The 72,089-nt window shown below is 32.7% G+C and overlaps 4 protein-coding genes and 1 long non-coding RNA gene across 5 annotated transcripts in view; 2 read left to right on the top strand and 3 right to left on the bottom strand.

The window, feature by feature from the left end:
• Positions 1-3,759, top strand: part of LOC148620594 (C-type lectin domain family 7 member A-like) — a 4,404-nt gene extending 645 nt beyond the window's left edge. The window contains exons 3-6 of the mRNA XM_088573911.1: positions 459-672; positions 1,497-1,576; positions 3,085-3,166; positions 3,481-3,759. Of these exons, the coding sequence (XP_088430037.1) occupies positions 468-672; positions 1,497-1,576; positions 3,085-3,166; positions 3,481-3,707 (594 nt within the window). The 5' untranslated portion in view covers positions 459-467 and the 3' untranslated portion in view covers positions 3,708-3,759. The remainder of the gene's footprint in view (positions 1-458; positions 673-1,496; positions 1,577-3,084; positions 3,167-3,480) is intronic.
• Positions 3,760-29,370: 25,611 nt separating this feature from the next.
• On the bottom strand, positions 29,371-31,894 carry LOC148620593 (WAP four-disulfide core domain protein 18-like). Its single transcript, XM_088573910.1, has 3 exons — positions 31,749-31,894; positions 30,164-30,309; positions 29,371-29,435 (listed from the first exon to the last, which is right to left on the bottom strand). Exons 1-3 carry the CDS (start codon positions 31,806-31,808, stop codon positions 29,417-29,419), a joined length of 225 nt encoding a protein of 74 aa, XP_088430036.1. The 5' UTR covers positions 31,809-31,894; the 3' UTR covers positions 29,371-29,416.
• Positions 31,895-49,133: 17,239 nt separating this feature from the next.
• Positions 49,134-54,742, bottom strand: LOC148620592 (carboxypeptidase inhibitor SmCI-like). Its single transcript, XM_088574272.1, has 6 exons — positions 54,411-54,742; positions 53,504-53,597; positions 52,720-52,767; positions 51,817-51,981; positions 50,411-50,569; positions 49,134-49,200 (listed from the first exon to the last, which is right to left on the bottom strand). Exons 1-6 carry the CDS (start codon positions 54,618-54,620, stop codon positions 49,193-49,195), a joined length of 684 nt encoding a protein of 227 aa, XP_088430398.1. The 5' UTR covers positions 54,621-54,742; the 3' UTR covers positions 49,134-49,192.
• Positions 54,743-57,382: 2,640 nt separating this feature from the next.
• LOC148620591 (BPTI/Kunitz domain-containing protein-like) lies at positions 57,383-61,136 on the bottom strand. Its single transcript, XM_088574271.1, has 4 exons — positions 60,869-61,136; positions 58,549-58,711; positions 57,777-57,932; positions 57,383-57,500 (listed from the first exon to the last, which is right to left on the bottom strand). The coding sequence occupies exons 1-4, from the start codon at positions 61,103-61,105 to the stop codon at positions 57,493-57,495; spliced, it is 564 nt and encodes a 187-aa protein (XP_088430397.1). The 5' UTR covers positions 61,106-61,136; the 3' UTR covers positions 57,383-57,492.
• Positions 61,137-65,762: 4,626 nt separating this feature from the next.
• LOC148620590 (uncharacterized) lies at positions 65,763-71,605 on the top strand. The gene is made up of 2 exons (XR_015920816.1): positions 65,763-65,957; positions 71,421-71,605. It is a non-coding gene; the product is annotated as an uncharacterized LOC148620590 (long non-coding RNA).
• The last annotated feature ends 484 nt before the right edge of the window (positions 71,606-72,089 follow it).

The following is a 72,089-nucleotide window of genomic DNA, read 5'->3' as shown; positions in this document are numbered from 1 at the left end:
TGGCCGCGATGTATCGATTGCCAAATTCATACGTCATGATCTGCTGTTAAATGTATGTCCTTTTAATTCGAAACATTTAATCAGAAAGCTAATTCCAAGAGAGAAAAATCAAACACAAACTTTTTCTCGTGAAAGATGGGAAAATCTCGATAATTAGTACTCTACAGAGCATCGTTAAAGAAGACTAAATCTTGAATTGGCACAAACGTTAGATTCTTGATAAACCAATTTGAAGCAGCTATGTCAACGGAAATGGTCAATATGGGTATCAGGCAGTTCACAACAATAAAAAAAATTATGTTTACAACAAATATAATTCTCAAACAGTGGTAGTGCTCATAAGATATAAAGCATGGAGAATCTATGAGGGGGTATGGTATCAGCCATCACTTTCTTAATTTCCCATTATTTTCATATCACACAATGATACTGTACTGCTTATCTTATTTTATTCATAGTAATCGAGAATGAAGTTTATTGCACTGTGTGTCATAATAGTTGCCATTTGTGGACAGACATCAATTCAAGAAGAGCAATCAGTTCTCGAAATGTTCCCTGCATATAAAGATTACAAAGTTAAGCTAGACAATCGGATAAGAGTAATAGAAGCCCAGATGCAGCAGATGAAAATTAAATTGGAAGAAATCGGACAATCTTTAAGGTCTTTTCTTCGTAAGCATACAATCTTAATTATATATGTATTTATCCTGTTAAAATTATGCTGTTACTGAACAGAACATGTATATTATTATCACTATGTACATGCAAGGATTTTTATAAACATTGATCATTTTCTTTTCCTTCTCCTTCCCCTTAAGGTAATGACATTTTAAGTACCATTCTATGTAAAAAGCAGGTAATGGATGCACATCATAACTTTCAATTAGATCTTTTGTGTCTCAGATATATTCAATAATCTAGAAAACAACTAAAATGTTATTTGAATTGAACCTGAAGCACATGTGATGTAGGAACGTTTTGATTGTTTATATGAAGAACAATTGCGGGAAAAATATCCCCGCCATTTCACCGTAGTATATTTCAACTAAATTTTACCTATCAAAATCTTGTCAAATTTTACAAACACTTTGATGATTATTTCTTGATGTTATCAATTATAAACACTTGGTTAATTCAATGAAATCTCATAAACCACACCTTATACACATATTGTCCGATTCTAGACGGATTCGTACGTAATTTTCTTTATAAATCCATAGTAGAAAGTTCCCCTATTGCTAAAAAACAAAAGAAAATGAGCTTCTTTCATTTTAAGTGTCTCTCCTTTTTTTTTCTTGGTAATGTTTTACCTGTCTTTGTTTTTTCTAGAAGCGCTAGAGTTTTCTTTCTTTCTTTGGTAAAATCGAACTGCTACTTACCTTGTCTTAATATACAGGTGCTAGTGACTTTAGGTATTTTTAACAACCTGAGCTGCTTTAATGAACAGTATCAACCTAGATTATGTCTAGTATCGAAATAACACTCATTTCTTACAGCGTGTGCTGATAATTGGGTGGAATTTGAAGGAAGCTGTTATTTGTTACAAGCCAGTTTAATGGATTGGAATAAAGCTAAGGTAATTATTACCAGAAGAGCAAATCTCCTATCTAAAATACTGTTCTGAGTATACTCTTATTTATTCCTTTCTAATTCTAAGGATTTTCAGCCATTTTTTGACTGATTTTTGGACTCCTCTGGTTTTTTTTCCATTTCATAGCATTAATATTTTGCCCATTGACCCCCACTTTTCTTTTCATAATTTTGTTAAACACACCTTAGAATGTTATTTGAGGGAATACTATGAAATCCTTGTAATTCCTTCAGTGGTTCTAAATGTAATAGATAAAAAAAATTACTAAGACAAAACGTATGAAAAAATCTAGAGAAATCCTTTTCCCGCCAAAATTTCAAATGCTTTTATCTAAAAAAACGAGCGCACAGACCCATCTATTTGTTCTTTTGTTATATTGTTGTAGCTAAAAATATCATAAGATTTCTCAACCCTTTGAAATCCTTGCTATTCTTAAACAGACCATCGAACATCCTTAAGTATATTTGTATAGAAAACAGAAGTAAAGCCTAGTCACCGTTCTTACACATACAAATCTCCTGATGAAACTGTCAAACAGCTCTTGTATTGTATTAAATTTCCATTTGCATCATATATTACCCCATTCCCATTCCCTATCCCATCTTCATTCTCCATTGAGAATTCCCCCTTCTCCGAGGAAAAATCCCTATCCCCCATCGAGTCACCATTGCCTATATCTTAATAAATATTTACATTCTCCATAAACCATAAAAGTACTGTAATATGAAACAAAAGTGTATCAGAGTGACAATGTGAATCAAGTTGTTGTACAAACACAATATGATCATTCATATAATCTGTATTCATAAAACTAAAAGACGAATAATTTCTACAAAGAATCAGGTTTCTATATCAAATATATCATCTCGTATATAGTAATGTTTTCATAGTCCTGATAAAGGCGTGGCATTTCGATGTCGAAACAAGTATAATGTGTTATTTGATTCATCGATGTACTATAGAAGTTTTTGAGTGAAGTAAATTATACGTTATTTCTGGATATAAATGTGGCAAAACATTACCCCCCCACCCAAAAACAAACAAACAAACAAACAAACAAACAAAACAAAAACAAAAACAAAAAACAAACAAAAAACAAAAAAAAAACGGTAAATGCGATAAAAAGGGTAGCCTTTCATTTTCGTAAAGAAAAAACTTAAATGCAACCAGGACTTGTTCATCAACAGAGTACTTGACTTTATACATACATATTCCTGTGATACTTCCATAATTTTTGCCCAGTAGCATTTTTCTAATCCTTCTTCATTGTTTTTGTTTTGGATATTTGACATTAAATTGAATATAAAAAAAAAACACCATGTCAAAGACCAACTTTTGTTATCTGACTGTGACGTCATTTACTTGTTTTGATCATCTATTCGTTAGATATTAATACTGAAATGATGTTATTTTGTATGCACCGTGTGATTAGCTTTATGTTTGCATATCTTACTGTCATTCAGTTTCTCAATGTTACTTCTCCTTCTTAACAGACGTTATGTCAAAATCATGGAGGAAATCTAGCAAAGGTAGACAATAGCAGAGAGGTATTATTCATTGAAAGACAAATGGCAGGTAACATATTTTTTGTTAAAATAAGTTAAAATCACACATCATCAAGGTAATTGGAAAAACGAATAAAACGCTTAATTTATAATAATGTTTTTAGCTGTGAAATTTTGATCTTATTTTGTTTTGTAATTTAAATAAGTTTAACTTTGGAATAATTAATTCGTATAACAAGATTATTCTACCGATATATAATGTTTACATACTATGATATTATTTTTTTAATCCATTCAATGTATTATTTAAGTATTATATTGTATATAGCTGCTGTGTACGATTGTTTGTTACTACATTTCAATTATTTTGCCACACTATGACAGCTAAACGTATGTCGGGGGTGATGCTTGGATTAAGCGACATTGAGCACGAAGGGACATTTACATGGATCGACGGTTCTTCAATTACTTTCAACAAGTTTGCAAATGGAAGACCAAATAACAACAGTGGACAAAAGGAATTCGTCATAATACTTAATAGAAATAATTATGAGTGGATAACTTATCCAGCGTCAGCATCAGCTTATCCCCTCTGTGAGAAAAAGAAGTAAACAACTGGAAAGTGAAGAATTTGCTCTTTATAATTAAATTTCAAGCCGACAAGTGTTTTTTTATTATGTCCACATAAAACAAACATGTTTTAATAATGCTTTTTACGTTCTGAAACACCAATATGTAGAGTAAACTTGCATTACATTTGTGTGATCTATTCTCAAACACATTCTATGTAACTTTTTTTTTATCGCGAAAGAGCAACAATCGACTGATGAACTAGTAAATAACTGTTTCTGATTTTGTTTTACATATACGAATCGCTTCTTGTTTGTCTTACCATTTTCTTTGTCTTAAATTGTGACTAAAACTAAAGAACGAGGGACTCATTTATTAACTGCATTTAGACGTGTATTGAACTATGGTTTAAATTTAAATTAATTATTTGTCCGTATTTTAAAACCTTTCACCCTTACTTTAATCCAAATCTCATTATTGAAGTTTTGTTAATTGAATTTTGAATTATAATGGCATTTTGGAATTTGTTTTACTTACAAGGTCAGATCAAGATTTTTTGAATATAAGCAATACTAGCCTCGTGTAGCTACATAAAAAAGTTCTTTTAAGTACCGACAAAATCTACCAAAACACAACAGATAAGAGACATACTAATCCGCCCTAAAAAAACAAATACATTGTAAAAACAGGAAACTAATTTAAAACTACGTTGCAGATAAGGAACACAGTACAACAGTATAATTTCTGTGGCATTATTATCTGCCTAAACATCGGGAGTGATATCATGCGCATCGGAAGGGCAAGCATTAACTGCTACGCCTGAAGCACCTGTTAGACTGTGAGTAAAATTTGGTAAGTAACAAGTTCGATGTTGTATATCCGGTATGACGTCACATTTTACTCTATCATTTGTGTGGTATAAACTACATATTGGTTAATCATATAAGCCGTAGTATATTTCTGGAACGTGAATCGTATTGAATATATCTTTCTGCTCCTTGATACATGACTTGATTACCATATATTTGCTCGTTTGTTGTTTTTTTTTCACTATAAAGGTTAATAACACTTACCCAGCCCATGCACCTGGTCTATGCTTTAGTGACGTCCATGTTGCTCATTCCCGTGTGATTATTTTATGTTCATGGATTTATTTTCGTTCACCTAGTTGAATAAGAACCTTTATTAATCCTGGATGCTTAGTTATTTTTGTTTCTTTGTACGTTTTTTATATGTTATTTATGCTCTTTATTGTGTGTTTTCTTTTCTCTGTCTAGTACTTATCATTGGAATATATAATTTCCGCTAAACAGCCCGGTTCACCTGTTGACTCTTATTTCAGAAGGTTGGAAAATGTTTTTTTGGAAAGAATCGTGCTCTAACAAAACACATATTTCAAAATCACAATTGATGTTTTTGTTCTGTAAAACAACCAATTTCACACCAGAAATTGCTTTTCATTTTCCAATAGTATATTTTATGTAAGCATTTATGGTTAAATCTTAATCTCTAAAAAGACGTCCCTACCATTCCATGTTGATAATTGATTACTGTTGTTGGTTCGTACATGTTAGAATATATAATTGGGGTTTTTTGCTTTATTTCAATAAATTCTTAGTGTACCCTAAAATTTTGATTACTCCTTGCTTTTACGTGTACCCTACTTTTACAAAGCTGATGGTTTACTAGCGCTATGATTATAAACCAATGCTTATCCAGTATTGTAGGATTTTGAATATCCACCAAAGGAAATATGAAAGTCGGAAGTAAATATGTTTATACAAAATGTCAATATTTTCTGAATTTTTATGATAACAGTAGCACAGAAACAAAAACTGGAGACAGTGTGTTATATATCAGGCTTTTATTTTCAAGCAAAAGTACTAAACGAACTATCAAGTGTTAATGAAGGATAATAACAAAATTTCCGAACTGATTAAATTTAGGCAATAGTCAAAAGGCCAATTAAATAAAAAATCCGTACAACAGATGAAGATATCTGGATAAAAAACTGGAAAGTTGGAATCCACAGCAATGGTCATGACCTGGAACATGCATTTTAAAATGACAGGTGGGTCAAACTAGGTTTTCTAGAATAGCACGCTTAACACCCCATCAATTACGTTTCATTATTTCTTGTATATTCCAACACATATGCCATATTTGATGATATTCTTTTCGTATAGAATGAGTTAATGTTCACACGGAAATATACAAAAAAGACTTGTGTGTATGCACTATGAACTAACGATACACAATTTAAAAACAGTTAACAAGCAAAATGAAACAAAGCACACAGAGCAACCCAACACGCATTTAAAACAATAAAGTTGCAATTTTGTATTAAAGAGTAATCAAGGGAACCAAGGTTATAGCGGTAATCAAAAGAATGTAATCCAGGGCCAAAGACCAGACATGGAAAACAGATATACACAACAAAGAACATAAAGTAACTAAAATCATACATACAAAGTAATAAAAGTAAATGAGCAACTCGTACTCCACTAAAAACTGGGAGCATGGACCTGGTGCACCGGTAGGATAAGCGTCCTCTGCTTTTCTAGAAACACCCGCCGAGTTTCTCACAAAAGTCAAGTCCGGGGTAGACAAACGAGGAAAGGAAAACTATGACCAGTTGAATAAATCAGTTTTCATGGTGCTGATGGATACACCATAACGATCCACGAGTTCATGATGACGACCATAAAACTTCTGTAGTGATGACTTCAATCTTGTAGAAACATAACCCTGTTCCAGAAGCCTATTTGTTAGAGTTCTAGCGCGATACAAAAAGTCTGCGTAGTTTTGGCAAGCTCTGGCATAAAGTATGAGTTGTGATATGAACACTCCATACGCAGGAGCCGAAGGGATGTTGCCACAGATGAAGGTCCAACATTTCCAATGTTAACATCAACATAACAACCAGAATACAGTCATAAAAAGGAGCAGTACGTCGAGCGACATCTTCCTAGACGGACTTTAATTCATCTGTTTTTTTTTTTTTTTTTTTTTTTTTGGTTCAACATTTATATACAAATAACTTTGATTGTCATTAATTACGCCTGGTGATCTCAAATGTTTAGGTTTTACAAGACATAAATACCTGCATATGATTATGCAGGTGAAACTATTATCTGTTTCTGTAACGATGTTATTTTTGACACGTTTCACAATGAACGAAACATTTATTTCAACAGTGTATCAATCGACAGCAAAAATAAGACACAAAAAACATAACCATAGTCCATTTTACGCGATTATTTTACAGCAATCGCATATACCCTATAGGAAATCACGATGATTGTCTACATTTATTTAGTTATACGACATTTAATACACGTGGAATTTTCACCAAAAAGTATATTTGCAATCTTGGATAACTTAAAAAAAATACATTACTTTGTATTATTGATAATGGCATGATGCACACATTGGGAGTGTCATGTTCTCATATTGATGTTTATGCTTCATATGCTTCATATGATTCAGACACTATCATGGTAAGATACTCATTGTGAGTAATTACATGTATCATCAGAAGTAAAGAAAAGACTATTGGTTTAAGATTTTATTGATACACATGTAACCTGTGTGGCGAAATTCAGACTAACACGGAATATGTTTCCAAATTTATTTGAACTGTAAACTTATTTACAATATGTACAAACAGCTACTTCAGTACCACATTGGAATAAACTGATAACACATTATTATCAATCATATTAACTGAACCAAGTGTAACTAAAAATTCTTCCATATATACCAAATAAAAAGAAAGTTCTATATCTGGAACAATCTACAATTATCTCTATAATTCTGGTTCAAGAACATTCTATAAATAACTAAAAACCATGACAATTTTTCTATTTTTAGTAACAGGTAATTTCCAGAAACTGTCAATTATTTCTAAAGATAAACAAAGGATTAAAGTTAGTAAACAAATCATGCAATTAAAGTCTTTAAAGTGCTCAATAATTAAAAACATGTAAGTATGAATATTAAATTGTCTGAATATAGCTGAAATATTGCTGCTCGGACGTTAAACCACAACAAACAAACAAACATGAATATTAAACATATAAATGTCCATTATTATTGCGCATAGTTCGCAACAACCTGACTCATCAGTAGAAGTGCCCTGAAAAAGAAAGTTAAAATGATCTTTTTAAAAGTTCAAAAACACACTTTTTCAGCCATCCATGAAGTGGTTGTCTTTTAAAGAGTTAAGCAGTGTTTCAGATAAGAAAACCACCAGAGTTTTGGGAACTCCAAACTACTGACAGAACCTGAATCGATCCGGGCAACTATAATTACGATCCGTCATCGGTCACCGATCAGTTTCCAGTCATGTGACCACTGACCTGTTGATATATTTTACGGATTCCTTTGTTTCGGTTTTCCAATTTTACAAATATTTACGAAAAGATGTACATTACGACATTAATTTAATTCCTTTTCTTTGACATTTGAATTTTAAATGATATACTTAATGTAAATATGGTATTTCAAACACATTGAATAAGACACTATATTTGAGTTCGTTTCTATGAAAATGTTTGATATAAATATGACCATTTAACAAAACCGAACCGCATTTAGATCGGTCACCGGTAATCGTTTATCGATCTGTCAACGATCATTCAATCAGTGGTCATCGATCCGTAGTTGCACGGGTCGGTTCAGAGGTTGATAAAACCAATTACTTTTGAAATACACGTTTAAATGGTTTTTTTTATTCTTTTAATTTCAATTTTTTTTTTTTTGTTTTTGTTGTTTTTGTTTTGTTTTTTTTTTTTCATTGGAGGAGTTTTGCATGATTTTTTGACTTTATACTTGTATTCTTATATTCTTGTACTTTATACAACCATCCGTGCTTTGTAACCTGAAGCATCAAGTTATTGTTTTTATTGTTTTAACCTTAGTTGTGGTTAAATGCGATTGGAGGATTGAATTTTAGATATTTCATTTTCAAATAGAATGTTCATAATTCTTATGTTGACAAAGGGCTTTGTTTACATTGGTACATGTATTCACTTTATCTTTTCAATATCTAGTGAAACTCATCAACATTGATTATAAATAAAAATAAGCAGCAGAAGAGAGCATTAATAGTTTTAACATATAGGTCAACTTTACATTTGAATGAAATACTGCAAACTTTCAGAAATAAGGATAAAAACTATTTATAAACGGAGTTTATTTGTCTGAAAAAAAAAAAAAAAAAACCCGAAAGTGATTTAATCAAGTATAGCTACCACAATCAACATTGACCCAATGCGTAGTTTTCCTTAAACATGCTCGGTTTTTTTTGTTTTGTATGGTACACTTTACATAAAAACAAAAATTTGATTTTTTCCATTCATTTTTCTAATCGACTGGAAAGCTCTGCCCTTCTAAAAGAACTTTATTTCTTATTTTGAGAAACCGATATAGAATCTATAATTGTAATTAGTGTATGAAAGGTTTTGCAGATCAAAATATCAAAAAAGACTAATCAAGAGATTAGACAAATAAAAAAAAAATAGAAAAATGTAATCAGGGACAAATACAAGAAATGAAAAACAGACACATACAATACAGGGCATAAAATAACCTAAATATTACGTACAAAGTCACAAAAGAAAATAGCAACTGGGACTAAGAACTGGGAGCATGGACCAGATGCACCGATAGGGTAAGCGTACTCTGCTTTTCTAGAAATACCTACTGAGTTGTTCATAAAAGTCAAGTCCAAAGAAGACAAACGAGGAAAGGAAAACTATGACCCGTTGAATAAATCAGTTTTCGTTTTTGCAGATGGATACATAATAACGATCCACGAGTTCATGATGACGACCATAAAACTTCTGTAGTGATGACTTCAATCATGTAGCAACATAACCCTGTTCCAGAAGCCTATTTGTTAGAGTTCTAGCGCGATACAAAAGGTCTGCATAGTTTCGGCAAGCTCTGGCAATAATGTATGAGTTGTGATATGAACACTCAATACGCAGGTGCTTAAGGGATGTTGCCCGGATGAAAGGAAAGTTGACAATTCTGAATGAAAAGTCATCACGTTTGTCGTAAAGTTTGGTCAATAGTTTTCCTTTACCATCGATTTCTAAGTGTAGGTCAAGATATGAGGCTAACTTCACAGTGTCTGTAGTATCCTTCATCTCAAGTTATTTGTGGTAGATGCGATGTATCAAATCCCCGAAATTAGGATTGTTTAAAGATAATACGTCATCTATATAGCAGAAACTACGATTACAGGATCTAGCGAAAAGATATTCTGTACAAAGTATGTTTCCGATTGGACTGCCAATCCACATCGAAACACATTTAGATGCATTTATTGAGCTTGTCCATATGATAGACTTAGATGAAAGAGGATAAATTAGAATGGCAGTCTTTTGTTTGTAAAATAATTTACTGGCACTTGTCTTCTTCAATCGAGGCTATTTTCTGAAAAAAAAATAACAAACAAAAAACAAAAAAACAAAACAAAACAAAACAAAAATAAAGTATATGATATTATTAAATTTCAAAATATCCAATATAACTACATTCAAACAAGTTTATACATAAAAATTTTGTGACATTCATGTACATTTGATTCGTTTCTTTAAACGTATATTCGTTGCTTAAGAGGTAGTCTTCATAGAAATCATGCAAATTAAGTAATGTGTGGTACACCCCAAAAAAATGCTACACATTTTATTTTTTTTTAAGTTGCTGTTAGGACTATATTAATATTGTAAAATGTATAATTATTCTTTCTAATCTGTCTGCTTTAAGGAGATAAAACACATTGAAAATCCAACAGTTCATATTGTGTTTTAGTTTCTTTAGTGTTTTTGTAGTTTACCGAGTTTTCTAAAGTGCATTCTACATAATTGTTATATCTTAAGAACAAGGGTTATACGAAAAGCCACTTGTTAATTTCTATCTATTACATTTTAAACAATATGTCGACAAAAATATGTAGCTTTTCTACCACGAATCACATTTTGCATGATTCTGATCTGTATTGCTTCTTAATTCATGAAACCATTTGTTGGAATTGTAATTTCATCGCAATATAAATTCGTTTTTCTGGCACACGTAGTCATATACTTCTTTACACGAGTAGCATGAATGATAATAATTTGATTTGATTGATGTTTTGATTTCTGTATAGTGTCAACATGAGATCTTTAGAAACACAAATAGCATCATTCTGCTACCATAGGTAATGCACAGTGAGATTCAATTTAAATCAAGATGGAAGTAAGAAATGATACTTAGTTGTGTTTATTTTCGGATCGAATTAATTGGGAAATTGTGAAACTGAACCAGATATCTGATGAAGCAAATTATTCATTACATCATATGATAAGGTGATGTCCTAGTAGAATTAAAAAATAATAATCATGTCACTGCAATAAGAATGTTTTTAAAAAAAAGGCAATTTAATATTATGAGAAGGTTTTTGAAGGTATGGGTACCGCTAACAAATGTGGTAAAAACCGATGACTAATAGATTTTCAACTTATTTTTTAAAAGGTTGACTCAATGGGTCACAAAACGAATTTGAATGTCCGTTAACTTCAAAAAAGCAATGTTTTTTTTTTCTTTTCTAACCATTTTATGACCTTTTGCAAAATCATATGTAACAAATAAGTGGCATTCATCTATATAACGGAGGAAAGCAATCATGACCACAACCATTTGAGCAGCATTTTTCGTTCCCAGGGCAACTATATATAATAACCAAATCAGTTCTCAACACAAAGTCTAATCCCTGGAGGTGGACATGTCCCAGGTTAATGTTGTTTTTTTTATTGAATATACAAGGTATAAATGACATTTAAATTCAAAAATACACATCTATTTTGCATCTGTTTTTAGTAATCAATATCCAATCTGGATCAAAAATTCAACTTTTGTTTACTTAGATTTTACAAAATGGTGATTTTTTTACTGTTCATGATTTATTTATCGTGCAAGCATACATTCAAAGTACAATACTGTCTCACGGGGTTCAATATATACTTGTGTGCATGTATATCATTAGAAGACTAAATGTGTATTTTGGTCATGCATCAGAACGATAGACCATCATTTACTAAAAAAATGTGAACAAATACCTCAATAATACGGGAAAACAATATCGTGATTTCCTGAATGACAAATGTGTCTTAAATGTATAAATTAATTAAATATTCATATCAAAATGTAAAGAATGTCTTACCCATGCACGCCGTTGACGGAAAAGACTGTCAAAACCAAAAGATAAACGGTGAATAAATCAATTTTCTTTTCCGTTGTGTATATAATTTATGATCATCGTATTTTTTGCATAAATTACGGTCATTTTTTTTATATTTAGTTTCGCAATGTTACTTCTCCTTCTTAACAGGCGTTATGTCAAAATCATGGAGGAAATTTAGCAAAGGTAGACAATAGCAGAGAGATATTATTCATTGAAAGACAAATGGCAGGTAACATAATTTTTGTTAAAGTAAGTTAAAATCACACATCATCAAGATAATGGGAAAAACGAATAAAACACTTAATTTATAATATTGTTTTTAAACTGTGAGAATTTGGTATCATTTTGTTTTGTAATTAAAATAAGTTTAACTTTGGAATAATTAATTCGTAAAACAAGATTATTCTACAGATATATAATATTTACATAGTATGATATTAATTATTAGTCCATTCAATATATCATTCAAGTATTATATTGTATATAGCTGCTGTGTACGATTGTTTGTTACTACATTTCAATTATTTTGCCACGCTATGACAGCTAAACGTATGTCTGGGGTGATGCTTGGATTAAGAGACATTGAGTACAAAAAGACATTTACATGGATCGACGGTTCTTCAATTACTTTCAATTACGATAGAAACGAATTAAAATTTTAAGCAGGTCAATGCGTGCCAATGCTACATCAGTTTTCAAAGACCCAGATGTAGCAAAAACATTGTCTACTATACATGACAAATATGTTGTCTTACCAGCAGACGAAACAACATTGTTTTTGTCTGCATAACGTTTTACATCCAATGTTTGCTATCAGAGGTAGACGTAGAAAATAATAGCAGTACTAAGACTTATACTGCTACCACACTCTCCAAAGAAGAGATTGTGGAAAATCTGTGATATCCTCCTTGGTCTCTCTACCAAGGACAGTGATTGTGATTTACCGTCTATGTTCTGGATTCCGAAACTCCACAAGAATCCATACAAACAACGTTTCATAGCTGGATCTGCAAAATGTACCACCAAATCTTTCAAAACTTTTAACTTCTATATTCACAGCTGTCAAAGAGGGTCTGCAGTCCTACCACAACATTTGTTACTCCCGTACTGGTTATTTAATGTGGATCCTAAAAAAATTGAAAGATCTTTTGGAGACAATCTGCTCAAAACTATTATCAGAATATAATAGCATTAAAACCTATGATTTTTCAACACTGTATACTTCTATTCCACATACTCAGTTAAATCCCGACTGAAACATTATACATCGTTGGTTTTTTTTCTCAAAAAAGATGGTACACCTAGATACAAATATTTAGTCCTTGGTATAGATTCCTCATACTTTGTAAGAAATAATTCCAAATCATCTTCCAAATATACAGAAGACTATGTTTACAAAATGCTGACATTTTAATCGACAAAAAATTTGTCCAGCGTGGTGGACCCGATTTTCAACAAACGGTCGGCATTCCAATGGGAACAAATTGTGCTCCTCTACTTGCTGACCTATTCCTTCACTCTGTTTTATCAACGTGTCATGGTTTTCCTTTCCTCTTTCGTCGACCACGGATTGGACATTTTTTTAGCAACTCGGCGGGTGTTTCTAGAAAACCATGATCCTGGTCCATGCTCCCAGTATTTAGTGTCCGAGTTGCTCATCTGATTTTGTTGCTTTGTATGTATGATTTTAGTTACTTTATGTTCTTTGTTGTGTATTGTCTGTTTTCCATGTATGGTCTTGGTCCCTGGATTACATTAGTTTGATTACTGCTATAACCTTGTTTCCCTTGATTACACTTCAACAAGTTTGCAACTGGAAAACCACATAACATCAGGAAATAAAATGAACTCGTCAAAATAAATAATAGAAATAATTATGAGTGGATAACTTATTCAGCGTCAACATCTGCTCATCCCGTCTGTGAAAAAGAAGTAAACAACTCAACTGAAAAGTTTGTTTCTTGGGGTTTAACGACCGAGCAGCAATATTTCAGCTATATTCAGACGATGAACATGACATTGATGATAACATGAACTTGAAATGAAAAAGGGATGGGACACAAGGACAATGAGGTTGACAAATTTTGATTGCCACTGGAAATAGGGAGAGGTGGGTAGGGTCGGGCAATTTAGCCTCCTGTGGCGGAACCCTATGGTTCCTTCTCCGGGAGAAAACCACAGTAGGGTTCTTTAATGTGCGAGGAACATGGCATCTTTCCCAAAACGGTGCACCACTATGGTTTGCGATCAGGTTTTTCGTATTATAACCTGACAACCCCAGCATGTAACACGCCAGGGGTGCCCCATTCCACCACCTGGGGCACACATCCCAGTTGCTCTGTGGGCAGAGCGCTCTAGCCCCCGGCTAGGGTTCTGAGTACTATTTAGTCGCCTTTTACGACAAGCTTAGCGCTGCTGCAGGCCTATTCTTTTAACACCCGCACCTGCACGGGACAACTTAAAAGTTAATACTTTGCTCTTTTTTAATTAAACTTCAAGCCGAAAAGTGGTGTTTTATTATGTCCATACAAAGAAAATACATTTTTAATAAAGTATATTTTTATTTTCTGAAACACTGATGTGTTGAGTAGGATTGCATTACATATGTTTGGTCACTTATTCTCAAACATATTCTATGTAATTTTGTTTATCTCGAAAGTGCAACAATCCAGTGATGAACCAGTAAATAACTGTTTCTGATTTGTTTTTTTACATACACTAATCGCCTCTTCTCTGACTTTTTTAATACACTTACCATTTTCTTTCTGAGAAATTGTGTTTATATAGGATGTTCTACTGATTGAAAACATTGTTGTGATAGAAGTTCTGATTTTCTGTAAACTTCGTGCTTCAGACCCATTAACCGGTGCTATGTATTTTCATTATTAACCAATTAGATATATAACTCTATAATTGATTTGTATGGAAAATCACTTAAAAAGATTAAGATCGAACAAGTAATGAAACTCTGCCTAGCTTGTTGTATATTTATAAAGTTCTTTCCAAGAATCAGTTAAACCCTGATATACGTATTTTGTTTTTTAATGCTTTAAGCTTGATAAAGCTGTTTGAACAGCTTGAGAGGATGATGTAATTCTTTTCTTGTTTAGTCACATCTACATTACATGACGTTAATTACAAAAAAAATCACCCTAAGAACCAGAGACTCATTTATTTACTGAAATTAGATGTGTATTGAAATATGGTTTAAATTTAAGTTAATTATTCATCCGTATTTTAAAACCTTTCACCTTTACTTTAATCCAAATCTCATTATTGAAGTTTTGTAAATTGAATTTTGAATTCTTATGGCATTTTTGGAAATCTTTTGACTTACAATGTCAGATCAAGATTCGTTCAGTGTAAGCAGTACTAGCCTTGCGTAGCTACATACAAGTTTTTTTTAAAGTATCGACAAAATCTACCAAAGCACAACAATAGACAGATAAAAGACATACTAATCCGCCCTAAAAAAACAAATACATTGTAAAATCAGGAAACAGCTACAAACACAACGGAGACAAAAGGAAAGATAAGTTCAAACTAACTTGCAGATAAGGAACACAGTACGGCAGTATAATACTTGTTGTAATATTATCTTTCTAAACATCGGGAGTGACAACATGCGCATTGAAAGGACAAGAATTAACTGATACGCCTGAAGCGCCTGTTAGATTGTAAGTGAGTAAAATTTTATAAGTAACAAGTTCGATGTGTTGTATATCCGGTATGACGTCACATTTTACTCTATTATTTGTGTCATATAAATTTCATATCGGTTAATCATATAAGCCGTAGTAGGTTTCTGGAACGTGGATCGTTATGGAATATATCTTTCTGCTCCTTGATACATGATTTGATTACCATTTTTTTTCGTTTGTTTTTTTGTTTTTTTTTTTCACTAGAAAGGTAAATTACACTTACTCAGCCCATGCTTTAATAAAGTCCATGTTGCTCATTCACGTTTGATTATTTCATGTTCTTGGATTTATTTTCATTCACCTAGGTGAATAAGTACCTTTATTGACATTTCTAATCCTGGTTGCTTATTTATTGTTGTTTCTTTGTACGTTTTTTATATGTTATTTCATATTCGTTATTGTGTATGTTTCTTTTCTCGGTCTTGTCCTTTTCCTCGAAATATATTCGTTTTCTTTTACGCTAAGAAGCCCGGTTACCTTGCTTACTCTTATTTCAAAAGGTCGGTAAAATGATTCCGTAGAAATAATTGTGCACAGACAAAATACATATTTCAAAACAACAATGAATGTTCTGTAAAACAACCAATTTCACACTAAAAACTGTCTTACATTTTCCAATATTAAATTGTATGTATACTTCATGTAATTGTTAAATTTTAATCTCTAAAAAAGTCCCTACCATTCCCTGTTGATAAAATTTCTAAGGGTGTCCTGAAATTCGTATTACTCCATATTTCTACTTGAACCATACTATCGAAAATCAGAAGGTTTACTAAGGCTATCGATTACATCATATGATTATGAAGCAATATTTATCCACTATTGTTGGATTTTGAATATCCACTAAAGGAAATATGAAAGTCGGAAGTATAAATGATAAAACAAAATGTCATTTTTTTCTGAATTTATATGATAACAGTACCACATGAACAACAATTGGAGACAGTTTTATATCAGGCTTTTAATTTCAACTTATAGCAAAAGTACTAAACCAAAATAAAGTGTTAATGAAGGGTAATAACAAAATTACTGACCTGATTAAATTTAGGCATTAGTCAAAAGGCAGAGTTAAAGAAAACATGCGTACAACAGATGAAGATATCAGAGTAAAAACTGGAAAGCATTGACCATGACTTGGTACATGTATTTTAAAATGACAAGTGGGGAAAACCAGGTTTTCTAGCAAATTACGCTTAACATCCCCATCAATTACGGTTCATTATTTCTTGTATATTCAAACAAATATGCTATATTTGATATCATTTTCGTAAAGAATGACTTATTGTTCATACGAAAATATATAAAAAAGACTTTTGTGCATGCACTATGAACTTAAGATACACAGTTTTAAAACAGTCAACACGAAAAATGAAACAAAACACACAAAACATTGATCCGTCAAATCGGTCCATTAGACCGGTGATCGTTTTCCATTACATTACCAGTGATCTGTTGATATATTTTTTTTTCAAATTCCTTTGTTTCGATTTTCCATTTTTACAAATATTAACGAAAGGATATAAATTGCGACATCAATTTGATTAATTTATTTAACTTTTGATTTTAATTAAAACACTTGGTGTGAATTTAATAATCGAAATTAAAAATACATTTAATATGACACTATATTGCATGCGTTTAAACGAAAATTTTGAAATTTATATGAACCGATCATCCGTCATTTTACTCTATTTAGATTCGGTTACCGGTCATCGATTATCGATCCGTCAGCGATCATTAAATCAGGGTCATCGATTCGTCAAATAGTTGCGCGGGTCGGTTTAGGGATTGATTAGATCTTTTACCTTTTACCTTTGAAATACACGTTTGTTTTTAAAATTCCTTTAATTATAACTTTGAACAACTTGAAAGGTCATATAAGGTATCTTTTGTAACATGATGTCTCATCACAATATCCCTTAATGTTCAATGTAGTACCTACAGTGTATCGTTTTCCTTTTTATTCAAAATAAAGAATTGTCTTCTTTTTTGTTTTTGGTTTATTTTCGTATTGTAAACACAATGTTAATATTACTTATTGTATAATATTTTCATATTTAAACCCATATTATTTTTATTATTATTTTTTCCAAATCATTGAAAATGAATTTGATCTCTAAGAAGAATATAGCAGAAAATTACTAATGTACGGAAGAGAAACACTCTGTGTTTTGTATCATTATGTATATAGTCGTTGTTTTTATTGTTTTTATCATAGTTGTGATTAAGTGCGTTCGTTGGATTGTATTTTTAGATCTTTCTTTTTTACAAATGCAATGTTCATGACACTTTCTTATGTTGGCAAGGGGCTTTGTTTACATTGGTACATGTATTCACTTTTGTTAAACGTTTCTTTTTCAATATCTAATTGAAAACCTAGCAACATTTAATTATTAATAAAAATCAGCATACAAAGAGCATCAATAGTTTTAACTTCTGTAGGTCGACTCTACATTTGAATGAGCATACTTTCAGAAATATGGACGCAAACTATTTCTACACTTACTTTATTTGTCTAAAAAAACAAACCTGCTTTTTAATCAAGTGCAACTATCACAAATAACTCCAAATTCTTTATTTTTCATAAATATTCCTGTTATTGGTCTTATATGGTACACTGTATTGATAAAAAAAAACAAAATAAAGCTGATTTTTTTCACATTCATATTACTGATCGAATGGGAAGCTCTTTCCTTCTTTCCTTCTAAAACAAACAATTTTTATATTTTTGGAATTGATTTATAAGCTATATTTGTAAATAAATTCCGAAAAATTTGGCAGATCAAAATATCAAAAAAGAGTAAACAAGGGAACCAAGATGCAATTAGAAATTTAAATAATGTAATCAGGGACGAAGACCAGAATGTGGAAAACAGACACACACAACAAAGTACATAAATAAACCAACATATTACGTACAAAGTCACAAGAGTACATAGTGATTCATAGGATGTATGGTCGTAAGGAATATAGTTGTTGTGGTTTGCTATTTGTTATGCACTTGTGATAATATGTATGGGAGCCCATCTTTTACTGAAGCTTTGTCCCAACAAGTGCGAGTTCTTCAAGCGTAAGTTAAAGTATATATGACATGTGTCGAGATTGATCCATCAAAGACAGAGAAGATAGTCAATTGGCCAACCCCAACCAGTCAGGAGGATGTCAGAAGATTTTTGTGATTCGTCTGTTACTACCGACGCTTTATTATGGACTTCAGCAAGATAAGTCGACCCCTTACAGACCTTATACCAACACCGAAGAAGAAACGCACTAAGATAAAGTCCACCAAGGAATGGAAATGGGAAGATAAAGAACAACAGGCTTTCCAGATACTGAAGAATCATCTAGTGAGTGCACCAATCCTTGGATATGCAGATAGTTCACTACCGTACGAGCTACATACAGATGCTTCTGGGAGCAGTTCTGAATCAGGAGCAGGGAGGAATGTAGCGAGTGATCAGTTATGCCAGTAGAGGACTCAACAAAGCGGAACGGAATTATCCAAAGAGAATTCCTGACACTGAAATGGGCAGAAGTGGACAAGTTCAAAGACTACTTATACGGACATGACTTTACTGTATACACCGACAACAACCCAGTTACTTATGCATTGACATCTGCCAAGTTAGACGCTACAGGACATCGCTGGCTAGCTGCATTGGCTGCATACAACTTTGATATCAATTATCGCCCCGGACGATCCAACGCTGATGCTGACGCCTTAAGTAGGATCCCCATCACCAGTGAATAAGTCCAAGCCATTTGCAAAGCAGCGACACAGGATCTGGCATATGTGGATAATCTAGCGTTGACATCAGATGTCATATTGGAGGACTTAGATCATAGAGGAAGTGGAATTGGTAACTTAGTAGATTGGAAGGCAGTGCAGTTCCAGGATGCTGATATACGCCGTATTATGGAATATGTCGCTCATCGTACCAAGCCATCCAGGAAGGACATAGGGCCTAATCCACTTCTGAAACAGTTCAACCACCTGAAGTTGATCGATGGAGTCCGTCACAGAGGGACAGTAACTGATGAAGCACCAAACTGTACTTCCACTGAAGCATGTACCAGTTATGTTAGAGGCAATGAACAACGACATGGGTCATCCTGGTAGAGACCGAACAACATCATTGGTCAAAGATCGCTTCTACTGGACCGGAATGCACCAGGATATTACAACATGGATAGAGGAATGTGGTCGTTGTATCAGGAGAAAATCATCGACCATCCAAAGAGCACCCCTGGTCAACATAACAACAACTTCACCACTGGAACTTGTATGTATGGATTTTCGTACCTTGGAACCATCAGAAGGGAATTTTCAGCAAATACTAGTAATAACAGACCACTTCACCAAATTTGCCATGGCCATCCCAACCAAGAATCAACTTGCAAGAACAGTAGCAGATGCCTTCTACAACAACTTCATTCTTTACTACGGTATACCAGAACGCATCCATTCAGAACAAGGTGCCAACTTTGAAAGTACTAGCATTAAAGAGCTCTGCAGTATTATGGAAATGACCAAGTCAAGAACCACCAGTTACCATCCTATGGGCAATGAACAGTGCGAACGCTTCAACCGGACGCTTTGTGATATGCTTGGATCTCTGGATTCCAACAAGAAAACCAACTTGAAGAGTTATGTTAGCCCGCTAGTGTTCGCTTACAACTCAACTAGACATGAGACTACTGGACAGTCACCCTTTATGTTGATGTTTGGTAGGAATCCTCGTCTACTCATTGATGCAACACTAGGACTTCAGGAAAACCATCAAGATATCAGCACCAAGTATATAACCGAGTTGAAAGACAGAATAACACAGGCCCGTGATCATGCAAAAGCAGCAGCACGAGATGCCAAAACCAAACAGAAGCACCATTATGACAGCAAGGTCCGTGGTGGAACAGTACGAGCCGGAAACCGCGTGTTAGTTGTCAGTTTTGAGGGAAAACACAAGCTAGCAGACACATGGGAACATAACCCCTACAAAGTGTTGAGCCAACCAAACAAAGACATACCAGTGTTCACGGTCAAGAAGGAGAATGGACAAGGACGTACGAGGACGCTCCACCGTAACCTCTTGTTACCGATTGGCTTCATCAGCGACACACCAACAACGCTTCCCAGAAAACCAAAACCGAGACAAAGACCTGCTAAAAAGACGGAGAAAGTATCCTGATTTCCTAATTGACAAATTTGTCTTAAACAAATAAATTAATTTAAAAGTATCCATATTAAAATTCATATGGTTATATACAGAATGTCTTACCCAGGGCATACCGTCAATGGCAAAGACTGTCAAAACCAAAAGAAAAACTGGGATTGACATGTTGCTCCGAGTTGTTCAATACTGTTTAGACACAACATTTAAATGCATTTATTTCATTACTATTATTGATTATACTGTAAGTCCAAGATTCTGATTGAAGGTGTGTATTGCTATGATTGATTAGGTAATTTGTGGTTAACCACTCATCCACTGAAAAACAAAAATGAAATTCATACATACAATCATTCAAAATTTCTTTTTCAATGGTTTATTGTAGACTTAAAACAATAGCACCCGATTTATGTTCTAGTAATGTTGAACAAACTAATGAAAAAATATTGAAAGGGTAATCAAGGGAAGGGAACCGAGGTTATAGCGGTTATCAAAAGAATGTAATCCAAGGACAAAGACCAGACATGGAAAACAGACATACACAACAAAGAACATAAAGTAACTAAAATCATAAATACAAAGTAACAAAAGTAAATGAGCATCTCGGACTCCACTAAAAACTGTGAGCATGGACCAGGTGCACCGGTAGGGTAAGCGTCCTCTGCTTTTCCAGAAACACCCGCCGAGTTGCTCACAAAAAGTCAAGTCCGGGGTAGACAAACGAGGAAAGTAAAAATATGACCCGTTGAATAAATCAGTTTTCATGGTGCTGATGGATACACCATAACGATCCACGAGTTCATGATGACGACCATAAATCTTCTTGTAGCAACATAACCCTGTTCCAGAAGCCTATTTGTTAGAGTTCTAGCGCGATACAAAAAGTCTGCATAGTTTTGAAATTGTCACATATATAAACCTAATCGTTTCTCAATAATCAATCTTCTTTAAAATTACTATTTCCTTTGTAATATAATGTCTATGCAGGTATAATACTACAATTAGTATTTAAATATTGCAAATTTCGGTATGTGTATACTGTCTTCAAAGAGCAATTCTCATATTAGCTTAAGAATTAAATACAAGATACAAATAAAAATTCAAGATTCGAAAATCCATTTTATATAAGAAATGCCTGTATCTAGTCAGGACTTTTACTGGGATTTCTTACTTTTCTGTTTTACCGTATTATTGCAATTTATTATACGAAAATTAAGAATATTTGTTTTGACTATATCTTCTAGATTTTATCAGTTCGGCAATTTTTATTGACCTCCATAAAATGCACAAAACTGTCAACATCATAGGTGCTAATAGATAGCAGTTGATGTTTACCACCCACACGTCCCCATCCTAACCCCCAGTACATCTGGTTCATACTTCAAATTCTAAGTGGTGTCCCGCCGCGTTTTTTTTATTTATTGCTTAAGTTCTTTTTTATTATTATTTAAGTTCATTTATGGAGCCGTCTTCTTCGCCGTAAAATATAATGTAAATGTCATATAAATGTGAATGGAAGAGGTTTGTTTAGCTTTTGTTACTGTCATTACTTCAAAATTATTATTGTTGTTTATGAATAAATATATCATCTATGATTTATTAAAACCCACCAAGTTTTCACTACAACTGTAAAGATGAACAATACATGTACTAAGAACTACAGGGCTATACTAGTTAACTAATCTGATCCTTTCTCTTTCTTGTGAGGAAAAGGTGTTCTCAATATTATTCTATCATATCTCAGTTTTCATCTAGTATACAGTGTTCATCTAACATACGTTGTTCTCAATATAGAGTAAGTAATATAATCTAACTTATGATTAGTCTTTCTTCTTTGTGTATGTGTGTGTGTTTTTTTTAATTAAACTCATTAACCTGAATAGTTAGTTCATAGAATGTAAGCTGACTTCTCTTGTTTCTAAGCATTGTAAAATTTCACGAGCATTAGCACCATTCTTGGTTTATAAATTTGTCTCAATCCAATTGACTAATAAGTCTTCTTTTTGGCTCATTTCTTTGATGTAATTAACTTCAATTCTTAGTCGCTGTTCTGATACATTTTTCCGTGAATGCATAGATTCGATGAGGATTTTATTGTCAATAACACATCTGACTTTCATACCGCCATCTGAGGTACATTTGTTGAATGCTAACTGATAATACAATGTTGCTAGTGATGATACACAATCAATGCCATCTGCTAAGACAAGAGCTTTACAGTAGGAGTGCTTAGTATAACCCTTCTAATTTTTATGATTGCCGTGTTATCGGATTGATTTTATAATTTCCTCCATGAAACATGATTACAAAACCTCCTTGACTTTCTCCATCAAGAAGATTACCAAAAGATGCATCACTGTAAAGAAGTACTTCCACATTTTCTCCAATATCTTGGAAATGTAAAGACACTTCTTCATTTTTAGCTTTTCTCAATAGTCTTTTTTTTACTTGTCTTCAACTGTGCTTGTCTGTAATTTTGACGCAAAAACTGCAACGTCAAATGCTATATCTGGGCGTGTTTGTTTGGCAAGCCACAATAGCTGTTCAACTTTGGAACTGAGAACAGGTTCTCCTTGGAAGAAAGTCTGGGGACCTTTGTTCTTCCCCTTTTTATTGCAACAGTGTTTAAGATTTGGACTTAATCTTTCTGACTTAGTACAATTTTATCAACTGTTTGCCTTAAATATCTGAAGGATTCTGATTTCTCCTTTCCACCTTTGAATTCATCTCGTATTTTCATCATAACACTCTGTTTAAAGTCTTCAGTTCCTGCCTAAAAAATCATCTACATGAAAAGCTAGTACACCAACTAGACCATTTAAGTCATGTCAGTGAAATACTGCAGGACTGCAGGATAAACTGAATTCCCCCTCATTTCAGAAAGGTTTTCCTAACCTTCTCAAACCACTTGATTGATGCATCAGCCAACCCATAGGCACATTTCTCAAGAAGCCAAACCTTTCTTTTGGCGTTAGCCTCTTTTGGTGGATACAAACGAACTTTTCTTTGTAATTTTTCTCCTTGCAAAGCGCTGTTTTAATGTCAGTGGAATTCATATGCCATTTATTTTGAACAGTTATGGATAGATTAAGTCTAAGTGATTGCTTGTCACATGTTGGGGAGTTTTTCTGTATTTCGTCTAAACAATCCTCCTCGAAACCTTTTACTACCAGTCTTACCTTCCTTTTAATGACTTGATCAGTTTCTTTTATGGTATACACCCACCTAGTTGATATATATTATGTCTTCTCCAATTTTCTAATTCTTCACCTTTGGCTTGCAAGTCAACATTGAAAAGAATATTTTCTGATTGTTTCTCAGTTTCAGTCTCCAAGTCCCCGGAATTTGCGTCAGAATTTATGAACTGCAAGTCATTAACAGTGCTTAAATCAACTGACATTTGGTTGCATTACATTCAATATTGTATCAGTTTCTTTTAATTTGTGAAAGCTTTGCAAAATCTTATATTTATAAGTATAATTCCTTCTAACTGATTGTCTGCTCCAGGAAATTTAAAATTGACCTTTTGGTTCTTTTCCAAAATGACGTTTTGATTATAGCAAATATTTGAATTAGCGCTTCTAATATTGTCTCTTTGAGCCATTGTTACATCATCTTCATTGTCAGTTGAATTTGTGCTATATTTTTTTTATCACTTCCTTGTTGAGTATTGTCTCATAATCTGTTATATGTTTATCATTCAAAGAATTCTCATTCTCTAGTTCAGAATCATTGCCAGTTTGATTTTACATTTCATGTTCCTATTGAGCTACTGCATCTATTGTATTTTGATGATGGTTTGGTTGCATATCATCACCATCATCACTATCATTTCGGTTAACATCCTAAGGTATCACCCACTGATTGTTGCTATTATTAGTTTTATCATAGTTAGCTGTTTGACCATTTCTTTGTGATTTTGCTTATCAATGTCAAGTAGAATTCTACTTTCATGAACCCTTACGTAAATTCCTCCATACTGTACAAAGACAACAACATTGACCTATCGTATTACTGTGCCTTGCCCTTTCCAATGATTTTCTCCTAAAAAGAGATAATACCTTATCTCCAGTTTTAATTTTTTTCCCAGAAGGCCAAATCTGTTTTCGAAGTGTCTAATTTTCCCATATGATTTTAATGCGAAACAACCTTTCCTTGCTTCATGAATGCCAACTAAATGCTTTCACATTGTTCTATTGATTGTTTGTCCTTCAAGGCTGGTGGTGTATGCACAAGTGTTGAGTATTACTTTCTTCAATTTTGTTAACAGTTTCAGTTAGTGTTGCGTTATTTCTCTCCACAGTTCCATTTGACTATGGACTATAACTGACTGTTGTTTTGACAGACATGTTTAGATTTTCTGCCATATCTGTAAATTGAACTCCTCATCATTGTCGGTATGTACGCCAACTACAAGTTCGCCATAAATGCTAACCAAAATTTGCATGAATGTATCAACTATTTCTTTAGAATCCTTCTTCCTAATGATCGTTGCTGCACTGAAACGACTGAACAAATTAATTATATGCAAAGGATAGAAATCGTGATCAATTTCATTCAAATCCATAACAACAATCTGATTGAAAGAGTAATCAAGGGAACCAAGGTTATAGCGGTAATCAAAAGAATGTAATCCAGGGACAAAGACCCGACATGGAAAACAGACATACACAACAAAGAACATAAAGTAAATAAAATCATACATACAAAGTAACAAAGCAAATGTCTGAATTGCTGATGCAGTTTCAAAAGAATGTCTCTTTTCTTCTTCTTGGAATATCCTGACTCAACCGTTAGCACTTCCTCTTCATTGACTAATGAGATTTTTTACCTGTTTTACTTTCTCTTATATAGATACAATAGTGTCCATTTGAAGTGAAGTGAGCATCAATAGACTTTCCAAACATTGAACTTTATCATTGCGAAAATTCATAACGGTTTGTGCTCTTTTTAAAGGAAGCCTTGCTAAGTAACAGAGGAATTTCACAATCAATTTCTTCAATTTGGATGTGACTTTTGACTGAAACGAAACAATTGTAGAAGGTAACTTTACACACTGATAAGAATGAACTGTTTTGTCATCACCGAATTTGAAGGGTACATGACTTTCTTTGCATGTTATTTCTTCTATTTAAGGGCCAAGAGAGTCTAGAAACGTTTGTAACCACTTTGCTCCACAAATTGTTTTATGCATGCTGTATCTACAATAGCAGAGTCAAATGCTTCAGATACAAACATTTTTTGTTTACGTTTAAATTCTATACTCACAACTGTCAAAGAGGGTCTGCAGTCCTACCACAACACTTGTTACTCTCGTAGTGGTATTAATTCAATGTAGCTTCTGAAAAATTCGAAAGATCTTTTAGAGACAATCAGTTCAAGACTATTTTTCTGAATATAATAGCATTAAAACCTATGATTTTTCAACACTGTATACTTCTATTCCCCATACTCAGTTAAATCCCGACTTAAAAACATTATACACCGTTGTTTTTCCAAAAAAGATGGTACGCCTAGATACAAATATATAGTTCTTGGTAGAGATTCCTCATACTTTGTAACAAATAATTCAAAATCATCTTCCAAATATACAGAGGAAGATGTTTACAAAATGCTGGAATTTTTAATCGACAACATATTTGTCCAGTGTGGTGGCCGTCTTTTTCAACAAACGGTCGGCATTCCAATGGGAACAAATTGTGCTCCTTTACTTACTGACCTATTCCTTCACACTTTATAGCTGATCTGATAAAAAAAAAGAACATCGTTTGACAAGATCCTTCAAATCTCAGTTTTCGCTATACAGATGACGTATTATCTTTAAACAATCCTAATTTCGGGGATTTGATACATCGCATCTACCCAAAAGAACTTGAGATAAAGGATATTACAGACACTGTGAAGTCAGCCTCATATCTTGACCTACACTTAGAAATCGATGGTAAAGGAAAACTATTGACCAAACTTTACGACAAACGTGATGACTTTTCATCAGAATTGTCAACTTTCCTTTCATCTGTGGCAACCTCCCTTCGGCTCCTGCGTATGGAGTGTTCATATCACAACTCATACGTTATGTCAGAGCTTGCCGAAAATACGCAAACTTTTTGTATCGCGCTAGAACTCTAACAAATAGGCTTCTGGAACAGAGTAATGTTGCTACAAGATTGAAGTCATCAGTACTGAAGTTTTATGGTCGTCATCATAAACTCGTGGATCGTTACGGTGTATCCATCAGCACCATGAAAACTGATTTATTCAACGGGTCAGAGTTTTCCTTTCCTCGTTTGTCTACCCCGGACTTGACTTTTTATGGGCAACTCGACGGGTGTTTCTAGAAAAACAGAGGACGCTTACCCTACCGGTGCACCTGGTCCATGCTCCCTGTTTTTAGTGGAGTCCGAGTTGCTCATTTACTTTTGTTACTTTGTATGTATGACTTTAGTTACTTTATGTTCTTTGTTGTATTAGGTCTGTTTTCCATGTCTGGTCTTTGTCCCTGGATTACATTATTTTCATTACCGCTATAACCTTGGTTCCCTTGATTACTCTTGTGCTGTTAAAGTCTCCTTTGATGAAGTGATTAATACTCTCTAAGGGTCTCAACTGTTTTTTTTTTTGTTTTTTGTTTTTTGTTTTTGTTTTGGCGTGTACACACGCGCGCGCGTGTGTGTGTGTGAGAGAGAGTGTTCTCTCTTTGGTCTTTGTCCATGGATTTCAGTTTATTTAGTTGTCTTTAATATTTATGATGATAATCTCTATATCCTGATTTCATGTAATGTCCATTTCTTTTCTAATGTTTATTTGTCATTGAATTATGTTCTATTTTGACTCCTGATTTTTCCGCTTTTCACTGATTGCATATTGATGCTGATCATTTGTGTTAAAAATTACCGTAAAAATTAATCGTAATGGAAAGGGGCGGTTAAGCACGCGATGAAATATGATTTAACCCACTTTTCATTTTGAAATGCCTATTTCAAAGCTAGATCATTGCAGTGGTTTCCAACTGTCCCAGGTTTTATTTATGGATTAATATATTTATGAATCTTAGTATGACCGTTTTTTTTTTCTTTTTTTTCTTTTTTTTTCAATATAGTATGTTTCAGTCCATTACACCTTTAACATGTAGGTGATATGGCTATATATAAGAGAGACGTATATAACAGTACAAGTACCCGTTGCTATGGAAAAATAGGTTTGTATGGCTATAATTTTTTCAAAAGAAAGCAAGGTCAAATTAACGTGCAATAAATTCCCATAATTTTCTTGGTGTAGTATAGCTTCTAAGTGATGACGTCATCAATACGAAAGCGCATTTTAAGTAAGTCTTTTTTTTACTTTTTGAATTTTAGGATAAATAATCTCTCGTAAAATAAATATGCATCACACGTGTATCTCGTACAATATACATTTTTACTCGCGATAGTGCATACTCTTCAACATGCCTTGTCTGAATCAATCATTTAAAACTTTTTGTTATGTATTTAAGCAGTACTCCAGCTAAGAATCATGCACGTTCTGTAATATATTAAACACCACAAAAAAGTCTACACATGTTTTACTTTTATTTTAGAGTAATCAAGGGATCCAAGGTTATAGCGGTAATCAAAAGAATGTAATCCAGGAACAAAGACCAGACATGGAAAACAGACATACACAACAAAGACCATAAAGTAACTAAAATCATACATACAAAGTAACACAAAGCAAATGAATAACTCAGACTCCACTAAAAACTGGGATCATGGACCAGGTGCACCGGTAGGGTAAACTGTAAGTTGCTTCATATGTCTATATGATGAAATGTGTAATCATTCATTCCAATCCGTCTGCTCTAGGAGAAAACTACATTAAAAATGCAATAGTTTCTACTGTATTTTAGTTCAGTTTACAGAGTTTTTCCTCTTTATTTTGAATTCTACGGTATATTCTATATAATTCATACCTCTTATGAGCAAGGGTTATAAAAAAATTACATGTTAATTTCTGTATAGTTTAACATTTTAAACACAAATCAAAAATTAAAATATGTAGGCTTTGTAACCATGAATCACGTCTTTTATCTTAAGTATTATGTTTTGTGTTGTTTTTGGTTTTGTTTGTTTAGGGATGGTCTTTATATGAAATGTCATGTTTATTAATTAATAGCCCTTTGCCAAGAATGATAATCTTTTTTTTTCAATTTATTACATTACCACAGCTTGGAAGATGCAGCAATTCCGAAACAACTTTCAAATTCAAAAGAAATTCGAACGATTATTCGGCGAACGATTATAATATAAATGTGAATGTAATTGTTTTTAGAGCAAACAGTTTCGACTTGCCAAAAAACTATTTTTTTACCCCACACGGGGTTTGCAAAAAAATATACTTTTATCTCCTTGTTACAATTCAAACTTTTTGTAATGACACGCCAATACAATTTGCTTTACCATTTGATCAAAAAGAGAGCTGCATTATTGTTCCCAGATTATTATCGGATTTATACACACTCGCAATATAACTACTGACCCTTGATCGAACAAAAAATAAATGTATGTATTACGTGCTACTGATGCATGCATTAATTTGTGTTACTTAAAGTGATACTCTGATGTTTATTACTCTTTGTTTATTAAAGACAAATCACTGTATTCATTGGATCATCCAAGTTTGTTGAATCTAAAAGAAAACAAACACCAGTCTTTAATATTGCTCTACTTTTTAGAGACTCCTTTTAAATAAAATATTTCACAATATACGCCTAACGAAGTAGTGAAACAATGAACAAAAGGCATGATTTTGCTTAAAATAGACAAAACACCACAAACAAAAATAAGTTCACTGACAAAATAAATATGGATGATATATTTAAGAAATATTTAAGCGGGAAACCAATAATTCTTGCATGCAAGTGTGCATCTTAGGGTACGCGTCCTCTCGTTGTCCAGATACACGTCGATTTATTCGAATCATGTGACTTTCATGTGAACGTAAACATACAAAAACTACATTTTTGTGATAAATATATGGTTGCATAATGAATATGTTCACATAAATTTGGAGGCATGCTAGATCACATTTAGCCCAATATTGGCTTTACAATGGACTGTTAATACCACATTTAATAACTATTGAATTTACATTTTAACTAGTATGAAATTAATTTAATTTCTCATTGATAGTATTAGTGCAAAACATCAACAATCTACAAAAAAGCTGCTAAAAGTCCCTTAATATGAAGTGTACGTTAAGAAATCACAAACTATATTATCAAATCAGTGATCGAATAAGTTTGTCTTATAATTATCTTGCAAAAAAATGTTTTCAGTTATAAATAAAAACGAAAATGTAACAATGCATTCAATTCGCCAAAAGACGACGAAATGTTGCCAACAAGAATCACTTACCCGGAGTATGGATAAATTGGCCGAGTGCAAACGTGACCACATCCATTGAAGCAACATTTGAAATGAATTGCACATTGGGAGTCATATCTACACTCATCTAAACATACTCCTCCATTGGTTGGGGGCGGACAAAATCCGGGTTTTTGCTACAATATAAATATTTGTATTAATTGATTGACAGCTATCTCGCGTCCTTCCGAAATTACTTTAAAAATTGAGTAAAATGTTAAAAATCACAGGAATGTATTCCAGGTACAAAGACAAGACAGGGAAAGGTGTAGCTTATTCATCATGTTTATAGATGTTTCTATATACTGTATTCATAACAATTTTTTTTGTAAGCGTTTGGGTTCTACTTCTATGTTAAACAAAAATCTTTTTTTCAATAAACCATTTTGTGGTTATATGTATAAATACTGTTTTTGCCGATCTCTACATTATAATTGTATATATTTTATTTCTTTTCAGGTTTTTAACCTTAATCAATAAAAGCACAATCCAAATCATCGACAAGACACAACAAAAGCATTTAAAAACACGCACATAATAAACAAGAGCATATTCGCAACCCACGTTCCGTTGGTAGAATGGAGCAGGTGACCCAAAAAATGCCTTAAGTTTCTAATAAAATTGAACACGAAACAACACATTGTGTTATAAGAAATTGATTTAGAAAGATCAAACGATAAAATATCACATAAAAGGAGATGAAGAGAAGACTATAATAAGCTGAACAAATCGGCACAGATTGGAACACCATTACATTTCATGAAATCATGGTAACGACCAGATTCATTTTGTTGTGATGACTCTGGAGCGATATTAGCCATATTATGTCAAATAAAGTTCGCATAGTTTAAGGAAGCTCTGGCATAACGTATGAGTTGTGATATGAAAATTCCATACGTTTACAAAATAAGAAGTAATTGGGCTTTTATTGTTAAGTCATGAGTTTATTCCTTGATATATCTTTAACCTTAGGTACAGGTTTGAGGTTGTCTGTGGAATCCTTCATCTCAAGCATTCTTGGGGCAGATACGGAATTATATCCCGTGTTTGTGATTATTTTAAGGCAAAAATATTTATGTAACTATCGCTCCTTGTTTTTTTAAATTGTACTGCCCTATACGATCCTGGGTTTTCATTTTTACGATATAAGGTACGTGATATATGTATTTAAGACTTCTTCCGACGGTTATGACTAACAAGCATATGGAAATTCATATTAAAATAATTAGATCAACTACCAAATGATCGGCAACAGATAGTATGCATTGCATAAACATCACTAAATTTTAACAGTTGGAGTTTAATAAGAATCTTAAATAAATGACAATGAAAGTTTTATAAATGCAAATCATCTTTATTCGTTTATGTTTTAAGATTTTATTTTAAATTAACTTATTTTCACGAATCAATTTATACAAACTGCACTTTATGAAGAAAAAATATTCGACCAGATATTAAACAGCAAACCTAAAAACTACAATAGTAAAAGAATAAGTACAGTTTTAGCTTCTGTGTGGATTCGTAATTGATTTCACATGATTAAAAAATACATACGAATTTAAATGAAGTGCCTTACCAAGAAAAAACCGTCAACGGCAAAGACTGTCAAAGCCAAGATAAATACAGCGATCGACATTCTGCTGAAGGTAACGAGAATGGATTAAGCACAACATTTAAATAAGTGTAAATACATGTATTTCTTATGATTATTGAATGATATTTGTGTCAAAGATTATGGTTGTTGACATTTATTTGTGTGAATGATTATGGTTTAGTGCTAAACCACTTATCAATATCAATGTTTGATGCTCGCACACTCCCGGCATCATACAACGTTTCTCTTTCAACGATTTGTTATTAACTGAAAAAGAACAAGTAAGTTGGGTAAGAATAAGGTTAACAACAAAATTACCGAACACTAATCCGATCCATAATCAAGTCAAGTACAACAAAATAGATATTACACCACCGGTACTGCGATGGTCCTGACTTGGTACAGGAGTTTCAAACAAAATGGCAGATTCAATCTAACTTTTACAGTGCGCTAAATGTCTCCCTTCCATTGCAGTGTGTCTATACCACAATTCATTAAATAGTATTTGAATGCTATTGTCATAATCGATAATTCAGGGGTCACATCGACACAAAGAACATTTTACAAATAAACAATCATTACTCATTGTTTTAGAAGAAACTGAGTTTTTTCAACCAAGGACTGATAGTATATATTTTTCAACGAAATACAGACAACCACGCCAATTGATATACCTATGTGGGAACAATATTATTTGACTTGTTACTGCATAACAATATATCCCATTAGACTTCTGACACGTGGAACTATCACTCTGTTAATGAAAGCTATAATTTTATATAGGCTAGTTGGCCAAGTGGTCTAGAGGGTTGGATTTACTGCAAGTGGTGTTGCTATAGATGTCAGAGCAGAGAACGAGTCCGAACTAATAATCAAGAGAACCAAGTTTCTAGTGGAAATCAAAATAATGTTATCAAGGGACAGAGGCCAGACATGGAAAACAGATACTCACAACAAAAAACATAGAATAACCAAAATAAGACATACAAAGTAACAGAGCAACTCGGACTAGTAAACAGAGGAAGCATGGATATGGTGCATCGGTAGGGTACGCGTCCTCAGATTTTCTAGAGACATAAAAAGCTAAGTCCGGGGTAAAGATTGAATAGCAAAAGTAGCACCATGGAATTCACTCAATACTCGGTAATTTTTTGCTTTTGCATCGAAAATTTGCAGCTTTGCACCAATTCCATAGTTTGGGTATACCATGTAGATTTGTATGTATATATGTACATGTATCCTATCATCAACATACTGTTTACATCCTAGACGTACATTCTATATGTCTAAATGTAGAATTCCCAAATGCCAATATACTTCTTATATATATATATAGAAGGGTCTGAAAAATTCCCAACGATGTTAGAACTGTAAAATTTGCGAAGATATTCACACTTAATCAAGGGAAAAATCTATGGGACCAAGATTAGATATCGACATTAAAGTTCAAAAACATTAAAACAGAAGGACAAATGAGATACATCTTAAACAAAAACAGCAAAATGTAAACAAAAATAGAAAACAATGACGTTCTATGCACAGAGAGAATACAACAAAATAAAAGAATAATCAAGGGATCCAAGATTAGAGGGGAAATCAAAGGCACGCAATCCAGGGACAAAAACTAGACATGGAAAAACAGACAATCACAATATTGAACATGAAGTAATACATACTAAGTAACAAAAGTAAATGAGCAAATTGGACTCTACTTATAACTTGGAACATGGATCGTGTGCATCGGGAATGTAGGCGACCTCTGTTTTTCCAGAAACAACCGCTAAGATGCTGTTCAAAAATCAATTCCGGGGTAGACGAAAGAGGAAAGGAAAACCATGACATGTTGGACAAATCACTTCTTATGGTGCAGATGGGTGCACCGTAACGATCCAAGAGTTTATGATTACGAGCATAAAACTTCCGTTGTGATGACTTCAATCTTGTAGCAATATAATCTTGTTTCAGAAGCCTTATATTAGGAAGTCTAGCGCGATACTTAAGTCTACGTCTACGTAGTAACGGCGAGCTCTGGCATAACGTATGAAAACTCCATACGCAGATGCTGAATGGATGTTACGACAGATGAAAAGAAAGTTGATAATTCTAAATGAAAAATCGTCACGTTTGTCGTTAAGAATGGTCAATAGTTTTCCTTTACCATCGATTGCTAATTGTAGGTCAGGATATGAGGCTGACTTCACAGTGTCTGTAGTTTTCCTTTACCATCGATCGCTAAGTGTAGGTCAGGATATGAGGCTGACTTCACAGTGTCTGTAGTAGATTTGTCTGTGAAGTCAGCCTCATATCCTGACCTACAATTAGCAATCGATGGTAAAGGAAAACTATTGACCATTCTTAACGACAAACGTGACCATTTTTCATTTAGAATTATCAACTTTCTTTTCATCTGTCGTAACATCCATTCAGCATCTGCGTATGGAGTTTTCATACGTTATGCCAGAGCTCGCCGTTACTACGTAGACGTAGACTTAAGTATCGCGCTAGACTTCCTACTATAAGGCTTCTGAAACAAGATTATATTGCTACAAGATTGAAGTCATCACAACGGAAGTTTTATGCTCGTAATCATAAACTCTTGGATCGTTACGGTGCACCCATCTGCACCATAAGAAGTGATTTGTCCAACATGTCATGGTTTTCCTTTCCTCTTTCGTCTACCCCGGAATTGATTTTTGAACAGCATCTTAGCGATTGTTTCTGGAAAAACAGAGGTCGCCTACATTCCCGATGCACACGATCCATGTTCCAAGTTATAAGTAGAGTCCAATTTGCTCATTTACTTTTGTTACTTAGTATGTATTACTTCATGTTCAATATTGTGATTGTCTGTTTTTCCATGTCTAGTTTTTGTCCCTGGATTGCGTGCCTTTGATTTCCCCTCTAATCTTGGATCCCTTGATTATTCTTTTATTTTGTTGTATTCTCTCTGTGCATAGAACGTCATTGTTTTCTATTTTTGTTTACATTTTGCTGTTTTTGTTTAAGATGTATCTCATTTGTCCTTCTGTTTTAATGTTTTTGAACTTTAATGTCGATATCTAATCTTGGTCCCATAGATTGTTCCCTTGATTAAGTGTGAATATGTTTGAATTCCATAATTTGATTTGACAGAAATGTTTTATTACGATCGTATGATTGCTTTGTCACTTTAACATTTCCAGTACATACAAATGTTACCACAGAAAGTCTGCTACTTTATTGGGGAATATATGTGTCTTATAATGCCAAACACTCAAGGATGTAGTGGAGGGGAATGTTTAACGTTTCAATTAGTGTATTAACTAAAACAACTCATTCAAACCAAACATTACTGATTGTACATCATGTTGTCAGAAACATTCTGACAAAAAAAAGCAAGACTATATCATAATTAAAGTTGCACCTACATGAGATGAATCATGTTTCAGAGTATAAGATTGTTTCAACACATTCATCATTACATGTATATTAAGGATAACAATAGCACGTGTTATTTTTGACAAAAAATAAAAAGTGTCTTTATAAGTAACAGCCCATATAAAACTCAGACACTGCCTAAAGAAGAGGTGATTCATGGTGTAGAAATAGATGCCATCTGCAAACGCTACAGTTTTATATTATGTCTTTTCTATGCAGATCAGTATTATTGATGAAAAAACATACATGAAAATCAACCGAATCAAACTTAATAAGGAACAATAAATCTTGCGAACTGCCAAATCCATAGCTAATCTATATATTCTGTGTATATCTATAGTGCAACAATGAAATGAAAATTTTTTTTATGAGGTCTGCTAAGCTTCTAAACAAAAATTAACTCCTCGGATTTTTCCCACGCCTAAATTACTTCCTGTATGATTTGAAATAACGACTTCTATTCAAGAATAAGGAAGATAATAAACCTCTTCTATTGTGTATTTTAGCATGCATGTTCATGTAATTCAAACGGAACAGATACCATTTAAAAAAAATTGTTTTCTTTGGAAAATAAATCGTGATGTTATATCCGTTTTGAATTGCAATCACAAGACTAATTAGCAAACCATTGTGGTGAGAGTAATATGCACTGACGTGTCCTCTTGGTTATATTAAGAAGGGTAACCAACTAATACAATTATTAGAACATGGCTTGAACAATTAAAATATATCTGTTTTATCAAAACTTTGGAAATTAATTGGAGTACATGTACTTAAGTAGATGAGAAGACGAAATTGTTTTCAATTTATCATTTACAACTATGACGTTGCATGTTTTATCACATTCGAGTCAGTCAATGTAAGTAACTTGCGGTACATTAATCAGAACAAATATATAGACCTGTTTATTGTGCATACTTGGTAATACCAGCAAAAGTGTTTATTATGTTAGAGTTCGTTTAACTAAATAAGGAGCATTAATGAACACAAATAAGTGTGTGCTTTATTTATGGTAAGGCATCAGTGACCAATGATGAAAAATTCGTATTGTGGCGGTACATTTGTCGTGGCATTTATTAAATCAACCAACATTCAAACAAGATTTAACCAACCAACATTCAATCATGCAATATTCAACTAACATGTCAATCATTAAAATAATGAGGTTTGTAATGGAAAACTGAGGGTTATCCAACAGTAAAGTAGAATAAATCAAACTGCCGTGCGATCCATGACAGTAAAATGGTAAATTGCACTATAAATATAATCTTCACTGTAATTGATGTCCATCAACGGCTTTTAGAATATGTCTTTATATAATTACGCAGGACATCTTGTGATACCTGAATGCCGTGACGACTGTTTTATGTGCTGCTATTGTATATCCATACTGAAAGTATAAATACAAGGCAGAAAATACGTTCACAACAGGAAGTAGAGGGAGGGAGAAATTTGTTCAGTCCTCTCCTCTTGACAGTTCAATTAAGAATGACTGACTTCCTCGTGTATAGAAGCAATTTCGAGCTCGCCCAATACGCATGACTTAGGTGTGATCGATTTGAAATATACAAGGCTATGTGAAATGTTATTTTAGAATTGACTATAAAATGCCTTTCATGTATCGATTTAACATACAAATACCGCGTCCGAGTAATAGTAATAAACAAATTTAATTTGCTGAAAGTAAATTCAAATATATATATATATAGAGAGAGAGAGAGAAGTATGAAAATTCCCCACGATATATATATATATATATAAATATAGCTTTCGCTGGCAGGGTCATTCCTCCTCGTAGGATTAATCTAGGGCTGTAACTTAGTAAACGATGTATGGTAGTACAGTGTTGCCATAGATGTCACAGCGGTACGAGTTCGAGTCGCAAATTTGACAGTTCTAATATCGTTGGAAATTTTTCAGACCTTTCTATACGTTTATATGTCTTCCCTGTATCGATTTGATCCGATGGAGCAGTGTAGCGAATAGAGTCGTCACATTCTGAGACGTTTGTATATATATATATATATATATATATATATATATATATATATATATATATATATATATATATATATATATATATATATATATATATATACACAATAAGTTTGCTGGTTGGTAGATTCCTTTAGACTTTATATATATATATAAAGAAGTGTATGATTAAACTAGCAATAGATAAGTGAGAAAGCCAACCTTTTCCTAAGTAGATAAGTTTGTCGGAAATGTGTCAAAAAAAGACTTGGTAATAGACCCAAGCCTGTATTCAACAATCGTGAGGCACTTGAATGCCTTTCCTCATTACATAAAAAATGTGTTATTGTCCATGGGGACAAAATTTCAAATAACATTGTATTTGTTTTTAAAGCGCATTAAGTAGCTTTATTAAAGAATTGGGCATTGATAGTAACACCCCATGTAATGGCACATACAAACGTACTACTGTTGATAAAGATGAAATCCTTAATAAGCACAATTTACCGTCAATATATCCACCTAAAGATAAAGGTGAATACAGAAACAACCTGTGCTGTATTTTGTTTTACCTACACCTTGCATTTGATAACAGTGTTCATCTCAGCACTAAGATGTATGATAAAAAAGACCATTATAGTTTTAATATCATATATTTTCCGGACCTGTGCAGCAATATCCTATCATCTCATGCATATGGCGTTTATATTTCACAATTGATTCTCTACCCTAAAGCAAGTACTAACTACTCTGATTTGAACGCCATAAATATCTGCGTAATAGCCTCCTAAATAAAGGGTATGGGGAAATTCGTCTTACAAGGTCTCGCACCAAATTTTTTTTAGATATCAGTCCTTGGTTGACGAATACTCAGTTTCTAAAACAATGAGTAATGGTTGATGTTTTTTTTATAAATTGTTCTTTGTGCTGATGTGACCGCTGATGAACCGATTATGACAATAGCATGCAAATGCTTTTTAATAACAACTGGTATAGTCACGCCACACTGTAAGAGGGAGGATTAGCACACTGTAAAACCAAGATTAAAACCACCATTTCGTTTGAAGTGCATGTACCAAGTCAGGACCAATGTGGTATAAGCTGCGCCGGTGGTGTTATATATCTATTTTGAACGATTTATGTATGATTGACTTCGTTATGAAACGGAGTAGTGATCGGTATTTTTGTTATTATTCTTATTTAGCTCATTGTCTTCTGGGAGCCCATATAGCACTGCAAGGAAGTAAACCTCACATGATACTTTTGGAGCTATTTGTGTAAATATGCAGCTTTTAGGTAATGTTGTTTTTTTTCTTTTTTCCATAAATCTATATAACAATGTAATTCCTCAATAACAATATAATCTTTATACAAAATAAAATATCTAATTTGAAATAAAAAAAAAACAAGAATCAATTAGCACACAATTACAATATACTCATTGATTCGATTGATATAATTTCTGTTTGACTAAACCCGTCTGCAGCACAGTACCGCTAATAATACATTTTGCCGTTTTTTTCTACAATGACCCGAAGTCCATGTATAGTTATCGCTCCGTAGAGTTCGCTCAATAAACTATGACTTTGAAAACTAGTATTTCATATAATATTATGATCATGATCAATAAAAACAGTTTTTTGTTTTTTTTTTTATTCTTAAAATCAAGTTAGTGATCATGTGTGACGTCAGTGGATGCGTTTATGAAACCATACATATGCATTTTATAGTATTCATATCATTCACAAGATTTAATGTCTTCAATTTACTTAATTATGGGAAATATTCTTGTACAACATCCGAGTATCAATTTGGCGCCTATCCACAGCAACCTATTTACCTGACTCAGTCCAAAGTTAAATATAAATATTTGACCAATTAAGGTTAGATCAGTGGGAAAATGGGCAGTTAAATAACAGTAACATTAAAAGTTAAAACTTTAAAATAAACGTAGAAGACATTGAAACAGACGCTCAGGAAATTCAATATTTGCAAAAACAAATTAAATTACGTATATATCTAAATTGAACGACCATAGGTAAACAGTTTTGCTTCATCAGAAAAGTAACATATACCGCACTTTTCAAGTCACGCTACAAGATTGAAGTCATCACTACAGAAGTTTTATAGTCGTCATCATGAACTCGTGGATCGTTATGGTGTATCCATCAGCACCATGAAAACTGATTTATTCAACGGGTCATAGTTTTCCTTTCCTCGTTTGTCTACCCCGGACTTGACTTTTTATGAGCAACTTGGCGGGTGTTACTAGAAAAGTAGAGGACGCTTACCTTACCGGTGCACCTTGTCCATGCTACCAGTTTTTAGTGGAGTCCGAGTTGCTCATTTACTTTTGTTACTTTATATATATGATTTTAGTTACTTTATGTTCTTTGTTGTGTATGTCTGTTTTCCATGTCTGGTCTTTGTCCCTGGATTACATTCTTTTGATTACCGCTATAATCTTGGTTCCCTTGATTACTCTTTCAAGTAATATTGTTTAACTAGTTATGAAACATGCAATGTCAAAAATTACAATAAACAAATAATAGAGATAACCTCAATAATCGGGATAGGATAAGAGATTAACACTACAACAACGGTACTATTTACCATCCTACAAACAGTCCCGTTCTAAGTAAAAACTATCTTAGGGAAAGAAAGGAGTACTGGATACGCAGACTAGGTACTGCAATACCTTACGGATGCAATGACAACATCAAAAGTATAGGAAACCTTTCAAGCCAATATAACAATAACATAAATGTGATGAACTTATTTGACAAAAATCCAAGACGGGAAAAGAGTCATGGCCATCGCCATTATACGTCACCTAAGTTACATGATGTCTCCATAGATGGTCTTCCTTTCATACAAAAACCTCTTGGACTTCATCACATTAGAACCAAACTTTATTCTATACCTCTCACTCTACTACACTCCCTTTATAAAACAAGTCTTGCCACTCCTGTTTTTGACCTCACCTCATCATTATACAGACTTGTTGCCATCACTTTGGATATTGGTTTCCACAGACTCTTTAAACCAGTTTGTGTGAAAAGTCAAGATGAAGAAAAACGATCATTTCTTCCACTACCGTTTGTCAACAAAGGTATAGATGCAATTAATTTGGCTAATATCCTCCATCACAAAAACGTTACCAACAAAATTCCCCCATATTTCAAAGACAAATCCATACCAATTATTTCATATTCCTATACTTCACCCATCGCATCCAAAATTTTCAATTATAACAGGCTATTGCAAAACCTCGAGATTGAGGACTTCAAAGCTATACCACCTGACTGTTCTTGCAAAACTTCTCCATTCAAATATGGACCATGTCGTTACGAGGGATTTAACCATTATCGAAAACAAATCTCTGCGTAAAATCCTTTCTAAAGGTCGCAAGTACCGTGAACCACGCTCCATAAATTGGAATTATAACTTGAAAGTTCTTATGGATGCCGTCGAGGACTATGCAAGAAAATCGATAAAACGAGAACAAGAAGACATTGATTCTCTGTCAGAGTGGTTGAAGGCCGTGAGGTCTTTAATTTTGAAACGAATGAAAGTTTTAAGTAGGTCAATGAATGCCAAGGCTACGTCAGTTTTCAAAGACCCCGATGTAGCAAAAACATTGTCTACTATACATGACAAGTATGTTGTCGTACCAGCAGACAAAGCCCAAAACAACATTGTTTCTGTCTACAAAACGTTTTATATCCAATGTTTATTATCAGAAGTAGACGTAGAAAATAATAGCAGTGATAAAACCTACATTGCTACCACTCTTTCCAAAGAAGAGATTGTGGAAAACCATAAATCTGTGCTATCCTCTTTTGGTCTCTCTACCAACGACGATGATTGTGATTTACCGTCTATGTACTGGATTCCTAAACTTCACAAGAATCCATACAAACAACGTTTCATAGCTGGATCTGCAAAATGTACCACCAAACCTCAAAGAGGGTCTTCAGTCCTACCACAACACTTGTTACTCTCGTAGTGGTATTAATTCAATGTGGATCCTGAAAAATTCAAACGATCTTTGGGAGACATTCAGTTCAAGACTATTATATGAATATAATAGCATTAAAACCTATGATTTTTCAACACTGTATACTTCTATTCCCCATACTCAGTTAAAACCCCGACTTAAAAACAATATACATCGTTGTTTTTCCAAAAAAGATGGTACACCTAGATACAAATATATAGTTCTTGGTAGAGATTCCTCATACTTTGTAAGAAATAATTCCAAATCATCTTCCAAATATACAGAGGAAGATGTTTACAAAATGCTGGAATTTTTAATCGACAACATATTTGTCCAATGTGGTGGACGTGTTTTTCAACAAACGGTCGGCATTCCAATGGGAACAAATTATGCTCTTTTACTAGCTGACCTATTCCTTCACTCTTATGAGGCTGACTTTATAGCTGATCTGATCAGAAAGAAAGATTATTGTTTGGCTAGATCCTTCAATTTCAGTTTCCGCTACAGATGACATGTTATCTTTAAACAATCCTAATTTCGGGGATTTGATACATCGCATCTTCCCAAAAAGAACTTGAGATAAAAGATACTACAGACACTGTGAAGTCAGCCTCATATATTGACCTACACTTAGAAATCGATGGTAAAGGAAACTATTGATCAAACATTACGACAAACGTGATGACTTTTCATTCAGAATTGTCAACTTTTCTTTCATCTGTGGCAACATCCCTTCGGCTCCTGCGTATGGAGTGTTCATATCACAACTCATACGTAATGCCAGAGCTTGCCGAAACTACGCAGACTTTTTGTATCGCGCTAGAACTCTAACAAATAGGCTTCTAGAACAGGGTTATGTTGCTACAAGATTGAAGTCATCACTACAGAAGTTTTATGGTCGTCATCATGAACTCGTGGATTGTTATGGTGTATCCATCAGCACCATGAAACCTGATTTATTCAACGGGTCATAATTTTCCTTTTCTCGTTTGTCTACCCCGGACTTGACTTTTTATGAGCAACTTGGCTGGTGTTTCTAGAAAAGCAGAGGACGCTTACCCTACCGGTGTACCTGGTCCATGCTCCCAGTTTTTAGTGGAGTCCGAGTTGCTCATTTACTTTTGTTACTTTGTATGTATGATTTTAGTTACTTTCTGTTCTTTGTTGTGTAAGTCTGTTTTCCATGTCTGGTCTTTGTCCCTGGATTACATTCTTTTGATTACCGCTATAACCTTGGTTCCCTTGATTACTCCTTCTAAACCCCTTAATAATGCAAATCTAACGTCAACATCACAACCAACCGAAATATCGTTCAATTATTATCCCACTGCAATGCATGTAATTGAACGGTCAGAGTTCTATAATGGTATATACATTGTATCTCCTTTTTTACGTCACAATTCGTGTGGGAATAAAAAAAAGTTAGAGTGTGATTCCAAACGAAAAAGGTTTTATTCAATTGATGTTTTTGAAAATGTTTTATACATGCCAAGGCTATATCACATTACAAATTTATAAAATAGAATGCATAAAATTGCTTTTGAACATAAAAATATTTTCATGTTTTAATGTACTTAATTGTTATGCTTATTTTGTCAAAATTTTCATGAAAATCTTTTTAAGAATATTCCTCAAAGATGGTACACACATATATTTTTAAGGGCCTGCTTTGTTAAAAACTTTATCGTTGAAATATGTTATAAATCGGTTTATCACATGTAATATTAATTCAAAGAATTTTTAGGAAATACATGTAGCTGATGGTGCATTATTTTTGCTGTCCCAAACAAGTTTTTTTTTAACAATTTTGGGTGAATAGATGATTATAAACACTAAATCTCCACTTACTGAAAATTCACAGTGATAATATAACAAATGGTCAGTATAAGTGCAGTGGACTGCTGAGGATATGCAGAACTCAAATGGGCCTAGAGGGTCTACTGCTATATTATATGTCACCGGAAAGATAAATCAATGTAGTTTTCAAATATCATTCCTTTCTAACTCAAAGCTGGTAAAATTTTCTACCATTTCGCATTAATTTGAGGACGAGTCAACGATCAATCGCCCCAATACACTGTGATAGAGGAAAATTGGTTGCACTTTAGTGTATTTTCAATGATTAAGAGATTATAAGACATCGTATGACATTACATTGTATATACATAAATATTCTGTATTGAATAACAAATAAAATAAACACAACGTTATTCATTCGATTTGCAACATGGGCTTTGCAAAATGAGTTTGATGTTACAAATTTTCAAACATCAAATCTATTTATTGTACTAAAATTGTACTATACGAAATTTGAACAGACAAACGTGAAATATCGCGTTTACCTTATGTTTTGGCGAAAAGACTTAAGATTTTCATTTTTATATTATTAATATTTTTGTCTTTGATGTTGTTCATCGTTAATTTAACTGTGTGCCAACTAATGGTTGTAATGCAATAACTTCTGCAGGGGCGGATCCAGACACTTTGAAAAGGAGGTGTGCCAGCCGGGATTCCTCAGAAAAAGGGGATGCTAAGACATTATTTACCTCTTTGTCAACCCTTCACATGATTATTTTCAATAAAAAGGAGGTGTCACACCCTGCACCCCCTCTGAGTCCCCCACTGTTCCGAACGGATTAAACTAAACGAGTTGATTAAAGCAAACCAGATCCTTGTAAACGTACAACGCTGTTGTTAAGGAAGATCAGATGCAATAGTATTTTTTTTTGTTTTTTTTCTTCTCAAAAAGACTTCATTTTAGAAGCCGAGAAGGACACAATGGTTGTTAAAAATATTAGTTCAACGGAAATTTCATTGTCCAGGGCAGGGGCTGGTAAAAATTATTAGAAAAAAAGAGGGACTCTGATCAAGACGTTTATATACATGGGTACAATCTATCATTTACTATGTACAATATAAATTAAAGGAAGCTTACCCTACCGGTGCACATGGTCCGGTCCATTCCCCTAGTTTTTAGTGGAGTCCGAGTTGCATGCTCATTTACTTTTGTCACTTTGAATGTATTTTTTTAGTTATGTTATATTCTTTGTTGTGTGTGTCTGTTTTCTTTGATTGGTCTTTGTCCCTGGATTGAATTCTTTAGATTTCCGCTAGAAACTTGGTTCCCCTGGTTAATCTTGTTATAAGCGTACTTTTTTGCGACTTAAACATGTATGTACAGAGCAGTTGTAGTATCGTATCTTCTGTTGTCATTTTGTGGCAAAGTAGAAAAATTGTTTTGAACATATACAATGTCATGAATTTAAATTTCATGCAGCAAACCACGTCTGTCTGCTTTACGTTAAAAATGAATAAGTGAGCTAGTTTATGATTTATTTTTCTCATAAATGTTAAGTCTGTGGTAGAAAAAAAGAGGAAAGGGAATCTATGACACGTTGAAAACGTTTATCATTGTGTAGATGGTTGCCCCATAACTACCCGCGATTTTATTATAATGGCCATATAAATTACGCAGAAATATCTTCAATCGTCTGACAACATTCTGTTGTTGCAGAAGAATTATTTAAAGAGGTCTGGAATGATACAAAAAAGCAATGTAGTTACGACAAACTGTAGCATAACGTAACGTGATATGAAAAGTCCATACAAAAATGTTGAAAGATTAGATGAGACCATAGTTACTTTAGATGAAAGGAAAGTTGATAATACCGAATGTAAAGTCATCACGTTTGTCGTATAATTCGGTCACGAGTTTTCCTATTTATTCGATCTTTTAGTGTAGGTCAAGATATAAGGCTGACTTCACTGTGTCTGTAATATCCTGTATCTCAAGTTCTTTAGGGTAGATGTGATGTATCAAATCCCCGAAACTTGGATTGTTTAACAATAATACGTTATCTATATAGCAGAAACTGAGATTAAAGGACCTCGATAAACGATGTTTTTTTCTTTTTTTTTTAAATCAGATACAATAAACGTACTGACTTATCGTTCATTATTTTCAATGTTCCTTTCATCTGTGGCAACATCAGTACGACACCTGCATCTTGAGTTTTCATATTACGGTTCATACATTCCGCCAGAGCTTGTCAAAAGTACATAGACTTATTGTACCCTGCTAGACTTTTGCGAAAGGGTTATGCGGTGTCAGAAAAAAAATCACTACATAAGGTTTAAAGAGTAATCAAGGGAACCAAGGTTATAGCGGTAATCAAAAGAATGTAATCCAGGGACAAAGACCAGACATTGAAAACAGACAAATAGGAAAATGCAATGGCATGATTATTTAAGCCGGAGAATCATTTTTTAAGAAGACAATCTTCCACAATTGACGAAATAGATTTGAGTCAAGGCAATGAACTGAGTAATTACACCTAATCAAAAAATTATGCGTATACTACAACATGAATGTTACTTACTTGGCTTAACACATTCAGTTCCACAACTGACCTCGCAGCATATTGTTCCTTAAACAAAGACACAAGAATTAAGTAGTAGATAAGACTATGTCAGACACAATTAATAAATGATAGGTTTTCGTTTTTAGTGGAGTCCGAGTTGCTCATTTGCTTTTGTTACTTTGTATGTATGATTTTAGTTACTTTATGTTCTTTGTTGTGTATGTCTGTTTTCCATGCCTGGTCTTTGTCCCTGGGTTTCATTCTTTTCAGAGCTAAAGTAAAGTGAAAATTTGTTAAATAAATTCACAAGTACACATGCAGCCCCACCAGGTATTTATTCTTCTAATTTATAGATGTCTAATATACTTACCTGATGGGCAGTTTTCATCCTTGTGCATACAAACATCATTACAGTGAAAACAAACAATCTGTGGCAGAGGGAGACAACCCGGCTTCTTAAAAAGAAAAATAAAACATCGAAGACCTTACAGAGTAAACGGAGACATTAATAAGACGATTTTACGGAAAAGTTAAAAAAAACTATCAAACAAAAAATAAAACACAAAACACAGACATCCCCCATAACAACAGTATTATATCTCCATCACCTTGAAAATATTTTTTCTTCAAGGATATTAATATACATACATTCATCTAACTGCAAGGTAAGACCAGTGGCTGATATGGAAAGGAGTCTTAACCAAAAAAATCAATGTGAAAAAAATAATGACTAAATGATTTAAATTGTTTTATGTAAATCATTCCTTGTCCTGACGTTACCGCTGATTAGAACAATATCATGAAAATGATTGTTAATCATCACTGGTATAGTCACCTCGCAATAGAAGAGGGGGTTTAGCGCTGTACAACCTATGATTTCGTTTGAAGTGCCTGTTCCAAGTCAGGACTTATTCTGCACCAGCTGCCCCAGTGGTGTTATATATTTATTTTGCCAGATTCATTAAGGACTTGAGTTGACTATGACACGGATTAGTGTTCGAATTATTTGAAGTGTTTATCTATTTTGATTTAAAATCAATTCGTAAACAAACATTTGTTTAATTCAAAAAATAAATCAACAATTATCATTAATTAAACAGTTATTTAAAGTAAAGTAACATAAAGTAACTTAAGTCATACATACAAAATAACAAAAGCAAATGATCAACTCGCACTCCACTAAAAACTGGGAGAATGGACCAGGTGCACCGGTAGGGTAAGCGTCCTCTGCTTTTTTAAATACACCCACCGAGTTGCTCATAAAAAGTCAAGTGCGGGGTAGACGAAAGTGGAAAGGAAAACCATGACACATTGAAGAAATCAGTTTTCCATGGCGCAGATGGATACACGGTAACGATTTACGAGTTCATGATGACTTGACTTAGTTCTCTTCGCTCCTTGTGGAGTATAGGGTACCTACAGTTTTTCTCCATCTCACTCTGTTTTGGACCGTTCTTTTCGCTTCACCCCAGCTCTTGCCAATCTTCTCCAGTTTCTTCAGCCTTGTTCTTTTACAGCTGTGAAGAGGTCTTCCTTGCTTCTTTCGTCCTTGTGGATTCCAGTCTAGCGCTTCTCTGGTAATGCTGGTATTCGGTTTTCGCCATGTGTGGCCAACCCATAGTCGCGCCCTTTTTTTAATGTGGGTATCTGCTGGATCTTGGTTGGTGCAATCCAGAAGTTGTTCATTCGTATTTTTTCTTGGCCACCACACTGAACAGATATGTCTGATAATCTTTGTTTTCCTGTTGTTATTTTAAGCCCTATTTTCTTTCCGATGTCATGATGACGACTATAAAACTTTTGTAGTGATGACTTCAATCTTGTAGCAACATAACCCTGTTCCAGAAGCCTATTTGTTAGAATTCCAGCGCGATACAAAAAGTCTGCGTAGTTTTGGCAAGCTCTGGCATAACGTATGAGTTGTAATATGAACACTCCATGCAGAGGTGCTGAAGAGAATATACATTAAAAATTTGAATATCGGATCCTTTACAAATAGATATATTAAAAGCAATCGACCAATTCTTCGAATTTTATTTTTAAATTAAACATTTCCGTTTAATTATGAAGTAGAAAGTGCAATTACTTTTTGGAATCAAAGTTTTGTTACGTGTAAAAAAGCTTAGTAAATATTTTTCGAATTTTAAGTAACTGATACCCCTGGAGCAAAAGCTTTTCTGATAGGAATATATTGCATTCAATAAAATCAGACACTTTATAATAAATACGAGCAAACCTGACCATTTGTAAAATGTAAACACCGTAAAGGGGGGTGCTTAAGGAATATCACCATCTAAAAATTGTAAATTAACATAAGAAAATTAAACATGAACAAAATATATGTGAAAAAAATATTATCCGCATTATCGATTTGATTTTTCAGTACCATTTGACATTTTTTTTTAAACAAGAATAAAAAATAAGAACAATAGATAAGTGAACATTAGCCACCTTTAAAAGGTAAAAAGGAATCAATTACAAATAAAATATAGATAAAATGTAAACATATTAAATAAAATGAGTTGTTTGTCTTATGGTCTTCCTCATTGGCAAAAAGTCTTGAGGAGAACGACTTTTTTTACCTTTATTTTGAGCCACTTTACAACATATATGATTTTTCAAAATAAAAAAAATGAAGCCAATTAAAAAAAATATAACATGATTTTAGTTAGACAAATGAGTTCAATGAGCCATTTTGTCTTCAAAACCATACATTTGTGTTTTAATGCAGACTTTTATTATCGAGTTCTATGGAAAAACTCACTATTGCTGCAACAGAAACCCAAATACCTTCAATTTTCCTCGTATCAATGTCGAGCAGATTTTTTAGAGAACAATGCTGTATTACTTATTATTAAATAACTACAGTTTTAATACAACTTTATATCTTTTATTTCAACATTTAAACTATATTGGGTTTCAGAATGGTACTTAATATTGTTTTAATTTACATTTTGTACATAAAAGTAAAGTAATGTATACTTTGTATATAGCTTTTTATGAGCAGCTCCGCGGCGGATGTTTCTGGAAAAGCAGAGGACTCTTTTTCTACGGCTACACGTGGGCCATGCTCCAAGCTTTCGGAGTAATCCGAGTTACGCTCATTTACATTTGTTGCGTTGTACGTATTAATTTGGTTCGTTTTGTTTTTTGTTGTGTGTGTCTCTTTTCCATGACTGGCTTTTCTCCCTGAATCTGATTTCGTTAGAATCTTCGTTCCCATGATTAAGCTTTGTATATGCATTCTCCCAATAAAAGATTATATCACTCTTTACGAATTCCCAATGCATTAAGGAACAGAAACTTTAAACCATATATGAAATTTATCTTTGCATGTCTTCATTCTTCTAAATCTTCTTTGTAAGTCATATGTCGTTTGGTTAAGAATACTTAATTTTCTTTCCGTGATAAATGTTTCAGCAATTTGTATCTTATTTGTGATCATTGTAGTTTTTCTGTTTTGGGACACGCTAAATGTTTTGTTGTTGTTTTGTTTTGTTTTGTTTTCTTTTTTTTTCTCATATGTACCAAATAGGTATATAATACCAGGGAAAAGAACTAAGGTGTGTATGCATTTAAAAGCGAACGAACAATTTCTTACATGTAATAAAAAAATTATTTCTACTGGATTTAATATTTATTGAACAGATTACTTCGGTTGACTTCTGTTTCGTTTACACACCTGTAAGAAGATGTATCGAAAATTAAAAGTGTTTTTTTTTTAGAAAATGTAAGATCATATTGAAAATAATTTTCTTAACTGTGAAATTATATATCTTTTTATATATATATATATACATATATATTAAGATGGTTATAATAAATGGGCATTTCTGATAATAATCGAATATGACTTTTATATTAGTTAAAATTTATGATCTAAAAGGGAAATTTCAAAAATATCAAAGAATAGTAACTTAACGCGTAACAATAAAAGTCAACTTAGGCCTAGGAGCAGATCATGCATTGTTAAGTACACATTTTTTATCTTCGGATGTTATATTTTTAGGAAACGTAATTAAAGTTTTTGTATCAATATTTGTACTTTTGATAAAATCATATAATTATCCCCCACTAAAACAACCAAATCAAAGCAAATCAATCACGATAACTCTTCCAAACTGCTAATTTCATGTACAATCTATATAAATTATATCTCAAAAGCGCAACAACCATATGAAAACCCAAGACTGGTTATGTAGTCTGTATCTGATTCTGAATATGATATAAAAAAAAATTTGGTGGGATTTTGACATGCATGAATTACCTCTAAACATTTTATCATATAGACCTATTAAGCAACTTAATAACAATAATAAAAATGTATCGATTTTTTGGGGGTTTATCACATGTAACAGAATTTGCATAATTAATTGTGCGTCCCGGTAACAATCAGGCAGTTGGTGAAAAAAAACATCATTTTCATAGTGTAATTTGACTAATTATCAGATTCAAGGAAAAAAATATTTTCAATACCACGTTGGAGCATTGAGTTATATTTTTTTTGTAATGCACTTAAAACCAACATTTCAAGGGCAGATAACTCTGTCAAAATATCATTTTTCTAATATTCTATTGAAAAATTTCTGAGAAAAGCCAGTGATGCAGATATCAAATGTCTTTTCAAATAGAGAAAGTATCCTTGAGTGATATTATATTGTCAGATCAATGGGGTTTTGACTTGCTTTTTGAGTTTTCCCATTTTGCATGATTCTTACAAACACTAATACTTAATTATTTTTAAGTTACATTTTATAATTCTTTTGAAACAGTTGTAAAGTAGAATTGCCCAAAATTAACTGTTATTGTCTTCATTAGATTGTTTATCTTTGTGTTGGTTTTGATATGAAAGTATGTAAAAAGTGTAATTCGTGATATACATTTTTACGTACCACATATTCTTTCACAGATCTTCATCTTTTTGAAGTTATTTGCATTTCCCTTGCACCCACCGTAGTAAAATTTAACGCATTTCCTTTTTATTTTGCTGTAGTAATATCTTGGTAATTTTGCACGACAGGGAGAACCTTCATCTGGAGCTAAGAGACAACCTAAAGATAGAAATGTTTTATTTGATAGAAAATATTTTTTGCATGACTTGAAGAGACTTGTTCTCCTTTTTATTGCGAGTAATTTAAATAACTTAAAATCTTAATGGAGAATTAACAAACTTTCCATGAAACTTTGAGGAATATCCTAGGCAATGATTTGAAGTATTAAATGCCCGTATTAATTTATCGTTTAATTACCCTACAGAAATTCATAAGGTAACGAGTATTTAATCAAGAGACGACCAAATCCATTACTTATTGTTGACTACGAATCGATAATTAAAAAAAACTATAAATTTATCATAACATCAAATAACGCCAATCGCAATAATGACGATATATATATATATATATATATATATATATATATATATATATATATATATATATATATATATATATATATATATATATATATATATATATATATATATATAGTAAGTCTAAAGGAATCTGCCAACCAGCAAACTTAATGGGTATCGGATCGTCCAGTCGTGACGATGCAGCACAAACAAAAATAATTATATAAGTCTAAAGGATTGTACAACGATACAGATAAAGATGTTAACACACTATAATAAAATATGTCATGGGCAAAATTTTCAGTCAACAAATGACCGTCTTCAGTGCCTTAAATAAACTGAGTGTGTATGAAAGTAAATGGTCTGTGAACACAACGCACTACCTAATCAGGTGATTACCTGTGACGTATAAAATTTTACCGACAGTAACAAAGATCTTGAACATTGTGCTATAGACACACGTTGTGTGTTGATCTTGAATATTGAACTATAAACTAAAAATATTTACAAACACTGTTATAAGAAACTATACAAAATAGGAAGAACTTATCCAAAACCCCTCCGCTTCACTGGTTAAAATATCCGAAGGCTCCATATACAAATCATTATCTGTCACTGCGGCATTATATCCTGCCATACATAATCCAAATTATCAAAATTCTTCGTATATTCCAATTTCAATTTAAATTCATATCTATGAACCTTTTTATTTATCTTTTTTGTAAAAAAAAATATTCCAAATTTAGAATTTAATTTGAAACTTACTTCATTATACATTGACCTTTGAAATAACTGATACTATTTGAACTGTTTGTTTAATTTTATACGTAAAAAGTCACACCCCATTTGCAACTACTTATAACCATATGTACATGTAATATAATATGTATTTGATTATATCCAGAGAATATAAAACATTTAATGCTAAAATATATGAGATATTACGGCAATGGCGTGTGTTCCTGATGCACTGTCTCCTTGTTTTGAAGTTGTTCACATTGCCTTGACAGCCTCCATATCTGAATACCCGGCACCAACCACTTGATGAAACATACCAGCGCCGAATATTAGCTCTGCATGGTCCGGGATCCTTCGGAAGGGCACATGGACCTAGTTATTCATGCACATATCACTAATGAGATGTCGAACTTTGATGACAAACACCGTTATAGAAGATGCATTGATCTTCATAGTTTTTAGAAAAATAAAGCAATTAACAATAAGTATTCATTAAGTATTGTTTCAATGACCTTACAACGATGCTGTTATGATCTACAAATGAATGTAAAAACGTTTACCTGTCAACAAGGGAATCAGTTTTTTTAGGAAGTCACTTTGTTAAAATAGGAAAATACTGAATAGTTTACACCAGGTTTTGTCATTAAAAAGCACACACACAAAACACACACACACACACACACACACACACACACACACACACAGAGGTAGCTTATGAGAAACAAATTATTTCTCTGATATTGTTTAAGAAGAACAGGACGCGTTTAAGATCATTTGTGTTCAATAGCTCTAGTAGATAGATAAATTTATTCTAATTTCAATTATTTTGCATTTGTCAGATACAACAATTACGTATTTCAGATAACAAATGAGCCAAATTTCTAGTGCATTTATACAGGTTCCGAGGCATTGTATATCATTTTCATTGCTATTGTTTCCTACCCATAAGCTATCATTTTCCAGTATGTTTTATTCACATATTTATGTTGAAATGTGTTTCTGTCTTGGTTATTCAAATGTGTACGTTTTGTTACGTCCGCATTTACTTTTTTTACCATTTATTTCACATATAATAACAGATATATTTTTGTATGAGATGGACATACGTACTTGGGTTGACACACCTAGTTTCACATTCGGTTGGACAGCAAATTTTACCTATTAACCAATACAAAATTGGAAGAAAATAAAGAAACTGCAATAACAAATGAAACAAAAAATAAATAAACAAATATACGATCATTGTGATATTTTGTAACATTTTGTCAGTTATCAGTTTTTCATACATTTCCTTCATTAACATTTGACCATTGAAAGTTAATCATACTTTGGTAATTCTAACAGTAAACAAATGTAATAATGAATGTGTTAAGTGAAAAACTGGTTTGTATTTTAATAAGTATGTTTAACCTATTCGTGACCATGTGCACATCGTCATTGACAATTGGTAAGTGATATATATCGAATAATATGATGAGGATGATTTGTTTTATTTTAAACTAAATGATAGATTTTGCAATTTTTTCACTTCTATTGAAAACCGAAGACCGGTGACAATTTTGATCGCAGTTTGTTGTGTTTAATAACGGATAATCGCTTCATGTAAACTTCAAATTTTTCATTGTAAAGCAATAAGCTTTGAATTATAAATATAAAATCCACATTTTATATTCCGATAGGAAAGCAAAGGTAGGCGAAAAGTAATTAATTTGATGTGACATTTGCGTTTTTAATAAGAATGTGTAAACATTTGAGACATGAAACAAAAGAATCCGTAATATCTATTATACAATCAGCGCTCACGTGATGTTAAATTGTGCGTTCTAAGCTTCTCATCCCCCCTCGCGTTTGAAATCTTACAATAATATCATAAATGCGTGTATCTGAAACAAACCTCCATGACAGTTTGCATCATTCATCTTGCATCGATTGATAAACTTGGAACAGCCTTTACCGTCTCCGGGTGGAATACATCCAGGTTTCCTAATCTGTAACCGAACATACATATTCTGATTTTCTGATACGAATAAGAGTATTCAAAGGAACCGAGAACCTAGCGGAAACAAAATAATGTAATCCGGGGGAAAAGACCAGACATGGAAAACAGACATACACAATAAAGAACATATAGTAACCACCATAATACATAAAAAAGTAACAAAAATAATTGAGCAACTCGGACTCCACTAGGGAGCATGGACCAGGTGCACTGGTGGGTTAAGCACCTTCTGCTTTTCTAGAAAACCCGCGGAGTTGATCATAAAAAAAGTCAAATCAAGGGTAGACGAAAGAGGAAAGGAAAACTATGACACGTTGAACAAATCAGTTTTCATTGTGCAGATGGATACACCATAACGATCCATGAGTTCATGATGACAATCATAAAACTTCTGTAGTCAGGACAACATAGTTTAACTTCAATGAACAAAAGTACTAAAATGCATCAATTATGAAAAAGAAATACACATATTTCAGATACGCTAATGAAGATTCGATCAAACCCAATGATGCACTTTTGAGAAAATCATACATCCAATCCACGCTAAACTCAACCAAATCTTAGCAAATCAAGAACGATAACTCCTGAAAACCGTTAATTTCATGTACAATCTATATGGATTTTATCTCTAAAGAGCAACACCTAAATAGAAATCAATCAAGACAGATATGGTCTGAACCTTATTCTGACAATAATTACAAATTAATTGCATGGATTTTAGGCATGCACGAATTACCTCCAGTCTGATTTTTTTTCATACAAACTGCTACTTTTAACTATATATTAAATTCATTTTCCTTACCGGATACACATGCTTTGGTGCTTTCGTTATTATTGAGGCAGTTGTAGACTTTAGTGTAGCTGTTGGTGTCGTCGTTAGTGTGGTTGTTGGTTTCGGAGGTGTCGTCGGTGTCATTGTTGTTTTCGGTTTCTTTGTAGTAACTAATCTTCCTCCATTTACGATAATTACATTTAAAGTTAATAACAGTAAAACAATTTCCATCCCATTCATTCTTATGGTGTCGATTCATAAACAACAATATGCATGTTTATGACTATGATGTATTCATTTTTCTTTTAAATTTAGCACCTGTGTTCCTGTGGAATGTTTATCTCACTTTGAATCAGATTTGTGAATTGTACTGGAATAACACGTAGGTTCCTTTTTAAGATAGAAATGTTATGTGATATATGAGGATTACAAAGAGCGACGAAATTCACTTGTTTAATTAGTATTATCTTTCTTTCGTAAATTATACATTTGTTTGTTAAATGTAATATAAAAAAGGAAAGCAAGGGAAGCATGGTTCGAACAGTAATTAAAAAAAACACAATCTAAGGATAACGATATCAAACCTTAAAAGTAATAAAATATAAAACTACAGGTTTACTGAAAACATAGAAAATTAACTTAAACAGATTAAATCTGTAAGATTAAGGACGGCAGAATGTTGAAAGAATGTCATTGATTTGTCAATGAATGATGCATAACGTTTATTTTTTCTTGTTTATGTTACCCTTTCCTCATTTATGTTTGTTTAAGGTAAAAATATTTTAACTAAACAAATAATTGAATAGAAAATTAGAATAAGTAAGAAAGGGTGATTTACAGATGCATGGCAAACACTATAATGCATGATTCAATCACGTGATAATTAGATCCAGTAATAAGTATGTTCTTGTCAAACATTGAAACGAGTTCTTGGCAGTTCGATACCTTTTACTCTGCTTTTTTTTATATGAAACTGTTTTTTATGTAGTTGGAGTGATTGTGTATTTGTCTCCTTTTTTTCTGTTAATTTTTCGTTTTGTTTTCATTTAATTTTCATGCATCTAAATTGTTCATTCCTGACGTTTCGGAATATTTTTAAGGATACCTTATTCTCTTTCATTAATTGTTAAAAAAAACAAATAGTAGAGAAAGAACAACAACCATGCTTCCTCTACGTGTACGAATATTGTTACAATGACATTTATCTTTTATATTTGAAAGCTTTTTCCTCGACATGACCCAAAGACAACTTTTTTTCACAAAACATGTTCGTAACAGAACGATATGTTGCTACGTGTATTATAAATTGAGATCAAGGACATGGTAAAAATAAGTACAAAAGAGTAAATCGTCTTAGCAGAACTTTGTTTATTAAGTAAAATATAGCTGCGCAACGTGTTACCCTATTTTCATGATTATACAAATAAAAAATAGACTGCAGCTTACAGCCACAGGCGAGCAATTATCATACAACGTTGCAACAGAGTAGCCCAATTTTTTTTCCTAAGATATTCCACGAATAGCAATAGTTTATATGTGGAAATGCATAATTTTGGAGAGAAAAAAAACACACACACACACATTCTTACACATACACAAACGCAAATATGTCTCACTCATATACTAAGATGTAGACACAAAAGAAAATTATTAAAATGTTTAAGTATTAATATGGTTTTATCTTTTGCGTTTCATGTTTTTAGTTGAGCAACTATGTTTCTTATCATTACAGGAAGACTTTAATGATATACATAATTTTTTGCATTGACTTACATGAAGTAATCCTCTTTGTTTCTAGTGGAGGATAGGATTTCTACTGTCGATCACCGTCTGACTAGCAGAGGCCGCTTACCCTACGGTGCACCTGGTCCATGCCCCCAGTTTTTAGTGGAGTCCGAGTTGCTCATTTACTTGTGTTACTTTGTATGTATGATTTTAGTTACTTTATGTTCTTTGTCCCTGGATTACATTCTTTTGATTACCGCTATAACCTTAGTTCCCTTGATTACTCTTTCTTGTTGCCTTATTCTAGGTCAATATTATCCTCCAGCTGTGAGTTACCGATTACCATATCGTCTTTTCATCTGAAAGTATGTTGTGTACCTTCTATTAATCTTAGTGAAATGCTCATTGTGGTTGTTACCAAATTTTATTTATGAGTCTTAGGTATTTGTTTGGTACATACCAAGATTCTTTGCTCTAATCTTTCACTTCGTCTCGAATATAATATCCGTAGAAGGGAACTAATTAAACCTCAAATTTTCAATGTTCCTCTTTGCACATTTGATCTTCACACTGTCTTGAATATTGCAAAGAGCGAAACCCTTTGCTTATTCTGCTTTTGATGTCCTCGTCTGGTTAGTGTTTCCGGTCCGGTCTTGCTCAAAATACCGCCTCAGTGTGTGAAGCATTCCAATTTTTCCGGTATAATCCCTCGACTTGAAACTGGCCCCTTTTAGAATTTTACCTTTATTAAATTGAAACGCAAATTCTTCTCCTCCATAACCTAGCTCATGTGTCTAAATATTCAATATGTCAACAATACCAGAATGGGAATTTTTATATTGTTGTTATAGATTCTGACATTCATCTAGCTTTCATGAGGAGTAGTTAAATAATTTTTCCTTAACTTGTGTTATTTTATCACTATTAATGTCTGCATTTTTTGTGATAAGTTTTAGTGCATAAATCTCATTTATACTTTCTTGTTTTATCATTATCGTGATTCAATTATGTTATTTTTTTTTTCTACAACATAGAGTAAACGTATTAGATATATACTTTTTTAAAACTTCAATAATCGTTAATTATGTTGCAACTGCAATCAAATTCACTTAAATGCTACGTGTGCATTAACAAAAACATACATAATACATTTTTGATTATATAAATAATGTAAATAAAAAGGATTGAACGAATGTTGTTTTCTGATTTTTTTCACTTAATATCTCCATTTTTAATTTCAATTTTTAGTCAATACTTTAAAACATTGCAACTGAAAATCTGAATACTGATGCATTTATTCATGGCAGTAATTTAGAAACAATTATTCAATATGGTTGGTGCTGTTTATTTATACTTTTATCTTGGAACCTGCATGTTTTCCTTACTGTTATGCACCTGAAATAAGAGGAAACCCAAATTCCGTGTAAAGGAAAGACGATGTAGAACAATGACAAAAAAATTAAATGAAAAATGAACTACATATATACCATACACGAAGTCACAAGCGGTGTTGGAAGAAAATGTTTTTAATTTTTATTCATAAGAATTTCAATATAAAAAAATACAGTGAACTGAAACATTTGAAATTACATATTGCCTCACTTATGTAATTTTTACGCGAAATATACAGATAATCGAAACCACTTTGTTAGCCAAATCATTATTACTTACCACATGTTCTTTGACAGCGCAGTCTGGATCTGAAATTATTTGCATTCCCTCCGCAACCACCATATGTGAATTTGACGCATTTTCGTTGTGTCTTACTATAGTAAAATCTCCTTATCTTCGCTTTACAAGGTCCTGGATTTTTAGGAAGCCTACAACCTTCAAATGTATAAACAGAAAAAAAATAATTTTATTTTGATTGTGGAGATGCTGAAGTAAAATCTCGTTTGTTTTCTATGCATCACAAGGTCCTGCTTTTTTTCTGAAGGCTACAACCTTCAAATGTATGAATAGTAAAATTATTTTAATTAGACTGTTCAGACGCGTCCATTGCACAAGACTATGCATTACTCCTACCAGAACAAGCAAGAAAATGTAAATGATACACGATTTTTTAAAATGATTTGTACTTATCTATCACTATAAAATATAACTCGCATTGCTTTTAAGTCAAACTGAGTACGTAATGTTTCACGTCGTAAAAACATGGGATTAAATAATAATAATAATTAATGAAATGTAAATATGTAAATCGTTATTATTATTTTCATTTTGAAATTAGATTAAATACTTTTTAAATGTATATTTTTAAAATCGTATAGGTAAAATTAACTCACAGATTGTACAGAAGCGTTTTAAAAGAGAGATTAATTATCATACATTCGCTGATAATTTTAATTCAAATGTATTTTTCACTTCATTTCATGTTCTTTGTCTATTCAAAGAAATGAAAAAAGTTTAAAAAAAAAAAAGAAACAATTATGTAATTCATTACGGCAACGCCTTGTGCTCCAATAACAAAGTACTCTCGTCTTAAAGTTGTTAGCGTTTCCTCTACATCCTCCATATATAAAATGTCTGCATCGACCAAATGGCGTAACATACCATCGTATCAGTCTCATTTTACATGGTCCTTTATCTTTTGGGAGATTACACACCTAGTGGGATGTATAAATATTTAAAATATTTAAATTCAAGATTATTATCAGAATATAATAGCATTAAAACCTATGATTTTTTAATATTGTATATTTCTATGTCCCATACTTAAAAACATTATACATTGTTGTTTCTACAAAAAGATGGTACACCTAGATACAAATGTATAGTTCTTTGTATAGATTCCTCACACTTTGCACAAAATAATTCCAAATCATCTTCACAATATATAGAGAAGAAGATGTTTATATTGTTTTATCGACAACATTTTTGTACACTGTGGTGGACGCTATTTTCAACAAAAGGTGGGCCTTCCAATGGGAACAAATTGTGCTGTTCTACTGCTGACCTATTCTTTTATTTTCATGAGGCTCGCTTTATAGCTGATCTAATCCGAAAGAAACAACATCAATTATCTAGATTTTTAAAGATAGTTTCTGCTACATAGATAACGTATTATCGTTAAAAAATCATAGTTTCGAGGATTCGATACATTGCATCTACCCCAAAGAACTAGAGATAAAGGATACTACAGACACTGTAAAGTTAGCCTCATATCTTTATCTACACCTAAAGATCGATGGTAAAGGAAAACTGTTTACCAATCTTTACGACAAACGTGGTGACTTTTCATTCAGAATTGTCAACTTTCCTTTCATCTGTTGAAACAACACTTCAGTACTTGCATATGTAGTTGTCATATCATAACTCATCCTGATCCATGCTCCCAGTTTTTAGTGGAGTCCGATTTGCTCATTTGCTTTTCTTACTTTGTATGTATGATTTTAGTTACTTTATGTTCTTCGGTGTGTATGTTTGTTTTCCATGTCTGGTCTTTTTCCCTGGATTACATTCATTTGATTACCGCTATAACCTGGTTTCTTTGATTACTCTCTCATACATATTGCCAGAGCTTGCCGCAACTACGCGATATCTCGCTAGACTTCCTACAATTAAGCTTCTGGAACAGGGTTATGTTGCTACAGGATTAAAGTCTTCATTACAGTTTTTACTAAGTTTTGTTCGGTTGTCATCATGAACTCGTGGATCGTTACAAAGTATCAATCTGCACAATGAAAACTGATTTGTTCAACGTGTCATAGTTTTCCTTTCCTCTGTCCTCTAACCCAGACCTGACTTTTTATGAGCAACACGGTCTGTGTTTCTAAAAAAAAAGAGGAGACGCCTTCTTAGGTACACCTGGTCCATGCTCCATTTTTTCAGAGTTGCTCTTGTTACTTTGTATGTATTATTTTAGTTACTTTATGTACTTTGTTGTGTTTGTCTGTTTTCCATGTCAGGTATTTGTCCCTGAATTACATGTTCTATTTTGCTTGTGTCCATGTTCCTTGTCTATTCTTTATCTTAAGGATACATGGGAAAATGGACACAACTTCATGAATCTAAGTTTCCTTGATTACTCTTACCCTTAACTATCAAAAAGTGTAAAAAGTGTTTAATATCAATTTATTTGTATGTCTTAAACAACGGTTTTTATTATTTTTACTTTTTACAAACAACAATGTTATAACGTAATGTACATTTTCCTTATTTTCATTTGTTATGCCATCGTAATGTGCGTTGGACGTTAACTACCGCTGGTACAGTGACTATCGTGACTATCATTATGAAAATTAGTATTATGAAAAACTACCAAAATGACTGAGTATTCAAAATGGTAGATGTCAAAATAGTTTACCAAATTACTGATGTAAAATCCAAACTAACTCCGTCAAGTGAAACCGTTATAAATCAAAACCTGCATATACTGACCTATCCAAGCCTGATACGCTTTGTAATACCTTCATACTGTTTTCAATCCATTTTAAACCTTTGTAAACCAAACACTTTCCAATCGAACGAGTGTTTCAGTTCCGTAGAAGTTTACATTTTGATTGGCTTCTCGTACAAGAAATAATGAAATTCAAACACTAGAAGAAGGAAAAGTTTTTGTAATGAAAAATCAAAAAATCAAAAACCTCAATTTGAATAGTGAGACTTTTACCAAATAAAGAGAACTAGAACTAAGTAATGTTTAAAACGATAAAATAGCTCAGTCTGTCTAAAAATATCTTGTAATTGGAAAATTAAGTTGAAACATCATCACTTTAAAATTAATGTAAATAATTGTTTTACATAAAAAAATAATTTCTTACCCCAACTCTTGTGTTTGTCGCTAGAGTTGTCGTAGTTGGTGCCATTGTTTGTGCCACGGTCGGGGCCATTGTACTGGTTGTTGTCGTTTGGGTTGTTGTCGTTGGGGTTGTTGTTGTCGTCGGTGCCATAGTGGGTATGGGTGTGGACGTTGTTGGTTTTGAAGTTGTCGTTGTCGGCCACCAACCGCCATTTACAAATATGGCATTTACCAAGACTAATAGCAAAACAATCTCCATATTTCTGATCCAGATGCTCTCCAAAAGTTCAAAAATATATATACATATTCAAGTACTGGTATTTGCAATAATAAGGCAAATTGGAAACATGCATTTCATAAACCCGATGGTCGACAATTTATTTTTTCTCGTTTGTCTTCTATATTTGAATGACCAGTAGTTGATCTCTGCATCAGTGGATATGTTCAAAAATAAAATCAATAGAATGTTAGAATATTGAGGTTATCACTGATATAATTATCTACCCCTATTGTTAATTTGCAAAGAAATTATGACAGATTTATCAACAAGATAAAGGAAGTCTTATCTTTTTCTTTGATAATTTTAGAAAAAAGGACTATTACAGTACCATATAATATTTCAGTCACTGCCCGGTTTTTACAGAGACTGACATTTAATATGTGTGAATATAAGCAAATTCTTAATTCTGTTAAATATGTTACATAATATCGTTCACGCAAACAGTTTTAGTAAACAACTGAAGCAAAATTAACCACAAATATACAACCAATAAACAGAAATATGTGAAAAATATATCAAGGTATTTTTAGTAACATACCTAGCACAGGTCTTATTAATCTGTATCAATCTTCATAAACACAAGTTCAGTCCATTTTCATTGCTGCAACCAAACATCCTTACTCAACATCTCCTAGCAGCACTGAAACGGGAACAACTGGTGACGCACTTTAACTAGATAAATGAATAAACCATTTTATGTGTGTTAATATTTCATGTTGACAATAAATAGAGGTTAACGCTTTACTGATAATTGAATTGAAGAATTCATTTTTGTCTTCCTTTTTGTTGGAATTCATGGTTAGAAAAGGAGTTTCAAGTAGTCTGATAAGTATCTTCGACTTAAGTATTTAGAGTAGTAAAATGGGATCTATTGTTCATGTTGTTCCTTATTCAATACTCCCGAAAACGGTTTTGTAACCGGCGCACTATAAAAGTATTTTCATTAATGGGTATCAATTTTAATGCTAATGGGAAGAATTTTCAGTTCGTAGATTCCTGCATTCGTGGATTTGACAACTTTATCATACATACGAAAGGAACATTTTCTCTAAGTTGCAAACCAAATTTAGTCGTCTACCAAACTCACAAACACCAAGAAAATTAGTAACCACGTACAAATATATTTTCACATTTATTCGTGTACGTTTCTGTTAGTTATGTACTTCCACAAAAAACTTTGTTAGAAATGGACATCTGGTGAAACTTTTGTTGGGTATGCAAATGATTTTGTAAATGTGACTTCCTTAAGGAAAAGTATTTAAACATTAAATACAAGGATTAAACTAGAGTTTTGAAAGAACATTTGAAGCCAGAAACGATGTACGGAGTGATGTATTATTTTTCCTCAGCCTTTCTTCTCAACCTTATCGATATCTTGGTCATTGGTCAAATCATGGGTAAAATAACACTCCAACAAATAAACAGAACGTTTGACGGTTGCTCAAAGGAGCGTACATCGCAACCTTCTCAAATATTGTCAAATTTCATAAGATGGTTCTGAAAAACGTTAGGCAACTTTATAATAACTAGAGGTAATAATTTAAGATTAGAACGATTAAAATTAAATTTACTCAAAATAGAAAACAAAAAACAAAACAAAATGCGATAATCTCTTTTATCTCAGGGCACTTTTTTTCAAGAATTTTCATGTACTTTAGGTTAATCATCATTTGGATATCATACATGTACAAGTGTGATTAAAAAAATATAATCGTTTTGTATACTGACATTTCATCTGAAAATTCTTATTGAGAATGACATGGAATTTTTTTCCATGACAATCATAAATAGATCGTGACTCGAGCGAACAGCAGAGAGGCAGAAACTGATCTAAGCTATATGGGATAAACTGACCCAGAGGGAAGTTGAGTGAATACAGGTCACAAAAATATAAACATTACATTAATGATTGAAAAAGATATATGTATTCGCCGTTTTGAGATCCGTTGTTTTTACACTTGTGCAACAACATACTTGTATGTCCGGACAACATTATCATTTCACATATTGCATAACTTCCAAATGAGTTAAGTTGAAGGACAGCTTCATCCATATCTTATTATATTCATCTATCGTATTTGTTACTTATAATGTTCCTTCCCTTTGTTTGTTTTCGTATTTATGTTTTTTATTTTGCCATAAATTTCTTATTATTATTTTAAAAATTTTAGATTAATTTGATGTTGACTTAATATGTAAACCATGCATATATTAAAAACTTAATTTAATTTTAATTTAAGATATATGTGAAATGCTTTTCAGAGGGCGGGCTACGCAAAACAATCTTTTGGACACCAATTTACTGCTCTGGAACAAATGTAGTATCAGTGTAATTAAATTCGGTAATTCGACATTGTACTAACCTCAACTTAACATATGGGATTTTATATTGGAGAGTATTATTTTGTTTCAAATGCTAAGTCTGTTTAATGTCTTTAAATAAAACGTTTAAGCGCCTTTGAAGTATTATTACTGAAGTATTAGTCACTTGAATATAACAAAATTGTTTATAGCGTTACATGTACCCGTGATTTCATACTAGTGCGATCGCATTTTCACCCACGGAAGTTATTTCTATTCAATTTAAATTTTAATGAAGAATAAATAGATAATACTGGTTTTAAAGGAGTAATTAAGGGAACCAAGGTTCTAGTGGAAATCAACAGAATGTAATCCAGGGACAAAGACCAGACATGGAAAATTGACATACAAAACAAAAGACATTAAATAACTAAAATCATTCCTACAAAGTAACAAAAGCAAATGAGCAACTCGGACTCAACTAAATACAGGGAGCATGGACCAGGTGCACCTGCAGTGTGAGCGTCCTCTGCTTTTCTAGAAGCATCGGCCGACGAGTTGCTCATAAAAAGTCAAGTCCTGGGTAAACAAAAGAGGAAAGGAAAACTATGGCACGATGAACAAATCAGTTTTCATGGTGCAAATGGATGCACCATAACGATCCACAAGTTCATGATGGCCACCACAAATCTTCTGAAGTGATGATTTAATCTTATAGCAACATAACCTTGTTCCAGAGGCCTAACTGTAAGAGTCCTAGCGAAATACAAAAAGTCTGCGTAGTTAGAACCTAGAATAGCATATGGAATGTTTATGAAATATATTTAGTTAACAATCTTCTGAAGATTACACAGTATTTTCGCTGATATGATTACAAGAAAAAATCAACATTAGTGCGGTCATTATATGGTGTATAAGGACTTGTAAAGGCCCGAAACGAGTTTTTTTTTAGGGAAAAGACAAACATGGAGGTATCGTAACTTTTAATATAATACATTTAGTATATGAAAACAGTTTTTTTTTCCATTTCTTATAACAGTTATACTACAAATCTGAAAAAAAAACATTTAGAATTTTTAAAATCAAACTGTATGGTCAACATACAATAACTACAGGTGTGTCTTATAACAACACGCAGTTGAACAAATTTAATTATTTTTTCAGAGAGTCAAAGGCTGGGCGTTTCTTAAACATTTAAAAATTAGGGCAGTTACCTTCTACATTTTTGTAATTCGGAAGACTGGTTTACTGTCAAGTTTGAGCCATGGGCAGCAGTTGACTTCAAATTCAAATATTTAAATTATCAGAACTGCGATAAATACTTGGATACGTTTTGATAACTTAATTCAAACCATTCAAATATTAATGAAAATTGCATATTTAATGATGTTGTACGCGTGATTGAAGGTGAAACTACTCATCAGTAGCATGCAAATAAACTAAATATCGAGGCCCAACTGAGTTGCTCATTTTAATTTGTCTAAGTTTGTTTGTTTTCGTTTTTTGTTTTTTGTTTTTTCGTTTTTTTTTGTTTTTTTGTTTTTTTTGTTTTTGTTTTTTTGTTTTTATTTGTTTGGTTCATTTAATTCTGTTTTGTTTTTTTATGTTTGTTTTTGTTTATTTCGTTGTATGTGTGTGTGTGTGTGGATTTTCTCTGCCTATGCGTCATCCATGAATCTGTTCTTTATATTGTTTTTATCACCTGGGTCTTATATGTGGAAGATAAAATGGATACAGCTGGGATATTCCTGCAACACAATTGTGTCAGTGCAACACCATAGTTTCAGTGCAACACAATAGTTTCAATGCATCACAATGGTGTCAATGCAACACAATCTTTCAGGTGCATTTGTTTTAAAGTCATGTATTAATTATCCAAATGTATCATATATGGGAATTTTCTTATATCATTGTCTCAATTTAGTCTGTCATCGCGATGTTCAAGTCAGCCTTAAAACAAATTATGGAAATATTTTACAGTTAAATTACTTCGAGGCTTAAAAGAAAATAATATTTCTTGTTTTCTATTTCTTTAAATATACTTAATCAGAAGTTACATGAAATTAAAAATATAATCATATAATAATATGCATAAATAATATGTCGCTATGTGTAATTTAATTTACTTAAAACGTCGGTTGTATGTGAAACACATTATATGACTTTGGTAGTCTTAATGTGTATACTCAAATGAGCATAAGAAAAGGATTACCCTAATAAATATATTTAATGCATGCAAGTAACATATGTTGGAACAAGTAATGATTTTTAATGTTTTAATACATTGAATTATTTCGTGTTCTACTTAGCTTCATTATGGTAACCTAACAATACTTAATGCAGGTGTTTAATATGTGTATGCTTGACAAATCACATGTAAGCGAATCAACATAAAACACATTCTTGAACCGGCAGTGGGAAATTCCGAAAGGCCTATTAAAATTTATGACTGGTATTAACAAAAATAATACCACTAATAACGGACTAATAGGCAAAATGTACATGCAATGCTCATTTACTTCTGTGCTTTGTACGTATTGTTTAATTTTTGTTATGTTCCTTATTGTCTCTTGTCTGTTTTCCATGTTCGATCATTGTCTCTAAATTAAATATTTTTGATATTTTTGTTCCCTTGATTACTTTTTTTGTTCCGCGGTTTATTCAACGTGTCATAGTTTTCCTTTCTTCTATCGTTTAACCCGACCGAACTTGACATTTTTATGAAAAATTGGGCGGATGTTTCTAGAAAATCAGAGGACGCTTACACTACCGATATACATGGTCCATGCTACCAGTTTTTAGTTAATTCCGATTTGCTCATTTGCTTTGTTAGTTGTATAAATGATTTTAGTCATTTCATGTTATTTGTTGTGTATGTCTGTTTTCCATGTCTGGTTTTTGTCCCTGTATTACATTCGTTTGATTACTGCTATAACCTTGGTTCCCTTGATTATTCTTTCAAGAGAATATATCTTAATCTTCCATTTACATGCATGGAAACTTTTTATGTACAGAGTGTTGAGATCAATATTAAAAGTAAAAGATATAATTGCTTAAAAGCAGTGATAAAAAATGATGAATATATACCCAGGTAGCACGAACCTTTTCGAAATATTTTATTTAGAGTTTATTGGTAGTTTGCTAAAACATTTTCAACAGAACATTTTAAAATCGTTTTTAAAAAAATGATTTTTTCAAAAGGTTTTGATAACTTTCTGAAACATTTTACCGTTAAAGTTTGAAAAAGGTTTCAGAACTGTTTATTGAAATGTCTTTGAAATGTTTCAATAACATGTCACTGTACAGTTTTTAGATCTATTTTTAAACATCATTTTGCTTTTTTAGATATGTAGTTTAAAACAGTTTATACACATTTCTAAATTCCTTTTAAAACGTTTTTTTTTAAAAATTAAATATTAACATGTTTTTCTTATACTTCTACAACTATTTATTGAACATTTCAGAAAACCGTATTAAAACCATATCTGGAAATGTTTATAACCTGATTCAAAGGACTGTAATGAAAGCATTAGAAAAAAAACATCAGAAAATATTTGTTCGTAACATATAAGAAACATTTGTGTAGCATATCAGAGAGTAATCAAGGGAACCAACAAAGAACATAAAGTAACTTAAATCATACATACAAAGTAACAAAAGCAGATGAGCAACTCGGACTCCACTAAATACTGGGAGCATGGATCAGGTACACCGGTAGGGTAAAGGTCCTCTGCTTTTCTAGGAACACCCGCCGAGTTGCTCATGAAAAAAAACAAGTCCGGGATAGATGAAAAAAAGAAAGGAAAACTATGACACATTTTGAATGAATCAGTTTTCATGGTGCAGATGTTAACACCATAACGATCCATAAATTCATGATGACGACCACACAACTTCTGAAGTGATGACTTCAATCTTGTAGCAACAAAACCCTGTTCCAGAAGCCTATTTGTTAGAGTTCAAGCGCGGTACAAAATGTCTGCGTAGTTTCGGTAAGCTTTGGCATAACACAGGGGTTGTGATATGCACTCCATACGCAGGTGCTGAAGGGATGTTGGCACAGATGAAAGGAAAGTTGACAATTCTGAATGAAACGTCATCACATTGGTCGTAAAATTTGGTCAATAGTTTTCCTTTCCCATCGATTTCTAAGTGTATGTCAATATATGAGACTGACTTCACAGTGTCTATAGTATCCTTTATCTCAAGTTCTTTGGGATAAATGCAATGTATCAAATCCCCGAAATTAGGATTATTTGAAGATAATACGTCATCTTTATAGCGGAAACTGGGATTAAAGAAAATAGCCAAATGATGGTTTTTTTCTTTCGGATCAGATCAGCTAGAAAGTAGGTCTCTTAAGAGTGAAGGAATAGGTCAGCAAGTAAAGGAGCACTATTTGTTTCCATTGGAATGCCGACCGTTTGTTAAAAAACACGTCCGCCACACTGGACAAATATGTTGTCGATTAAAAACTCAAGCATTTGGTAAACATCTTCCTCTGTATATTTGGAAGATGATTTAGGACAATTTCTTACAAAGTATGAAGAATCTCTACCATGAACTATATATTTGTATCTAGGTGTACCATCTTTATTGGAAAAAAACGATGTATAATTTTTTAAGTCGGGATTTTAACTGAGTATGGGGAATAGAAGTATACAGTGTTGAAAAATCATAGGATTTAATGTTATTATATTCAGATGATAGTCCTGAAATGATTGTCTCCAAAAGATCTTTCGAATTTTTCTGGATTAAAATTAAGATTTGAATTATTACCACTACGGGAGTAACAAGTGTTATGGTAAGACTGCAGACCCTCTTTGACAGTTGTGAGTATAGAAGTTTGATGGTACAATTTGTTGCAGATCCAGCTATGAAACGTTGTTTGTATGGATTCTTGTAGAGTTTATGAATCCAGTACATAGACGGTATATCAATTATTGTCCTTGGTAAAGAAACCAAAAGAGGATAGCACAGATTTATGGTTTTCCACAATTTCTTCTTTGAAGAGTGTGGTAGCGGTATAGGTCTTATCACTGCTATTATTTTCTATGTCTACCTCTGATAATAAACATTGGATGTAGAACGTTTTGCAAACAAAAACAATGTTTTTTTGCTACATCGGAGTCTTTGAAAACTGATATAGTCTTGGCACTCATTACCCTACTTAAGAATTCCATTTGTTTCAAAATTAAAGACCTCACGGCCTTAACCACTCTGACAGAGAATCAATGTCTTCTTGTTCTCGTTTTATCCATTTTCTTGCATAGTCATGCACGGCATTCATAAGAACTTTGAAGTTATAATTACAATTTATGGAGCGTGATTCACGGTACTTAGTGCTTTAGAAGGGATATTACACAGAGATTCGTTTCCGATGATGGTTAAATCTCCCATAACGACGTGACCAGAAGGGCCATATTTGAATGGAGAGTTTTTGCAAGAACAGTCAGGTGGTTTAGCCTTGAAGTCATCAATGTCGAGGTTCTGCAATAGCCTTTTATAATTGAAAATTTTGGATGCAATGGGTGAAGTATAGGAATATGAAACAATTGATATGGATTTGTTTTTAAAATATTGGGGAATTTTTGGTAAAGTTTTTGTGATGGAGGATGTTAGCCAAATTGATTGCATCTGTACCTTTGTTGGCAAACAGTTTTCTCATAAATATCAAATATAGAATAAAAAATAAATAGGCCATGAAATTAAAATGCTCTAGCACTATAAGACAATAGAAGCAATATATAATTACATCATTTGATTTTTTTTTTTTAAATGACCGAACAAGGTTACACGTATTATACACATGCATTATACATCTACATGTAATACTAGTCTTCTTAATTTGTCATGCATATTTGATTTGCAATTAATTCATTCCAGTTTACTGTTCCTTGTCTTTAAATTAACAAACATCGATAATATATAGATGATGGCATCTCCATAGAAATAATAAGATAATAGTGTTATGGTATGCAACAGGCTGCTATTGAAATAGGTTAAAGGAAATCTTACCAGTGTGCGTATTATCCTACAGAAGTGTACAAGGAGCATACACTATTTTGAAGACGATTCAAAGAACTGGATCTGTCGAACAAGATATAAGTACAATTCTTTGTAGTTAGATAGTTAAAAACTGAATGCCAAAGTACTTCGAATTAATACTATTCTGCGTAATCTTGTCTTATAAATATAGCTGGATATTTTTACAATTTGCCAGTCACTAGACAACATCACGCTGTGAAGACAAACGCTCAAGTGATTTCTGATTTTGTTTTATTTTTGTTTTTGTAATGCCCCGAAAACTTGTACTGCACGGAAATTTTTGGTGATTCTCCGTTTCCGGTTTTGTATAATATTGATTCAATTGCATGTCCGGAATAACAAAATTAACATGTCAAAATTTATATCAAACAATTACGTGTTGACCCCGCACGGAGTACGTATTTTCGTATGATAGATAAGTTTCTCAGTGAATTAACTTATGTGTTTATATTGCCGAACTTAGAAGTAGAAATAGATGTATTTTGAGCATCACAAAGAACGTCCTATATCCTAGTGTAATTGGTTTTCGATAGCATATCAATGTTGTTTACCAGTTTGTTCAACAACTTATTAAATAGCTACAATTTAAAAGATATTATAAGACATAATTTGAAAGTGAAAATAAATAATTAAATAAATTTTTATCGATATGTCATATTTTCAGGGTCCATATATTACTTCCAGTGAATGTTATAATTGATTAACTTTGATATGGCTTATAACTTTTAATCACATCTTATATTTTTTAATTTGCTGTGATATGGTGTTCAAAGCATAAAAGCAACGATATGCAAGGTTATTCGTGCTATAATTCGCCCAAAATCAATAGGCTTTTCATATATTTGCTCTTCTATATCTCTAAAAACAATGCTAACGTCATGATGTTTTGAATGTGTTCTGGTAAGAAATATTATTATACAACCAGTACTGCGCACCATACATTTTTTTCTAACTACGCATGACCGCTGAATATAACGTAACAATTTCAATAACATTTGTTTTACATTCAAAATGTGTGTTGGGAGAGGTGGGTGCTTAAAATATGAGCTTTTTGGGGTTTATGCGAAAGTAAAATAAAGGGGTACTAAAGCTTATTTTTATTACACATACCCCTTATACGCAACATAGCAAAATCAAAGCCCGTTAGAATCAAGGAAATGTTCAGTTGGTTAATTCTTTGTAAATAGACCACACATGGAATTTTGCGTTTATGTCATATTGCCTATGTACATCACTATCAAGAACTCATGACCATCGAAAACGGATGAATGCACGATATAGATAAAAGTGTAAATGATGTGCCACTTGATGCTATTTAAATATGTCAGAGCAAATCTTTATCAGTGTGCGTATTATCTTTCAAAAGAACGTCGTAGATATTAACCCAGTCACTAGTTTTGCCTATGTTTATATTCAAACTTAAGTTGATTTCTGCCCAAACCTGGTCCTTTTAAGGTGTGTGTCAAGGAGAACAACTATCTTCTGAATGAATGTAGACGTTTGTTGTCAACAGTTTACAATCAGTTTGAAGTGTGTATTTTCCAACAGTTTTGCATCATAGATGTATGTTTAAGCCATTTTCCATTGTCATGATATGACAGATATATGAATATTGTAATTATGTTTATAAGTTCTGATATTTTGCATTGAATCTGACCAGGACATTTATTTTGAAACTTGAATATTATGATTTTTTGCATATTTGTATCTGTAAAAACACAACTCATGGTTTTCAAAGTGCAAAAAAAAGTCTTGATACAAAACAGCATATTTTAATCTAGCAGACAATGGTATTTTCATGATTGACACATACACCTAGTGCAAACAAAAATCAAGTAATATTTTATTGATAGTATGTATAATGTTTTCCTTCAGTTTTAATTATTACTACTGCAGGTATGTATATCGTGACTATGCCATTAATCAAGTACATCTTTTCTTTCAGAAAACCAAAGACCGGAAATGGACATTGCTTGGGATGTCTGAAGATGAATAAGTGAACTGACAAAACCTATCTTTGACATTTCGATTAGTTTGTTGCTACATCCACAAAATATAGAAAACTCGACAAATCTCATGTTAAACCTGTTGTATGTGTATGCAATTTTGCATTAAAATATTCATAAGTTAGATTGTTTAGAAAAAATGTTATTGAAAAACATTATAATAAATGGTTGTTGAAAACGTTATAATAACATTTCTGCAACCATACATTTCTACGTTTAAAAAAAATTTCTAAAAATATTTTCAGTCGTCTGTTTAAGGAAACGCTATAATAACATTATAGTGAATGGTTATTGAAAACGTTATTATAACATTTCTTCTTTTGATTACCGCTATAACCTTGGTTCCCTTGATTACTCTGCCACAATATATTTTGACGTTTTAAAAACATTTCTAAAACATCTTTTTAAGGAAACGTTTCTAAAACATTTTTACTACGTGTTTGTGCTAGCTGGGTATTTCTACATGGTTAAAGTTAAAGGATAAAGAGAGGATTTTGCATTGTAATTCAGCATTTCGAGATCCCGAAAGTATTAATAAAATAAGAATCGGTCTTCAGATTTCAATACGTTCTACAAGGACCATTCCAGTAAGGAAAATAAAATTAAAC

Source organism: Perna viridis, chromosome 3 (genome assembly GCF_037379345.1).
Source record: "Perna viridis isolate PV_CMFRI_1.1 ecotype Kerala chromosome 3, ASM3737934v1, whole genome shotgun sequence".
In the NCBI taxonomy this organism is placed as follows: Eukaryota; Metazoa; Mollusca; class Bivalvia; order Mytilida; family Mytilidae; genus Perna; species Perna viridis.
Note: the sequence above shows the minus strand (reverse complement) of the source record. Positions and strands in the feature narration are given on the sequence as shown.

What these genes read in the sequence shown, in the direction of transcription:
- LOC148620593 (XM_088573910.1), bottom strand. Translation starts at nt 31,808, where the DNA reads ATGTCGATCGCTGTATTTATCTTGGCTTTGACAGTCTTTGCCGTTGAC. An exon ending in CCGTTGACGGTTTTTTCTTG is followed by an intron (nt 30,310 to 31,748) that starts GTAAGGCACTTC and finishes TTTATATTGTAG; the next exon opens with CAAAAACCCGGATTTTGTCC.
- LOC148620592 (XM_088574272.1), bottom strand. Translation starts at nt 54,620, where the DNA reads ATGAATGGGATGGAAATTGTTTTACTGTTATTAACTTTAAATGTAATT. An exon ending in AACTAGGTGTGTCAACCCAA is followed by an intron (nt 51,982 to 52,719) that starts GTACGTATGTCC and finishes ATGAATAACTAG; the next exon opens with GTCCATGTGCCCTTCCGAAG. An exon ending in CAGGAACACACGCCATTGCC is followed by an intron (nt 50,570 to 51,816) that starts GTAATATCTCAT and finishes TTCTATCTTTAG; the next exon opens with GTTGTCTCTTAGCTCCAGAT.
- LOC148620591 (XM_088574271.1), bottom strand. Translation starts at nt 61,105, where the DNA reads ATGGAGATTGTTTTGCTATTAGTCTTGGTAAATGCCATATTTGTAAAT. An exon ending in CGACAAACACAAGAGTTGGG is followed by an intron (nt 58,712 to 60,868) that starts GTAAGAAATTAT and finishes ACATCCCACTAG; the next exon opens with GTGTGTAATCTCCCAAAAGA. An exon ending in TTGGAGCACAAGGCGTTGCC is followed by an intron (nt 57,933 to 58,548) that starts GTAATGAATTAC and finishes ATACATTTGAAG; the next exon opens with GTTGTAGGCTTCCTAAAAAT.